Source organism: Pinus tabuliformis, chromosome 6 (assembly GCF_031772625.1).
Source record: "Pinus tabuliformis cultivar Carrire ecotype Pingquan chromosome 6, CPIR1, whole genome shotgun sequence".
Taxonomy (NCBI): Eukaryota; Viridiplantae; Streptophyta; class Pinopsida; order Pinales; family Pinaceae; genus Pinus; species Pinus tabuliformis.
The window spans coordinates 692,226,211-692,298,299 of NC_142292.1; the positions used below are offsets into that span (position 1 = coordinate 692,226,211).

The 72,089-nt window shown below is 34.8% G+C and overlaps 1 protein-coding gene, 1 long non-coding RNA gene and 3 pseudogenes across 5 annotated transcripts; 3 read left to right on the top strand and 2 right to left on the bottom strand.

Annotated features, from left to right (window-relative positions):
• Positions 1-28,081: 28,081 nt before the first annotated feature.
• LOC149260529 (AUGMIN subunit 5 pseudogene) lies at positions 28,082-31,257 on the top strand (annotated as a pseudogene). Its single transcript, XR_016248288.1, has 2 exons — positions 28,082-29,122; positions 31,123-31,257. The product of XR_016248288.1 is annotated as an AUGMIN subunit 5 pseudogene (transcript).
• On the bottom strand, positions 29,343-30,369 carry LOC149260530 (uncharacterized). Its single transcript, XR_016248289.1, has 2 exons — positions 30,136-30,369; positions 29,343-29,464 (listed from the first exon to the last, which is right to left on the bottom strand). It is a non-coding gene; the product is annotated as an uncharacterized LOC149260530 (long non-coding RNA).
• Positions 30,473-31,392, bottom strand: LOC149260531 (protein DETOXIFICATION 27 pseudogene; annotated as a pseudogene). The gene is made up of 3 exons (XR_016267055.1): positions 30,845-31,392; positions 30,659-30,745; positions 30,473-30,566 (listed from the first exon to the last, which is right to left on the bottom strand). The product of XR_016267055.1 is annotated as a protein DETOXIFICATION 27 pseudogene (transcript).
• Positions 31,393-32,092: 700 nt separating this feature from the next.
• LOC149260532 (AUGMIN subunit 5-like) lies at positions 32,093-38,719 on the top strand (annotated as a pseudogene). The gene is made up of 5 exons (XR_016267060.1): positions 32,093-33,047; positions 33,626-34,164; positions 37,717-37,830; positions 38,188-38,534; positions 38,678-38,719. The product of XR_016267060.1 is annotated as an AUGMIN subunit 5-like (transcript).
• Positions 38,720-65,452: 26,733 nt separating this feature from the next.
• LOC149260533 (uncharacterized) lies at positions 65,453-65,773 on the top strand. The gene has a single exon (XM_089459884.1). It carries the CDS (start codon positions 65,453-65,455, stop codon positions 65,771-65,773), a length of 321 nt encoding a protein of 106 aa, XP_089316010.1.
• The last annotated feature ends 6,316 nt before the right edge of the window (positions 65,774-72,089 follow it).

The following is a 72,089-nucleotide window of genomic DNA, read 5'->3' on the forward strand; positions in this document are numbered from 1 at the left end:
AAACTGAGAAAGATCCACCCCAATTTAGAAAATCAGATAAAAACTGAGCTAAATAAGTTATTAAAAGCCAGAATAATTTTCCCCGTCAGAAATTCCAAATGGGTCTCCAATATGGTACCCGTTAGAAAGAAAAACGGAGATATTAGAATCTGTATCAATTTTCAGAATCTTAGCAAAGCCTATCAAAAGGACAATTTTCCTCTTCCACCTATGGAACAGATATTACAGGCAGTAGCAGGCTCAGAACTGATGTCTTTCTTGGACGGATTTTCAGGATATAATCAAATGTTGGTGCATCCCAATGATCAGTTGAAAACCACATTCAGAACTAAATGGGGCACATATGCATATCGGAAGATGCCATTTGGTTTGATTAATGCCAGCGCTACATTTCAAAGAGCCATGGACATCGCATTTAAGGGTTTAGTCAATAAATCTGTAGTGATTTATTTGGATGATATAACAGTGTACTCCAAGAAGCGAAGCGACCATCTCAAAGATTTAAAACAAATTTTTCAACGATGTTTAAGGTATGGGATTTCACTTAACCCAAAGAAATATTTTTTCGCATTAAGTGAAGGAAAACTTCTAGGATTCGTAGTGTCAAAATCCAGTATTCACATTGATCCTGACAGAATCAAAGAAATCTCTGAAATATCTCTACCTCATAATAAAAAAACCATGCAATCTTTCCTTGGTCAAATCAATTTTGTAAAGAGATTTGTCCCAGATTTTTCACGAATTGTGTCTCATTTGCAAACCATGATTAAAAAGAATTCAAATTTCAAATGGGGTCAAGATGAAGATGAAGCATTCAACCTGATCAAACAAGCTATTATTAATGCTCCATCTTTAGCAACCCCAAATTTTTCAGAATCTTTTGTTTTATACACGTTTGCCTCAGAGAAATCATATGCTGCAATTCTAACTCAAGCAAATCAAGAAAAAACAGAAGCTCCAATTGCATTTTTTAGCTCAAATTTACAAGGTGTTGAACTCAATTATTCAGACGTAGAAAAACAGGCCTATGCTGTTTTCAAAGCGGTCAAATATTTCAGACCTTTCTTACTCAAAACCCATACTAAGATCATAGTATCGTTTCCAGCGGTAAGAAATCTTCTAGTACAGAAGGATATGGGCGAGAAAAGAGCAAATTGGATCACTGCTTTACAGGAATACGACCTTGAGATTAAACCAGCAAACATTGTAAGAGGTCAAGGCTTCTGCAAAATGTTGGCTGGAGCATCGCAAATCTCTGAAATTTCATCCGAAGAGATACAAATGTATGAGGTAAGCCTAAACGATGCAGAATCATTGTATGCTGATATCATTTATTATCTTAAGAATGGGTATGCTCCATCACACCTGGATCACACTAAGAAAAGAGCTCTGAGATTGAAAGCTAAACAATATCAGCTCATAAATGATATTCTTTTTAGAAAGAATTATGATTCTATTCTTCTTAGATGTCTTGAAAAAATTGAAGCTGAAAAAGTTTTGCAGGAACTCCACGATGGACAAGCAGGCGGACACTATGCTGGAGATGCTACTGCACATAAAATTTTATGGGCAGGATATTACTGGCCTACGTTGTTCAAGGATTCACACAGTTACGTGAGGAAATGTCAAGTCTACCAAACTACTGCTGGAAACAAAAGAATCCGTCCCTGCCACTACAACCATAAACATCGAGCAACCATTCAGCAAGTGGGGCTTGGACATAATAGGTGAGATCGTTCCTCACTCTTCTAAGAAACATAGATACATCCTAACAGCAACAGATTATTTTACTAAATGGGTAGAGACAGTTCCTCTCAAGACAGCTAATTCTGAAAATATTATTGAATTCATAGATCAATTCATAATCACTAGGTTTGGATTGCCAACGGCTTTAATGTTTGATAATGCATCATACTTTTCTAGAAATGCAATGACTGAGTTTTCACTTAAAAGAGGGTTCAAACTAAAATATTCGGCCAATTACTATCCGCAAGGTAATGGGTTAGCTGAGTCAACAAATAAAAACCTAATCAGGATTATTAAAAGAACAGTTGACCAGAACCAAAAGAATTTGCATAAAGCTTTGGTAAATGCTTTATGGGCAGATAGAATAACAAAAAAAGCTTCGATCAACACTTCCCCCTTTAATTTAGTTTATGGGAAAGAAGTGGTTCTTCCAACTCACTTAGTCATTCCCTCTTTGTCTTTAATACAATACATTGATGAAGTACCTACTTCCTCCATACAACTAAGACAAATGGAAATAATTAAATTAGAAGAACAATGAGAACAAGATAAGAAAACCCATACTCATCATCAAGCGCTAATAAAATCCTCTTTTGATTCAAACATAATGACCAGAAAAATTTTCAGATGGGAGATTTAGTTTTAAAATGGGATAAGGCTCATGAAGAAAAGGGCAAACATACAAAATTTCAAAAGATGTGGCTTGGTCCTTTTTAGATTGTTGAAGTCATAGGTCCATCAACGTTTGTCTTATAGGATCTAGCAGGCAGAAGGGATCCTTTGCCTGTTAATGGTCAAATCCTTAAAATATATTTTCCATAGAAGATTATTCTTCTATTTTGTAGAATAGTTTTGTTTTTTTTTCTTTTCTTTTTCATAATAAAACCAGTTGTTAATGGTTACTATCGGTATTCGCAAAAAGACACCAATTCTCTTTCAGATTTTGAGCTTTTCGCTTGTATAAATAGAAATTTTTTGAAAATCTGATCTTTATTATTGACAGATACAGTTAAAAACTTTAGCCTAGATATGATACTAGTTTCAACTTTAAAAAATTTGATGAAAGCAACCTTTAGCGAAGGAATTGTTTTATATCAGCACAATGAAAGGTATCAATAACAAAATAAAGATTCTCTGTAAAACTGTTGTTTTCAAACTCTATTATTGTCGTCAAGAGCTTTCTTAAGGAAAACAATGATATCCTCCCCGTTAAAGAAAATCGCAGCATTCAGAGGGACAATCCAAGAAACACTATATCTCAAAGAATAAGAGGTCTCATCACGAGTCGGCTTATCATGATCACATATATTATAACTTTGATGACTTTGCCAAACATTGTCCATCAAAACAGGGCAACGACTCAAGATTGTTGAAATCAAAAGACAAGGGGTCTCATCACGAGCCAGCTTGTTCAACAAAAGTGTAAATCAAGTGAATGACTGTTTCATAATTTGGCTACCAAACCAAGACATTGTTCTTTAAGAATAAAAAAGGAAAAAGTGTCAATATGGATTTTTCTTTGAAGGTTGTAGATAGCCTTAAAGAGGATAAAGGATCATTGCTAGGTAACAGGTAACCCTGTCGAGGCTATGGACGCCTACTGGCAGCAGAGGCTCTACCTACGACAAACGAGCATATTTTAAAGCTAGCACACAGAGAAGACTTTATTTTATTTTTACAAGACCAAGTAATGGCTGATGTAGATACAAGGACAACCTTGAGGAAGAAAACAATTAGAATAGAAAGAGGTTGAAACAAAATATCATTGATAGAATAAGGCATAATGTACTCTATCTGTCCATAACAAAGTTTAGATTTATGAAAATTTTTCTGTTTTGGAAGTTTAAAAAATTCAATAGAAAAGTAGATATAACTAGTTCTTCCAAGTGAATCGCCATTGTTGTGACCACCAACAACACCCCTCATTCTTTAGTATTAGCAATAACACTAAAGAAGTGGGGACCCTTAGTAAAAAATCCAAAAATTTTTATAAAACTTTCTGTATTATACTCCTCAAAAAATACATCGCATGGAGAAGAGTGAAACATTTCTTTATGAGCACAATAAAAAACTGCGAAGAAGCGACGCGAAGTTCATCGCATCGCATACATTAAGAAGCGCCCATAAATGAAAATCTTAAGAAATCTCTGATGGCCGATATGCGACATCGCATATCGCAACGTCGCATAAACAACACACAAATAACTTAACAAATTGCAACGGTATGCGATCTGCGATCTTGCGATGCTGAGATCCTACGATTTGTGCGATTATGCGGTAAACTGATCAGGAAACTCTACAATGACACATCTTGATAATGCGATAAACGCGAAGCTGCGATGCAAGTCGCAGAAATCACCCATCGTAAATTTTCCTCGGCTCAGCATTCAAGAAAAGCTATCCCTAAACCAAAAATTGGGCGCGCGCCTTAAAGAAAATTAATGAATGTACGCTGAGGTATTCATGAAGGACAAGTTTTGTGGTTTTCAAAGAGTCAGTTCACTATGAGGTGTCATGATTTTATACATGTGTAGAGCTTAGAGCTTTCGTGTCAAAATCTATTATCATTACTCTTTTCCTTTGCGTGAACTGCAGGAATAAAAAATAGGAAACAACATGAAGCAATGTGCAGGAAACATCTAAGGAAAAATGGAAAGTGTCAATGCTCGGAGAACAGAGAAGAGATGCCCTCATAAACGGATACCACATGCAACAGAAACACAGATTTCAGAGTATTACTGAACAGATGGTGATATCAATAGGTGATTCAACACTCAAGGTCAAAAGCTCATAAAAGCAACATGTTTACAAAATTCTGAAGCTTATGCCTGGTAAAGGAAAAAGCGCTAAAAGCGGAGAACGCACCAGAAAGGGCCAGATCAAAGAACGGAGGCATCGCTAAGAAAATTGTTCAGAAAGCAAAGTCCCTAATTTGCTTAGTCATCCACGAGTCTGAAAACCGAGATAGCAAAGGCAAAGGCAATTTAAAAGGAATCTGGGTTGTTACCAAGTATATACGCAGTGAATTCGCCAAGCCAGAGGATGATTCCCAAAAATATGTTCTAGTTTACTAAAAAGTGGTGCCAGCGCTTGCCATTTCTATTTGCGTAGCTCAAGCAAAAGCAAAAACCAACCAGCCGACTCTTCCCAGGCGAATGTTGAATTCTCACAACATTAAGGAGAAAATACAGAAATAGTTAGGAATTAGATTCAATTTTTAGAAATAAGTTTGCTTAGATAAAGGGCGATCATTTAAACCGTATCCGAAATTTATGTAATTAAGTTATTTAGTTAGCAGTATTTAAACCCTTCTCATGTATTTAGAGAAGGGTCCAGAAATTTTTCAAAAACTTGTCCTCAGAACATGCACTTTTGCACCCTCAGAGGAGGTTTTGATGAATGAATGGATCAAGGTTTATTAATGTTTGCATTTGATATCTGCTACTGATGTTGCACTTCTGTACTCTTGGTAGATATTAGAACAAAGAGAGATAAATCATTGTTGCTTGAAGCTTATGAGTAGGACCAATCATAAATGGTACTTTTATCTCTTGACCATTTCTGCTTATATTCTTAAAGTGATATACAATTTTTAGTTGTTTGTATGTTATTGCATGAATGTTTGAGTTACCATTTGGAACTTTTGTACAGTGGAGTCATTTATTTATTTTTGATAAATGAATAACTTATGATGCGATATGCTGTTCACAATTGTTTTGCCTAACTTTTTATGCAAAGTAGTTCATCTTAATTGATTTCCATTCTTATGAAAGCTGAATGATCTTTATTACCAGTTATTATTTGAAATATCTTTAGATCGCATAATAGAAGAAATACATCCCGGGTTAGCATAGATTAGATGTGTTGTTTTCATTAGATTACAATAGCATAGAATTAGATTAAAGTAGCTTAGATTAGAACCCTTAGATCAGCATCATCCAACTCTGCACACACACACACCCTTAGATTGGGAAATTGATCCCATTATCCCTAGTCAGACCCGCTATACCAAACAGATAAGGAGCTGCCAACCAAGGTCCGAATCGGGCGGGTATCCCCCTTGTTGTTGACCCGATTTTTGGGGCTTCAACAAGCTCTTGTGGGACACATTTACAGGATCAGATCTTACAAGCAGACCAACAAAATGATAGGTAAAGGGAGTTTAGGCACATGTTAAAGCATGGTACAAGTGATTAGTATGTGGACTATCATCTCACAATAAATGGTTTGGTGAGATTCATAGACATGATCTATTTATCAGGTGACAGGGGGATCAAGAAGTTTATCTCAATGGAGTTTCATGTCAATCCATATTCAAGACACCCAAGGTATCAGAAGATGTTGACAGGAGTGGATAAGTTCTTGTATTGGTTGAATCTAAAGAAGGAAGTGGTAGAGTTTGTGGCTATATGTTTGAACTATTAGCATGTGAAAGTAGAGTGTAAGCATCCTAGTGGTCTACTACAGCCTATTTTGATTCCAAAATGGAAATGTGAAGGAATTTTCATGGATTTCATTATAGATATTCATAGGATGTTTAGGCAGCATGTTCTATCATGGTTGTGGTTGAAGTTGAGAAAGGTAGCTCATTCATTCTAGTGACGACTACATATTCACCTATTGAGGTGGCACAAGTCTTCATCAAGGAGATCGTGAGATTGCATAGTGTTCCATTTTGGGTTAGGTTGCATTGGACAAGGATACTAAGTTCACTTCTAAGTTATGGAAGTAGTTTTTTGCAGGTTTTGGGATAGGAGCCTTCAGTACATCTTATCATTTGCAGATAGGTGGACAAACATAGAGGGTCAATAGGTTTTTGGAGGATATGCTGAGGATGTATGTCATGCACCAACAAAATATATGGGAGGAGTACCTCCCTTTGGTTGAGTTTGCTTACAATAATGGTTATCAGGAGTCACTAAGGATGAGTCTATTTGAGGCACTCTATTGGCAGAGTTGTAATACTCCCATCAGCTGGAGTGATCAAATGAATATGGTACTTATTGGACTAGATATTTTGGAATAAATGGAATAGGAGATGCAAGTTATAAAGAAGAATATAAAGGCAACAGAGGATAAGCATAAAAGTAATACATGCCGGCACAGGGAATTTTAGGAGTTTTAGGTTGGGGAGTATGTGTATTTGAGCATCAAGTGCAAGAAGAGCTCTTTGAGGATTGGATCATGTGCCAATTTGGCATCATGGTATTGCGAATCATTTTAGATCCTTGAGAGGATTGGACGAGTGGCCTACAAATTTGCACTGCCTTGGACAGTGAAAGTCCACAATGTTTTCCATTTTTGATTGCTTAAGAGATATGTAAAGGATGTTCATCATGGTATTGAATGGTCTATATTGCAGTTGGAACCAGAAGGTGAATTCCAAGCAGAACCTTAGTGCATATTACAATAGAAATAACTCAGTCTCTAGAACAAAGCAATCAAGCAAGTTAAAGTGCAGTGGAAGCACTTTGGGCCAAATCGAGCTACATGGGAGGTGGTTGATTAGATGTGAGCTATGTATCCTTTTTTGTTTGTTGGTGGAGGAAAATGAGCTTTTAGTATTTGTACATATTCATGTATGGTTTCTATTATAAATACCACGATGAGATGTGTTATAAAGATAGAATAAGCGGTATCGTTGTCGTGTTGTCATGATTGCCATGATGGTTTTTCTTTTGAGCAAGTCTTTCATTGGAAATAATATAATAGACTAAGTTATAAATCTCCATGGGAAATATTTTTTTCTTTTTAGTGGATTTGTTGGTTGTATGTGTCATAGATCAACGAGGATAGAGTTCCCCTAAGGGGTAGGGGTTTCTAACAACCCCAGGTTAAAATGTCATTTAATAAATTTAATAAAGGAAAAATAAGGCCAAGGGTAAGGAACATTTATTCCAAATTGAATGTTTGAAATAATATCCTATTGGGAATCACTTGTTGTGTATTATGGATAAGGGGAAATTGGCAAAGTAATGGGAAAGGATTTGAAAAAGAAAAAAGGTATTATTGGGATTTTATTTTTGAAAATAAAGTAAAATAGGAGAAAAGGGAGGTGAAAGGTCACAAGTTTCACGTGAGGAGGAAACTGAAGGAAAATTAAGGAAACATGAAGAAATTAGAGGCATCATTAATAAAAGGACATCAAAACATCAGTTGGTAGCTTTTGTCAGTTCATTTTCAGAATTGGGTTTCAAAGAGGATAAAAGTGCCAAGGGGAGAAGAAAAAAAAGCAAGCAAAGGAAGAACAAGGAAGGATAAGGAAGGACATGAAAAGGAAAGGAAATAAATTATGAAGAAAGGAAAGGTTGGATCAAGTAGCTTCAACATGAAGAATTGTAGGTAACAGGTTCCATGCATGATGTCCCAGTTGGTATTGGCCTGTGTGGTATGTGCATGAGTGTATTTGGTTTCATTATTGTTGGTGGCATGGATTTTTTTAGGTTTTGATAATTATTTTTAGCCTTTCTTTTCCATTTCTAGATAGCCATGATGTGATGGGATTCTTTCTCAATCGAGCTTTGAATTTCCGTAAGGTTTTGGATCTGGGTGAGGTGGTCTCAGGAAAATCCCAAGGTTTGGGGGTGGAGATGGTCTTCTCTAGGAAGCCCTCAATAGGTGGATGAAGATAGGAAAAATCCTCAAGGGATGGTAAAGGAATACTGAGGAATCCAAGCTCAGTTTTGTTTTTTGATCTCGGAGATAGTTTAGGTGAGATCACAGTATGGTGAGGGTGGAGGTGGTTTAACCTCTAGATTCCCTTTGTTTTTTATGGTTTATCCAATGAGATCCCACATTCATTCTTGGAATATGGCTAGAGGGTGATTGGCTAAAAGAAAGATTTGGTTTAGCCCAATGGTCGAGTGGTACGTGGAAGTGCCTAACTTGGTTTTCTTTTGCATATGATTAAAAAGAGTTAACTTTCTCTTTCCTTTGATAAGTAAATGAAATTTTTATTATGTGGCTTTAATGGTTGCTCTTTCATTGTTATATATCTAGTTATATGTTGGTTATAATCATGCTTATATGACAGATTTAAGTATGGATCTTATCAAATTTCATTCAATCGATGTTTGGCTAACGGATGGATGACCTAATTGGTGTTATGAAAGTTATAGTGATAAGGCATAAATCCTTATTTCTAAAGATTAGATAAGTTCTCAAATACTTATGTTTAGATATGCGTTCATGTCTTGTAGGTTTCATGTTCATCATATGTTTGACAGAATGTTATTCCCGGTTGGGAGAGGTTAGGTCAAGTCCTAGTTTAATTTTTGGTTTAGAAGCTTTGTTTCTATGTGTTTCATCATTTTTGGAAGTTTCACTGAGTGTTGGGTCAGGGCCTAAGTCTTATCCCTAAAAAATTGGCTTAGAATTTAGGTTCACTAGCATAGAACTTACTGAAAAAATCCACAGTCACTGGGAAGCAATCCTATGGGAGCGACTGGAGGGTTATATTTTCTTGGAGGCCTTGGCAAGGGAGCGACTGAGGCTCTAGCTCAATGAAACAGAGAGTTAACTCAGGGGTTGGACACCTGCATGGGTTGGGTTCCTCTTAGAGGTTGTGTGGCAACCCAGGGAGGTTTGTAAAGTCTTAAGATATCGAATCCATTTCCTTAAGGTAATATAGGAGTTTGAGTCTTATCATAGTGACCCTTAGCTCATGTTTACCCCAGGAAAACCAGTGAAAGTGGGTAAATGTGGGAGGAGGAAGTTACATCTTCCTACGGAGGAATGAAAACTCATCCCTACCCATTTTTTGTAGTTGTTTACTTATGAAAAATAAGCTAAGGTTATAAACTCAACACGCCTTTCTTCTAGGTAATAAATTCATTTTATTTCATTCACTTTTGGGAATTTTGATATGTGCAAGTAACAAGTTACTATCACCTTCATTATTTCATACAAGTAGGAATTAAACCCTAACCTATTCTCTCTTTCACTTTCATTTATTCTTAGAGGATGAATTTACTTTTAATATGTTTTTCTTGTTATAATTGTGACAACTTTAGACTCTCCAAAACATTGCGTACCACGATGAGTTATGAGTGTCGATTTCAGCTTATGTGAGGGTTTCCAGGTTTTAAAAATCACTCTCCAGTTGATTTTATTCCAGGTTCTCATGAGCCCAAAATCCAATCTTTGGGTTTCTATTATATTTTCAAAAAAATGAATGTTCTCTCAACTATGAATTTTAATTAAGAAAATATCTTTCTCATTCTAGGTTGTTGGCTTCATGGCTTGAACAATGTCATAACAAGTTATATGGTTTGCCTTATTATTAAATTTATCTAGTTACAATTCTAAGGATTGAAACTTGTGTGTATTATATTTACAACAATTCCACTTATATGGTAATTAAGAACTTATGGCCTACGACCTTGTTATAATTTGATATATGGTTTCAATTTTTGCATTTACTTGGTCTCTTATTAACCCTAAATGGTTTAAGCTCTTTGTTTTCATCTATTTGTAACATATATTCGTTACTAATATAATTTTGCTCTATTATTAATATGTCTTTTTTTTTCATTTTGTATATTTATAAGAATTTGTGCTGAACTAGAATAGTTCTAATTTTTTGTACATTAAATTATTTTTTTTTATCTTTTTTATGGAAATGGAAAGGTTAAATTAAAGTTTGTTTATTTTACAATTCCAAATTTCTACCATAACTATTTCTCGATATTATTTCATTTCTTATAATTTAGCTCTCCTTTATAGACATTAGCTTTTTACAGGTTATAGATGGTTCCAACATGTTTTTGAACCCTAACAAGTTCTTGATATTAACCAATCATGTTCAAGAGATTAATAGATTCTTGATATTAAACTTTCTCCAGTAAAAAATGGTCACAACATATATATGGAAAGGTATGCATAACCGCACTGACCCAATTTATATATATTGGGTACTTTGTTTCAATCTTACGTTTGCAGATTTACTTACTCATTTATTCTAAAGTAGGTATAGTCTAGGGCCTGCCTTGCTTCCTTCAATCCTATCATTTATATCTCAAAATTGTCTCTTGGCTATTAGTATGTATCTGGTTGCCCGTGGAGACTAATCTAGCTCAGTGCAAGAATTAGATATTCTATCATTTTTGTTTCATATCGTATCACATTCATACCTTTACCATTTAACAGATTCATAACACAATATGCACCGAAATCCATTTACTCCTGGAAGGAAATAAAACATAAAACATATATTACACAAATCAATTATGCATTTTAAATCAGTTAATCTGCCACGAAAAGAACCAAGGAGAAAAAATTGTTGCACCTAAACAATGAGTACAGGTAGTCTCTACCGGAACTCCCCCCATGTCAGTTTCATTTCCATAATAATTCTTTTGACAAGGACTAGACTAGGTCCATGTAGGGCTTATCTAGCCACACCAAGTCCTGCCTAGGATTTCACAGACCACATAGGTACAACTAGGAATTCCACTCACCAACTAGCTCAATATTTTTTTTGGCAGTGTCCTGCCTCCCTCAACATCATCCTATCTGAGGTATCAAACTTTCAATTTCCTCTCTTGGAACTCCTCCAACAAAGCTCCAAGTCACTAGGTGCCTCAAACTCTTTCCCTATCACTCTTGGCTCCCTTTTCCCTAACTAAAATGATTTATCTCTAAAAAGAATAGTAATAATCTTCTAACTATCTGGTAAATGAAACTCTCATTTAACATATTTTCCCTTCATAATTTCCATAACTGATCATAACTAATTTTATTAATAAAAATTAGAATAAAAATAAACATATGTATTTATTACAAAATCATAATCATATGAGGCTTTCAATATGAGGCATAGTATGCCAAATCATTTTTAATAAAAACAAATAAAAGTATTTTCATTTCAACCAGAAATATTACAACAATGTACACAAAAATAATATATTTGTGATAAAGTTAGTTTCTATTAATATTTATATTTAAATCTAAACATTATCCTCATTTACTTTAAGAATTAATTGAAAGTCTCAATATTTTTACCAATATCTTCTTATAATAATTATATTATTGTTTTACTTTATTGTTTTATTTTATTTTCAACTCTTTACATTCTTTTGCTCTATTATTTATAATTTTTCTATATTTGTTTCATTGTTTTTATGTGTATATTTTTTAATACTATTCTTTTTATATTATTATTACCATTTATTTTTCTCTTCTTTTAATTTCATTATAAATACTAATTATCATTGCTCCATTTTAAAAATTCTCTAGTACTCCGCATGCTAAGGCGGTTTTAAAACCTATAGTTACTTGCATGATTTTTAACAAGTAATCCATTATATTTTAGAAATATATAGAAGCACACAAATATTTATTTCTACTATTCACAATTTATCAAACAAAATCAAATATATAAATTTACCATCAAGTAATAACAAAAGAAGATGTAATTTTAATAACAATTTATTCTTATTATTATTAAAAAATTTAATTTTAAAACCATTTTATTTTTGTACAAATGTGCATTATATAGTTTAATAGAAAAGAGATATATAATTTTTTTATGTTTAACTACAAATTGTCACATACCATTTTTAAAATAAAAGTAAAACATTCTCTAAATAATAATGTTATATATAATAAAAAAAATGAATATACATGTTTGTTTAGTTTTAATTAAAAGTGTTATAAGAAATACTATTTTCAATATGGTTGCTTGCGATAGATATGTAATGACACTTATACTTTTTAAAATAACAATATTTCCTATATGAAGAAACAAAAATGAACATATATATTTGATTAGTTTCAACTAAAAATATTATAAAAATTATTATTCTTAATACTAATTCAATTGGTTGTTGATATTACAACTCAAGATGGAGAAGATGTGGTAAAAACACCTCACTCTCACAATTAACAATAAATAAAATATTTGAACCCATGATGTGTATGTGCAGATTAGTCCCCACCAGGTCACTGGTTCAAATTTCACGAGGAGGGGTTGAGGATAAGCGCCGCCTTTGGGGAAATTAAACTATCGCAAGGGGTCTCCGAGGTGGACTTAGCTTCCAATAATCAAATTTCATGGGGAGGGATTGAGGATACAAGCCACTTTTGGGGAAATTAAACTATCACAAGGGGTCTCCGAGGTTGAGTTAGCTTCACATAATCGTAGTGATAATATCCCGTTGGTGGGAATATCATTATTCCATCCAACTTTGGGGCTTTACTCTTGCTATTAACCATAAATAAAATGTTTTGATATCCATATGAAGTAGCATAGTTTTCTACTATCCAAATTTAAAGAGAAATAAAATAATTAAAAGTAAAAAATTCTTATATTGTCACTTTTAAATGTACCTTTTAAAATTATTTCAATTTACAACTTAAATAGATTATTTGAATATTGATATTAGCTAATTTGTTGCAATGTAAACTTCTTATATATGTATATAGAGAGAGATAGAAAGACAAAAATGAAGAATATTATTGTAATATTAATGATAATAAGATATTAGAGAAGTATTTACAAGAGGGAGATATGTAATTCATTCAATATTCTTTTTCTGTAAATAACATTTTATTAATTCATAAGAAAGTCATATCGTGAGGAGCTTAACATCAAAGCACTTCTGAGTTCATTCCTACTAGAATTTTTTGTGAGATGGTAATGACAAAAAGACACTAATAGTAACATCAAAAAACTTAAGGACCATAGACTAATTGCCAGAGTAACAATAAAAACCCAAGGACCAAAAAACAACCCACAATTGTCTTTAATCAAGTATATTTCCTGAAGTCTGGTCATCTAGATCATGACCACATGGAAAACAAAAGGCTTTGTGGATATGTGACTCCATATGAGCCATCCTACCTTCAAAGTTTTCCAACCTCTCCTGGAGTTGCTTCAATTCTCGCTGAAGAGAGACCAATTGATCCATCATATGCCACTGATTGTGTTGGAGGCCATTTGTAAAGGAAATGACCTCATTGTGATCATCATGATGGCCGTAGACCAACTTCTTCATGTATCTATGCTTCTAAAGGATCAAAGTTTGGAGGTAGGTCCACTCATCTAGGTGAGGTGGCTAGCTTATTCTACCTCTTTCCCATCAATTTGTTGCTCTACATGATGTGCTATCCATTTTCCATGAGGACTAATGCCTATCCTGACCTATCCTCGTTGGTGTTGCAAGGTGATCCAGTTAGCCATCGGGCACAACCCATGCAAAAAGTTCAATCTAGAGACATAATTGCGAGGAAGGATGAATTTACAAAAGGCCTAAGACACCACATCTGCTGACCAACCTACTCCCCACTTGAATGGCCAAACTTAAAAAATCCCAGTCGTTCTAAGACAACCACCTCTCATCCTCTAATTTGTGTTGACATAATAACCCCTCTACTTAGTACTATTCCACCAATATAAATGCTACAAACCCACACTGCTACATGCCTCCCTACTCAACAAGATATTCCCACACCACTCCATAGAGTGAAATTCAAAAAGCTCCCAACCTACTTTCACACCAACCCTCTAAAGAAAATTGAATAAAGAGAGAAATGGAAAGCAAAGCACTTGGGCTTCCACCATCCTTTATTTCCACCCCAGCCAAACCCTAAAACACTCCAAACACTGCTACAAAGACCTTATCAAGCAAATGTTGAACCAAAATGAAGGTTAAATAAGAAACTATTACCTGCTCAAAAGAAAGAGGGAAAATATTGATGGTCGACATGATGGTAGCATTGCCTACTGTGCAACCCACTTGCCTCGACACCATAGATTCTCCCACAACTAGAATCACCTGAAGTGAATGAATGTCCCAAATAATTATTCCTAGAACCATCTGCTTCACAAAATTACCAACATTTATCCTTGAATTCCTTCTCAACTTCGAACTTGTATAATGGAGGGGAGGGTATGGCTATGATAGATAGCCAACCTATGCTCCAAAGAAGAGAATCCCCACCAATGTCTCACTACCAATTCCCTAAAACTAACTTGCAAGTCCTATAATTGACCAAGTAAACCAAATATCCCGTGTTAATTCTTGAAACTTCTTATCCTACTTGTTGACAATAGCTTCTCTGACACACCTCCACATTCAATTTCTGTGTGGGAGGGGAGTAAATGCTCCCTCTTGATCCCCTATCCTTTCATTCATCACCCCTACAGGGGACAGAGCTAAATAATGTTAACGTACGTTTTAAAATATATTAATAAGAAAAAGACATTTTAATGTGCAAAATGTGGTCCATAAATAAAATATTTCAATGTCCATGTTATTTCAATCTCAAATATATATAATATATCATTTAAAAAAATAATGAATATATTATATAAAGTAATTGAAAAAAAATATCTTATAGTTAAAACATTTCAATTAGTCTTATTATTATACATTTTCAATTGTCTTTAGTATAATTATTTAGTGAATTTTATCTTAAATTCAATAAATATTATTGCAACTACAAATTGAAGTTGTGTAGTTTACAAAATCCAATTTATCTATGCATTAAACAATACAATTTAAAATTATAAAGAGAAATAAAATAATTAAAAGTAAAAAATTATGATATTGTCACTTTTAAATGTACCTTTTAAAATTATTTCAATTTACAACTTAAATAGATTATTTGAATATTGATATTAGCTAATTTGTTGCAATGTAAACTTCTTCTATATGTATATAGAGAGAGATACAAAACCAAAAATGAAGAATATTACTGTAATATTAATGATAATAAGATATTAGAGAAGAAGCATTTACAAGAGGGAGATATGTAATTCATTCAATATTTTTTTGTTTGTAAAATAACATTTTATTAATTCATAAGAAATTTACATCGTGAGGAGCTTAACTTCAGAACACTTCTCGGTTTATTCCTACTAGACTTGTTTGCGAGATGGTAATGACAAAAAGACACTAATAGTAACATCAAAAAACTTAAGGGCCATAGACTAATTGCTAGAGTAACAATAAAAACCCAAGGACCATAAAACAACCCACAATCATCTTTAATCAAGTATATTGCCTGAAGTCTGGTCATCCAGACCATGAACACATGGAAAACAAAAGGCTTTGTGGATATGTGCCTCCATATGAACCATCCTACCTTCAAAGTTGTCCAACCTCTCCTGGAGTTGCTTCAATTCTCGTCGAAGAGAGACCAATTGAGCCATCATATGCCACTGATTGTGTTGAAGGCCATTCATAAAGGAAATGACCTCGATGTGATCATCATGATGGCCACAAGCCAACTTCTTCATGTATCAATGCTTCTAAAGAATCAAAGGTTGGAGGTAGGTCCACTTGTCCAGGTGAGGTGGCTACTACTACTCTACCTCTTTCCCATCAACTTGTTGCTCTACACAATGTGCTACCCCTTTTCCACGAGGACTAATGCCTCTCCTGACCTATCCTCATTGGTGTTGCAACTTGCTCCAGTTGGCCATCGGGCACAACCCATGCAAAAAGTTCAATCTAGAGACATGATTATGAGGAAGGATGAATTTCCAAAAGGCCTAAGACACCTCATCGACTAACCAACCTACTCCCCACTCGAATGGCCAAACTTAAAAAATCCCAGTCATTCTAAGACAACCACCTTTCTTCCTCTAATTTGTGTTTAGATAACAAACCCTCTATTTAGTACTATTCCACCAATATAAATGTTACAAACCCATACTCCTACATGCTTCCCTACTAAACACGATATTTCCACACCACTCCATAGAGTGATATTCTGGGAGCTCCCAACCTGCCTTCACACCAACGCTCTAAAGAAAATTGAATAAAGAGAGAAATTGAAAGCAAAACACTTGGGCTTCCACCATCCTTTATTTCCACCCCAATCGAACCCTAGAACGCTCCAAACAGTGCTACAAAGACCTTATCAAGCAAATGTTGAACCAAAATGAAGATTAAATAAGAAATTATTACCTGCTCCAAAGAAAGAGGGAAAATATCGATGGTCGACATGATGGTAGCATTGCCTACTACGCAACCCACTTTCCTCAACACCATAGATTCTCCCACAACTAGAATTGCCTAAAGTGAATGAATGGCCCAAATAATTATTCCTAGAACCATCTACTTGACAAAATTACCAACATTTATCCTTCAATTCTTTCTCAACTTCGAACTTGTAGAATGGAGGGCAAGGTATGGCTATGAGAGATAGCCAAATTATGCTCCAAAGAAGAGAATCCCCACCAATGTCTCACTACCAATTCCCTGAAACTAACTTGCAAGTCCTATAATCGACCAAGTAAACCAAATAACCCGTGTTAATTCGAAACTTCGTATCCTACGTGTCAACAATAGCTTCTTTGACACACCTCCACATTCAATTCCTATGTCGGAGGGGAGTAAATGCTCCCTCTTGAACTCCCATCCCTTCATTCATCACCCCTATGGGGGACAAAGCTAAATAATTTTAACGTAGGTTTTAAAATATATTAATAAGAAAAATACATTTTAATGTAAAAAATGTGGTCCATAAATAAAATATTTCAATGTCCATGTTATTTCAAACTCAAATATATATAATATATCATTTAAAAAAATAATGAATATATTATATAAAGTAATTGAAAAAAAAAAAATCTTATAGTTAAAACATTTCAGTTAGTCTTATTATTATACATTTTCAATTATCTTTGGTGTATTTATTAAATGAATTTTATCTTAAATTCAAATAAATATTATTTGCAACTACAAATTGAAGTTGTGTAGTTTACAAAATCCAATTTATCTTTGCATTAAACAATACAATTTAAAATTATATATATATATATATATATATATATATATATATATACAATTTTAAATTACATAATTACATATATATATATGGGGGAAAGAACTTCACCTCTCTTAACCTAAGTGTTAGAATGAGATTATTAAAACAATATTCATAGGAAGGAAACCATTATTATAGTTTAGTATGTCGCTAGTGTGAATTTGAACTTGAATGCAGAAGATAACATCCAATTTCGCCCAACCATCAAATATAACCCCAATTCACACACACACACATGTCCATATTAATCACAAAAGATAATCTCAATTCACTCACACACACACACACACATATATATCCATTTTAGTCACAGATCTATCATGTACCAAGAGGCATCAAGTCCCTTGACGTGTAAATTATTTTTCATGTTTTAGACTCTAAAAGAGATTTTCCCCTGAAGAGATTTAATCCCTCTTAACATTTGGATAATCCATGATTAAAATTGATCTATAATGGTCAATAATATTATAGTACATTAGTAATTTATGACAATAGAGCTCTCATGAAATTAGTTTATATTGTCAATAATTGTTGTGATGCAAAACAACATTGTTTTTTTTAGATATTAGATAACACAATGTAGAGACAACACACAAAGTACCAGCTCTATATATTTATTTTTGTTCTTACTAAAATGTATGTTTTTTTTCATTTATCAATATTCTAGTTTTACTTTCAAATATTAAATATAGAAGAAATTTCACATTTCCCTTCAATTAAACCATAAACCTTTTAACCATATTACTCTTTTAATACAATATTACTAAAATAGATGGTAACAATAAATAAAACTCACAATGCAACGGTACAATTGATACATCATTACGAAAATAAAACCCAAAATTTATCTGAGATTCACATCCGCTGGTGATTAATAAAAAAAAGGAGAAAATAAGATACGACTTAAAGAAAACTTAAAATTCAAGTCAACTTTATCAATAAGCAAGTACGTTTTATAGTTGGCTAATACCTTTACTAACCATTTTACCCAACTTGAATATAATGAAAGTTGAAACTATAAACAATAATCACCAATATACGGAAAGGAATAGCACCATTATACTTATAAATACAACGTAATAATGCATTAAAGGTAATCGTAAACAATGACAGGACTGTAATTTTTGAAAGAACTGTTACATGGAAACTTTATTAAGTCAGAAAAATTCATCACAAAAATTTCTAAACTTTTAGATTATGTCCTTACTTGAAATTCCACAAAATAACCCTTTTAAATATACATATTTAAAAACTTTCCATTTACCAAACAGTATTGCCTAAATTGAATTCGGGTCAACTTTGCATGGCTGCCCTCAATTTTCATTATCAATATTTTGAAATCTTTTTATAACATTGTTTAATTTTGTAACATTGTTTAATTTTGGGTTATTTTTTTTTAATTTTTAAATTAAGATTGGCATTAGATAATTATATTATTTATTATTTTTTTCTTTTTTGGAGTGTAAAAAGTGGAGGAATATGTTAGCAATACACTTTTTACTAGTAAGATTTAGATTGGTAAATTGGGGCATGAAACACTCCAAAAACATTATGGGACATCAAACAATTTTTTTTGGAGTAAAAATTTGCACATTGAGACTTTTCTAACAGCATAAGGATCGTGTCAATCGGAGTCCATATGCAAAATTTATGTCACTTAGAAGTTGATCTTTTTGCTTTCACCACCATAATTTAAGAAGATGCCAAGTTAGCCCCCATTATTCTTAAAAAAAAAGAAGTAGCTACTCTATTATGATGAAGAAGACTCTAGAATAGTCTATATTGCCACTATAGTTAAGACTTGAGATAGTCAAACCTAACCACTAGTAGGCTCTTAGGCAGTGTAATAACCGAGTCAATAAGAGGACAAGGGGTTTCATTCTTTCTAGTGCGTTTGTTCCATATTTGAGTAAAAATAGCTAAGCCAAATAGGAGATAGAGCACACAAAGAGGATTTGAGCATTATAGTAACCCACATACCACAAGCCATAATTCCATGCAGAGAAAGAGAATAAGACAACCTCACATTCCAATTGAGTTTTTCTCCTAAATAAATTTCTCAAAAATTTCTCATGCCATACCATGAGTCAAATATATTTGGGAGATTTTATTTCACCATTTTCTATTTTCTACACAATTTTAATTTGCATAAATACTTTATTAACAATAATTTACAAATCTACAGATATAAAAAAATATATATATATAAGTGTATAATTTTATATTCTTAAAAATAATTTTATAAAAAATATTATAACAAACTATCCCATAAAACATTCACAACAATTTATAAATTAAATTATAACCTGATTATATAACAAATAATAAAAAAAAACAATATATAACAAATAATAATAAAAACAAATATTAAAATTTTGAAAATTTTAATTACATCTCTATTATATATATTTTTTAATTAAATAAACTTTCAAAAAATAATAAAAGTCATGTTATTTACTCACACGAAAGTGTTCAATATGATTTTTAACAGTAATCTTAAGCGATTATGGCTTATATTACTTATTTCATCCTTTTAAAATTATAATATACTAACTATCCCCATGATTATGTTTAAATAAATTATTTATATATACCATGTTTATATGGAGTATTTAATTTTTTAAATTAAAAATAAAATATTTTATTTATCCATTTATCTAAGTCCTATATTTACTCCTCGTTTCTCTCTTAAATATTTTTTCCAAATAAATAATTTGCTTGAATTACTTTAATAATAATTTTTCCTCTTACACATTATTATTTCTTTATTTCAAGCATATGGTTCTTTTATTATTTTTTCTATGGGTGTTGTTTTAATTTTTATTTATATTTTAAATACATTATATAATTAATAGTTTTTTAAAATAAATTTTTATTATTTTTGCTATATGTGTTGTTTTAATTTTTATTTATATTTTAAATACATTAAAATGTTGTTGTGTATATATAATTAATAGTTTTTTTAAATAATTTTTATTTTTAAATTTATTTAAAAAAATAATATATTTAATTGATAACCTGGGTTTCAAGTAGATTACAAGTTTGAAGATTTATAATACAAGGTATTATGAAAACATCTCTTTCAAATAAAATTCTAATTTTATTGATCGGAAAACAATACAAAGGAGACACGGTTAGTTCTCATGGTTTCCCTGGTTGAAAATATAATGTGTTTTTATATGAATCCACAATCTATTCTCATGGAAATATGTCATTTTGAGATGAAAGTATTACACACTTTTCAACCAAAATCTTGATTTGACTGCAAGTAAGTAGAAATATATATACTACTCTACCTCTCTTTATCAAACTTATGGTTTTTCTTGTTATCATGGATTCAAAAACGTGTTCACTTCTCTGTATTCATTTCATCATTTTATTAATATTTTTTATAAATGAGGAACTTATGATTTTTCTGGTTATCGTGGATTCAGAAACATGTTCACTTCTCTTTATTCACTTCATCATTTTATTAATATTTTCCCCATATATATATGAGATATTATTTTTATAAATTAAATAAGTTATTTAAATTTAATATCAACAAGAAAAATCATGTTATTAATGTATGTCATATTTTTTAAAATTATATAAAGATCAAATTAGGAAATTATCATCTAATTGATTCATTTCTATAATAAAAATCAAGTTTCAACCTACATTAATACATTAATAAGCATATAACCAAATAGTTTATAAACCATTTTACATAAATAATAAATCATTTTGCCATCATAATTAAATACATAATAATTATTATATAAATAATAATGAAATACATCCCAATAATATTTATATAATTTCACATTCAAAATTTTAATTATTCAGATATGGTCAATTTTAAATTTAAATAACTCACAATATTAAAAAATTAAATAATGAATTAGATTACTTTTTAACAATAATCCATGATTTGAAACACTTTTTAATAACACTAAATCTTCAATCACCCATTATAAAAAACGAAAATTAAAATAACATTAATGAGTTCTTAGAAATTAAAAAAACAAACATGAATTCAACATTGGAACAAACGAAATTTAAAAGAACATCGATGGATTCACGAGTGGAACAAATAACCCATTTCCCAATGAGATAAACAATAATGTTGTTGAAACACAACTAATTTTCAAATGAGATCACACTATTAAATAAAAATAAAAATATTAAGAAAATTAAACAATAAATCATATTATTTTTATCGGGTAGATTATGCGACCTCTGACACCTATGTCCTCAATAGTATTACAAAATTTGAGACTTATGAGCCTAAATATGACCATAAACATCTGTCTTTATCCCTCAATCTTGTTATGCACACCACTGACATGCAAGAAAGCAATGAAAGCAAAAGACACATTTGCTTCGATAGAAGTAATGTCAATCTTTTCTTAAGGAATTTAGAAAGGGATTTAGGCTCCTTGACTTATAATAACAATATTAATCAGATTTATTACCATTTCACTATTGTTTCCACTACCATTAGCAAGTTCTCTAATGAGACTTAGTATAAGCAAAAAAATAGAACTTCCAAAGATACCAAAGACTATAAAATTGTGAGGAATGTGATGAAACATGATTTTAATGAAATCATTAAGCTTAAGAATATAAGTATATACAAATCTCTCTTCAAGAGGAAGAATAGGCCATATATTAATAAGAGACAAGAGCATCTTCTCCACTTTTCTAAAGTTGTGCCTAGAAAGTTTTGGCGGAATGTGCTTGTTTATAAAATTAAAGATAATCATTCTATCCCCCTATAAATTTGGGAAAACTGTCTTAAGAAGTTGTATAACTCTCCAGACACCATGGGCACCATCTTAAACACTCCTACTAAGGATGATATATTTTCCCTAGAAGACGTTGATTCTGGGATTAATAAGCTCACTAATGGGAAAGCTAAAGATATTGAAGGATAGTAAGATGAGATCTTTAAAATGGAAAAATCTATTCTCATTCCTCGTCTCCACAAACTTCTCAATTTGGCTGCACAACATAGCTTCCCTAAGATTTAGATGCAAAGCCTTATTGTGCCTATCCTTAAAAATGGTGACAAAAATGTTCCCTCTAACTACATGACAATTATGATTAGCCACATCCTATCCAAGATATGTGGGGTCATTTTGGAAAAGAAGCTTAGCCTTTGGCTTGAAAACCATGGTAAAAGAGCTAAAGGGCAAGCTGGTTTTAGGAGACATCACCTGACTATTGACCATCTTGTCACTCTCACGATCATTGCAGAGGAATGCCGCAATAGTAAAGATGGTCTCTTTCATTATTTTGTGGACTTTAGAAAATCTTTAGACACTATTCCTCGAGATAATCTTTGGGAGAGACTTGAAGAAATCATGATTTCTCCTTAATTGAGGATTGTTGTGATCTGCCTCTACGATATTATCATTACCAAGTTTAAGACCAATGAAGGGTGGTCTAAAGATATTAAATGCAATATTAGGGTTAAGCAAGGGTGTCCCCTATCCCCTACCCTTTTTGGAATTTACATCAATAAGCTTGATGAGTGTCTAGAAATTGCAGGTTACAAGGGCTCCAAGCTTGGTGGTGTAATCATTATTCTTGTCATTTATGCCGATGATATCATTCTTCTTGCAAAAAGCCATGATGGCCTAGACAAGAATCTTAAGACTCTTCATGTCTACTACTCCAAGATGGGTATGACAGTTAATACCAACAAGACTAAAGTCATCATCATTAAATCAAAAAAAGCCACCCATGGTAGTTTTGCCTATGAAAACCATTGTTTACAATAGGTTTCTTCTTACAAATATTTGGGTATTGAATTTCGTCATTAGCTCAAATGGAATTATAACATCGAGAAAAGGCTTATTGGAGGCTGGAAAGCTTATTATGAGCTTGAAAAAAATTGTAAGTTAGTCAATATTTTCATTTGGAGTAAAAAAATGGTTCCTCTTTGAGAATCTCATTACCCCTGTTGTCTTATACAGATGTGAATTTTTGGGTTGCAGTATATCCAGAGAGTCGTGGAGAAATATTGAGATTATTCAAAAGCAATTCATAACCTACAAGCTAAATATCAAAGGAAATACTACCTATCCTATCCTCTTGATCGAATTTGTCTTGTCCCCCAATGAAAGTATGGCTATATTCGGATAGCTGACATATAAGGAGATGCTTTACGACATGGAATCCAGGAGGCTCCCAAAAATTGCTTCTAACTTTAGTCAAAACCCCTACCTTTCCCTCAAGTGCAGGTGGCACAAGGATGCCCAGTCTTGGCTCAATCATTGGGGGATTAAGGAGGAGTTCATCATGGGAAGCAAAGATAGTGTCAAAGATACTATTACCTCCAATTTTAGGGACAAGTTGGTGGATGATAAGGAGATGGAGGGTAAAAGGAAGCTAAGATGCTATAAGGAGGTGATCAACCCCACCCTTGATAACTATAATTGTCTCTTTGTGTTAACCAACACTAAGAAAAAAATGAACATCAATAGGATAAGAACTAATTCTCATGAGCTTCGAAATGAAACTAGACGATGGTCTACTCCAAACGCTCCTTGGGGAAAAGAATGAACATCGCTAGGATAAGAACTAATTCTCGTGAGCTTCGAAATGAAACTAAACGGTGGTCTACTCCGACGGCTCCTTGGGGTGATAGAATCTGTCAGATTTTCTATACTAAGAAGGTGGAAGATGAAAAACACTTCATTTTAAACTGCCCAACTCTTATTCTCTTACTCACATCCACTCTCAATTCACTAACATATGCTACACTTCCAATCTTCTTGACTTATTAAGCCAACCCAACTATAGTGATCTTATAGCACTTATTTCTCTTATTTTTTAATCAAAGAAACAAGATTTTGAAGAATCAAATTAGATTATTTTTCTTTTCTTGAACTCTGATAGACGACATTGGTCTTAATAGACATTAATCATCATCATCATAAACAACTTTCAATAACTTTAAAACACTAGATATTTTATCATCAAATATAAATGAATAAAATTAATAATTAAATAAAAATTTATAGTTTTACTATCTAAACAAATAACCATTTTTCCAATCAAATCAATAACAATTATAAAGAAAACATTCCAAAATAAATTAAATAAAACAACTAGTTCACCATTCATAAAATATCAGTAACCTGGCCGAAACAAATTTCAACAATAATAAAATCCATAGAATTCACTATTTTTTAATAAACTAAACCAAAGCTTAAAGATTAACAATAAATATCACCTCTCAACCCTAACTTGAATTTTCAAAACATAAGCTCTTTTAGAGAAATTCATTTATTCCCCACACTATCAGAATGAAATCATAATCAATATTACCAAAGCTGACGGAATAAAAGTGGTTGTAAATCTAGCAAAGGGCCGGCTGAATTAGTTTTAGATCTGAATTATTTGCATCGTTGTAAAGTGCTCTATAATTGTTTCATGGCCTCACCAAAACAGCTTTTATGAGCGGGTAGACGTGCAACATAGAATTTGACTTTGTCAAGTGGTCGTGCACCTCCGTAAACAGCATTCGTTTGCTTTCGACGAAAATCACGTATTTAGACCTTCTTTGGAAAACGCACATGGATCTGCCAAATACATTTAAATTTCTTCCTGATTTGATTTTACTGTGAGTTATTTTTATTCTGATTTTTTGGAGTTTTTTGAAATCACAAATTTGATGGATAATCTCTGTACAATTTAAGTGTCTTAGAAGTTTTTGAAAATATTAAATCTATATATACTCTCAAAAAACTAGTTTATATAAAATAATTATATGTACTGTAAAAACATATGAAATAGTCTATATTACTCTAAAATTAAGATTTACTGTTTTGTTATATGATATGGATTATCTTAAATTTATTTTAAAAATGTAAGTTCAATTTATAATATTTATAAATTTGATATTATAATCTTCGGTTGTGGATTTAAATAATAATATTAATTTTAATTTAATAATTATAAATGGTAAAAGAAATACTATATTCGAATTCAAGCTTCTGTGATCCATAACATGTTAATTTATGAAGATTTTTTGAAAAAAATCACATTTCCAATATTTGGTGGATGTTTTTAGAACCAGCTAATGTGGTTCATCTTCAGGGACATTGTTAAATAAAAATTTCCATCTCTAGTTAGAAACATGACTTAGGTTTATCTTTTGTTTTGTAAATTAAAAGATGAATGCCTCGGATTGTAAACACTCATAAATCACAGCTCTGAATTTATTACTTAAATAAAATGTGCTTTTTTTGGGAGTATTAATTTATATAATTGTGATACTTTTGTAATTTTTTATTTTTATTTTAATAAATCTTTTAATTAAATTAATATTTTTTTTATTAAATTTTTGTTTTTAAATTTGTTATTGGTGTGATTACATTATAGTTATGTTTATGAATAACACTTAAATAGGGTTAGAAATTGAATTAGTGACTTAACATTTAAGAGTAATTTAACAATACATTTGATTAGGTCTATCCAATACCCCATAAACATTTACATTATAAATTATTTTATAATAAAAACATATTTAATATATATTACAAAAGAGGTTTTGATATATGATATTTATTAAAAAATATATGAGTAATAAAAGAATATTGTAATATCTACTATAAATAAATTTTTTTAATATTCATCTTCAATAAAATTTGGATGAAATTTATATAAAATAATTAAATGTTAAAAGAAAGTTAGATAGATATGTACTTTTTACATCTCAATATAAAAGATATGAAATGTACTCATTGTTGAAGAGAGTTGTGATGTGTGTTTCCATATGAATTGTATGTATGTATATCTTTAAAGTCTAATTGAAAGTGAAACAAACGTTAGAACGGAAAGATTTGCATAACATGTTATTGAGTATAATATATATTTTTATGTCTTTTGCATGGAGTTCAGAAGTGTTGTGTATATATTTATATACTAGTATAGGTTCAATTTAAGTATGGATTTAGTAGGTTCAATTTAAGTATGGATTTAGCATGAGTCTAGAGAGATCAATTTTGTTAAGGGCAAACGTTTTTTAGAATGCAAAATTAAAAAAAAAAATGCATCTCTCAGCCTTATAGATCCCAGTGAATTATTAGCGGTTCTCTCTCTTTACATAACTTAAACTTGTAAGTCCAAAAAAACTTTGTTGGATTTAAAAAAAAATTAATAAAATAAAAACCTCGAAAATGACCAAATTGTAAAATGGTAGAATTAATTAAAGAGTTTTAACCATAGAAACTTATTTTATCCAATTATTTTTTATGGTAAATACATAATTCTTTCTAAAACAATATATAATATATACATAGTTCACATTAAAATATTCTACAAGACATTTTATCTATGACTACATTCTTCACATTAAAATGAGTTTTTCCAATTATTTTTTTATAGTATACATCAATATTACTTAATCATGTATATCACAATATTTTATTGATGACAAACATTAATTTTTTTTATTATTATAAATATTTTTAAATGTTAATAGAAATTTTATATTAACAAATGAATTATACCTGGCTTTCTTATTATTTCTATTAAGAAGTATTCAATGTTTGTTAATTTATTTTTCAACTTTCAATTATTTTTTTCCCTTGGAGATTGAATATTTTACTATATGCCACATTAAACTATTTTTCTTTTACCATTTTTTCCCCTTTTTTCAAGTTAATATGAAATTATATATTTTATCTATGCCTAAAAGTTAGTAAAATATTTTTACCACATTAAGTTTTGATGTTGGGATTATTTATATTTTATAATACTTTTAATTAAACTAAACATTCATATTCATTTTATTTTTTTGTTATAGGCAATTTTTTTCTATTTAGAAAATAGATTATTTATATTTAAAAAGAGACACCTATAAACTCTATATTGAACACTTAAGTAACCACACATAGCACTCCTATTGGATTGTATAATATACCTCTCCATACAATATATAAAACATTTCAATGTATATGTTTGAAACATTTACATAATGTAGAAGATATCTCTTTATATTCTAATTGCGCACACATATTTATTGTTAATATATATCCATCTTAAATTCAAATTATAAACTTATAATAATAAAATTCTTATTAATCTATAATAAATCCAAAATTAAAATAAATATATATTATATATCCGGTATAAACATAACACAAATACCCAACCCAAATCGTTTCATAATGCTCCGATTATTTTTTCATTTTTAATTAATTGGGATCTTTCCTCGCATCTTGCAGCGCTATCGTGTTAAAATGGTGAGAGCTTCACCTCTTTAATCCTAATGCTACGTCTTGATGACGTACTTTAGAGAGTTGTCTAACACAATTTTCTGTTCACCTTTGTTCCAATCTTTCTCAATGTTCTCATCGTGGAATTAAAGAATATATATATATAATTTAAAATATAATATATAAAATATTATGTATTTTAAAATTAAAAATAGATATGACAAATATTTACGTCGTAAGGCGTTTCCCTCTGAAATCAACTCCCTTAAACGCCTTTCTGTCTTAATGTTAACCGTCAGATCTATTGTTAGACGATTCAACCATTATCTGCCATCCAATTATCCGCCCGTATGTCTACCCACTTGGTCTGTCGTGCACACACAAATAGCCAGTTTGTTACAGAGGAGGGCCGGGGCAAATGCCTTTGCACAGGATTTATCGACGCAGTGGCAGGGAAAAGCACGAAGCCAGGGTTTGAGATACGATGAAGAAAATTCCGATCCGGCCGATGGATTGAAGGTTTGAGTCCATGGGACTCTCAACTTTCTCATCTCACCCCAGCAGCCATCGCAGCTGCAATTGGACACAGAGCAATTCTCTTGGTTTAGGGTTTCCAGCTTTGACTAGGTCTTCAATTCGGGACAGTTTGGTACCAAATCTAGGCGGAACCGACATTTTTACATCCGGGGTCGAGCTTCACTGCCTTACCAAGCAGGCATGATCGAATTTCCGAGGGCATTTGCAGTAAATTGAGCTCACTTTCGACCAGTTTTATCCAAAGATTGTAGTGTTTAAGCTATGCAGACTCTAGGCGGTTCCGTTCCTCAGCCGGAGGCTATATTGGAATGGTTACAGCAGGAAATGGGGTACGGACCGCATGGCCAATATTTATCTTCCAACAAACCCCTACCATCGCCGGAAAATCTGAAGAAAATATGCAGGGGAAATATGTTACCCGTTTGGAATTTCCTATTGCAGAGAGTAAGGTCCGAGAAAACAGTGGAGAAAATTAAGAGAAACATTCTCGTGCACGACAGCCCTAGCATCGCAGTCGGTCTCCAAGAAGGAGCCGAGGCAGCAGCAAAAAACTTAAATGTGAAGGAGGAGGAAGTTAAAGGCAAAAGCAGGAAGAGATATGACGAAAGAAGCAAAGGAAAGGTGGCCGAGGTTGCCAAAGCTAAAGAGCCTCTGGAAAAAGGACACGCTTCTGAAGCCTATGAGACCTGAGAGAGGGCTCTGAGAGAACGAGGTGCAACTGAGAAAGAGGTAGAAAGACTACGCCACGTCCTTTAGCGGCAGAGGAAGGAATTGAAGGGACAGATGCTTGAAGCTTCCAGGGAAGAAGCTGAACGCAAAAGAATGCTCGATGAGAAATCAAATTATAGGTACAGATTTAAAATTTATTGTGTTGTTGATTCATTTCTAAAATCAGACTAGGTTTCGTTACCTTGTTCTATGAGAACATTACATTATTCAAGTTAGTTTCTTGGTTAATTTCTGTCACTTCTGAAAAGTCTCTGTATCAAATTAGTTTTGTGGATCTTGCAGCTTGTTTACATTAAGCTATTCTGTTAAATACTAGGAATATCCTGGTTTCGAATATGCTAATTAATGCGATATGTTCAGAAGGGCCTTGACACTATGATCTTTTTAAGCTCCAATGAAGTAGTAACAGCCAATGTTGATCCACGCAACATAAGATTGCCACCCTGATCCAACAGCTACCCCTGAAAACCGTTTCAAACCAGAAATGCACATTCAGTCTTAACCTCTAATTTACTTGCTATTGGTCCATATCATTAAATATTCCAAATCTCATATATTAATTTTAACCTGATCATTTAAATGATCAGAAGTTTGCATCTGTTTTTGTTTTTTATTTTAGTTTTTCCCCTTCTGAGCTTAATAGATGCAGGATTAATTTTTTTCCAGGTCTAAGATTAATAGATCCCAGATTAAATTTATCTTTGTTAATAGATTTGATGGCATACTTTTACATCAATGCACCAAAAGAATGGAGCTTCTTTCGGATGTAAGAGATTTTCAACTTTTCATTGAGTTTGACAGAGTTCTGTCCGATCAGTTTTATTCTCACAACTTTTAATTTTTTAAGTATTCAGAAGTTTGCATTTGATTTATTTGATCCCTTTCTGAACTTAAACCTTTGGTGATGAAACGGTTCTTTATTAGGAACTATAATGACATCCAGGCATGTTTACATTATTGCACCAAACAGAATAAGTGTGGTCTTAAATGGAAGAGATTTCAACTTTTCATTAAGTTGGATATAAATAAATTCTAGTAGATCAATTTTAACCTCAAATCTCACATATCAATTTTAATCTCCTACTCTGAAAATTTGGCAAAGTGGAGTCAACGAGAAAAGCAAGTGCATTGCCTGAAAGTACTGGCTGAACACTGTTGAAGAGAATAGTAAACGCCAGCAAAATCGCCATTCTAGAAACCGTGTCTCTGATGACAGAACTGCTTGTGAACAACAGAGCAAAATCATGGCGGAATACCACAATGAGAACCCAAAATACAACACCTATTGCACTTGATGTAGTTGCAGAGACAATTATTGAAAATTTGGCTCCCCTGCCATTTCCAGCTCCTAGCTCATTGGCAATCCTCACTCTGCAAGAATCAACTTCAAATTACACCTAAGTCTAAATTAAATAGATAATACTATAACAGACAAAAAGAAACCCATTCAAATTCTTAAAAAAAGGACATTAGGTGCCATCCAAAATAATAGTACACTGAGCATACCCAACTACAACAAAGAATCCAAGGGGTATCATCATCTCCCAGCCATTGATGTTCATGCTGAAAGGAACGAAGTTCAAGTCTCAAAATATTAGAATGTGAATTTAATTACCATGCATCATTCTAATAAGAAACAGAGAACCAGGTTTTACCAGATAGAAAGGGAATCCACTGCAACTTGAGGATTTGTTAGTTTCCCTGTGAGGAGGACCAGCACCCTGTAATACCAATTCTCTAAACTGAAGATAAAACAAATAATGTGAGCTCCTTTTTCGCTGAAATTAGAATCAATCAAATAGGAATCCTTTCAAGAGTGAGTTGTGGTGTGTTCAACTAACCATAGCATCACACCAGATGCGACGGAGAGCTTGAGAAAAGGCCACAAGTCTCTGAATGCTTTTCTGGAAAGCCCAGTCCACGTATGGGGACAACCTCCACAAGTAACATAAAGAAATTGACCAATTGCAGGCACCCACCACGCTAAATCCAATGTAATGGCTGCTCCCACAAGTCCCATTTCCAATTTAACGATAAAAAGCCAGGTTAGGACAATATGAAGCACCAATGAAGGTACAGAAAGCCAGGCAATGACCATGTTTTTCAACTGTGACTACAGGTATCTCTGAATCGGAAACATAAATACAAATGCAAAGTGCTGAGGAATGAACCAGATTGAAACTGATCCGGATAGTTCAGCAATATCATCTGGCTGACCCATCAACTTGAGAAGGGGGGTGGCAAATATATAAATTGGTAGGAGGAGGACTGCAACAACAAAAAGCACAATCCAAGAGCGTTGCATATATACTCCTAGCATGTGGTATTGCTTAGCTCCGTAAGCTTGACCGCACAGAGTTTCCAGGGCACTGCCCATGCCTAACTGCCATTAAAACACAAGTTGAAACTACATCAGCAATAGGGGCCATGATGGCATAGCTGATTTACTTGCGTTTAATGTCAAAGTGATCACTTTCAAATTTTGACCTTCAAACTGTTAGAATTGGATACAGTCCGGAGTCGCTATATTAAATTTCCTTGTGCGGATTAGAATTTGAAGAGATAATTTTCGAAGAACCTTTTTTTCTACCGCGAAATTGATAACTATATGTGTGAACAGAGCGATCTATCTCTATCTTTTTTTTGGCACTGCTACCTTGAAAATTGTCATATAATGTACTTGCTCGGCCAGGTATTCTTTTTTTCCCCTGAATAAAATAAAATTGGTATAGATAATTTTAGAAGGATAGTTTGAGTGGTTGGGCGCACAAAAATACAATATCGCAATGATGTTTCAATGATATTAAAAATATATAAAACCTAAAATTAATATCTTAATGGCTTTATAAGATTATAATGATACTTTGATTTTCTTTTATCACTTTCATATTTACGCCGTAAGGCGTTTCCCTCTGAAATCAACTCCCTTAAACGCCTTTCTGTCTTAATGTTAACCGTCAGATCTATTATTAGACAATTCAACCATTATCTGCCGTCCAATTATCCGCCCGTATGTCTACCCACTTGGTCTGTCGTTCACACACAAATAGCCAGTTTGTTACAGAGGAGGGTCGGGGCAAATGCCTTTGCACAGGATTTATCAACGCAGTGGCAGGGAAAAGCACGAAGCCAGGGTTTGAGATACGATGAAGAAAATTTTGATCCGGCCGATGGATTGAAGGTTTGAGTCCATGGGACTCTCAACTTTCTCATCTCACCCCAGCAGCCATCGCAGCTGTAATTGGACACAGAGCAATTCTCTTGGTTTAGGGTTTCCAGCTTTGACTAGGTCTTCAATTCGGGACAGTTTGGTACCAAATCTAGGCGGAACCGACATTTTTACATCCGGGGTCGAGCTTCACTGCCTTACCAAGCAGGAATGATCGAATTTCCGAGGGCATTTGCAGTAAATTGAGCTCACTTTCGACCAGTTTTATCCAAAGATTGTAGTGTTTAAGCTATGCAGACTCCAGGCGGTTCCGTTCCTCAGCCGGAGGCTATATTGGAATGGTTACAGTAGGAAATGGGGTACAGACCGCATGGCCGATATTTATCTTCCAACAAACCCCTGCCATCGCCGGAAAATCTGAAGAAAATATGCAGGGGAAATATGTTACCCGTTTGGAATTTCCTATTGCAGAGAGTAAGGTCCGAGAAAACAGTGGAGAAAATTAAGAGAAACATTCTCGTGCACGACAGCCCTAGCATCGTAGTCGGTCTCCAAGAAGGAGCCGAGGCAGCAGAAAAAAACTTAAATGTGAAGGAGGAAGTTAAAGGCAAAAGCAGGAAGAGATATGACGAAAGAAGCAAAGGAAAGGTGGCCAAGGTTGCCAAAGCTAAAGAGCCTCTGGAAAAAGGACACGCTTCTGAAGCCTATGAGACCTGAGAGAGGGCTCTGAGAGAACGAGGTGCAACTGAGAAAGAGGTAGAAAGACTACGCCACGTCCTTTAGCGGCAGAGGAAGGAATTGAAGGGACAGATGCTTGAAGCTTCCAGGGAAGAAGCTGAATGCAAAAGAATGCTTGATGAGAAATCAAATTATAGGTACAGATTTAAAATTTATTGTGTTGTTGATTCATTTTCTAAAATCAGACTAGGTTTCGTTACCTTGTTCTATGAGAACATTACATTATTCAAGTTAGTTTCTTGGTTAAATTCTGTCACTTCTGAAAAGCCTGTGTATCAAATTAGTTTTGTGGATCTTGCAGCTTGTTTACATTAAGCTATTCTGTTAAATATTAGGAATATCCTGGTTTCGAATATGCTAATTAATGCGATAGGTTCAGAAGGGCCTTGACACTGTGCTCTTTTTAAGCTCCTTAATGATAAATACGGAATAAACGAACTGATTATACCCGATCCCAGAGTTACTCATTATGCTCCAAAATTCCTGATGTAATATATCACAGGGAATGATCTATTACTCGTAAGGCAGTGTGTGGCTGAATTTCATTTTGTCAAACAGGAATAATTTCGTGCAATAACATTGAAATCAAGTTTAACTGGATAATATATACTGTGAAGAACATTAAGGAACTTCGCTCAAATTTTAAAATTATTTCTAAAGTTTTCATTGAAGTATCGCCTTTTGACTGTTATTTTTTCTTCTTCTTTTGTATTAGGCATAAGCAGGTAATGCTTGAAGCTTATGACCAGCGGTGTGAAGAAACATGCAAGATTTTTGCAGAATATCAGCGACGACTTCATCGTTATGTTGATCAAGCAAGGGATGCACAGCGAGTGAGGGTTGGCAGTGGGCAAGATGCAACTCCTGACATTCTGCGTGCCCGTAACGAGCAGGATACAGTTTATGCCACAATTAAGGGCAACAAGCCAGCGGATGGTCTCATTCTTATTGAAACAGCACAGGAAAGGAGCATTAGAAAGGCATGTGAATCACTTGCAGCTCATCTCATTGAAAGAATACGGAACACTTTTCCGGCTTATGATGGGGGTGGTGTTCAGGGACATGCACATCTAGATGCTGAGAAGCTAGTTATTGATTTGGATGGGGAAATACCAAATGATGTGAAGGATCTTGCTCTAAATTTGCTCAGGAGTCCTCCACAATTGCTACGTGCAATTACTACATATACTGCTCGAATTGTTAATCTGATAAACCGAGAGACCGAGAAAACTGATGTCAGGACTGATGCTGAACGTCTGAGTTATTTGATTATTGCTTTGCCTTCTCCATTAGCTTTAATTTTGATTTACCAACAATGATATGAAAGCAGATATCGGTATTTCCATTATTGTATGATCACAATCTTGTTTTTGAAATAATAGCTGGTCAATTGTCTGTTATTATATTTATAAAATGCCTTCCTTAAATACAATAGAAGTATTGGAAGTGCCTCAATACCATGGAACCCATCCCTCCTCTCCCCCTCCACTGAGAAATTGCTTTTGGAAACCACTCATCAAAATTTCGTGGGCATTTTCCAACAATGAACTTTAGGTGCAGTTTCCAGGAAATTGAAGGAGAATTTCAAAATTCCAAACAATGGGGTTTTTGAAAAATTGCCTCAATTAGATGAGACACGAGATTTTTTTTTAAATTGTCAACATTTTGGGAGATTTTGTTGGTTTTCTAAAGGGTGTATACTCGGTTTTTGGCATGGCCGAGTTTTGCAAAACAACTAATCCTTTATTTGAAGGTTGGTTGTTGGGTGCATGTTTCCTTCATGGCTTGGAATTAGAAGCTTTGATATCATGAAAATGCTTTTTCAGATCTGGGTGCATCTTCTACCAGAGTTTTAGAAGTCACTGGTTTTGATATTCAAGAGAAGATTATTCATAACTCTTTTGTATTCATTCAGTTTTATTCATCGCATACATAGCTTAATAATTTTGGCTCTGAGCACATTCTAAAAGCAAATATCTTGAGTCTGCTAACCAATTGCATTTGTTATAAAGGGAATTTCCAAGATCTTGGTCCAGTTTCCGACTAACATTTGAGAATGTTGAAGTTCTGTCTATATCAAATCTTGGGGTATCGTGTAGATCTAGTATAAGACGATAGCAGATCAATAGTTATTATAAATCGTAAACCCCCTCTGTGTGTTCAATGTTTAACAAAGGGAGTGAAAAAAACTATTGGTGATGTGGAAGCAACAGGTTCATAGTAGCACCCCCTTGACAGTTTTCAATACCATGGAACCCATCCCTCCTCTCCACCTCCACCGAGAAATTGCTTTTGGAAACCACTCATCAAAATTTCGTGGGCATTTTCCAACAATGAACTTTAGGTGCAGTTTCCAGGAAATTGAAGGAGAATTTCAAAATTCCAAACAATGGGGTTTTTGAAAAATGGCCTCAATTAGATGAGACACGAGAATTTTTTTAAAATTGTCGACAGTTTGGGAGATTTTGTTGGTTTTCTAAAGGGTATATACTCAGTTTTTGGCATGGCCGAGTTTTGCAAAACAACTGATCCTTTATTTGAAGGTTGGTTGTTGGGTGCATGTTTCCTGGCTTGGAATTAGAAGCTTTGATATCATGAAAATGCTTTTTCAGATCTGGGTGCATCTTCTACCAGAGTTTTAGAAGTCACTGGTTTTGATATCCAAGAGAAGATTATTCATAACTCTTTTGTATTCATTCAATTTTATTCATCACATGCATAGCTTAATAATTCTGGCTCTCATCACATTCTAATAGCAAATATCTTGAGTCTGCTAACCTATTGCATTTGTTATAAAGGGAATTTCCAAGATCTTGGTCCAGTTTCCAACTAACATTTGAGAATGTTGAAGTTCTGTCTATATCAAATCTTGGGGTATCGTGTAGATCTAGTATAAGACGATAGCAGATTGATAGTTATTATAAATCGTGAACTGCCTCTATGTGTTCGATGTTTAACAAAGGGAGTGAAAAAAACTATTGGTGATGTGGCAGCAGCAGGTTCATAGTAGCATCCCCTTGACAGTTTTCAATACCATGGAACCCATCCCTCCTCTCCACCTCCACCGAGAAATTGCTTTTGGAAACCACTCATCAAAATTTTGTGGGCATTTTCCAACAATGAACTTTAGGTGCAGTTTCCAGGAAATTGAAGGAGAATTTCAAAATTCCAAACAATGGGGTTTTTGAAAAATGGCCTCAATTAGATGAGACACGAGATTTTTTTTTAAATTGTCAACAGTTTGGGAGATTTTGTTGGTTTTCTAAAGGGTATATACTCAGTTTTTGGCATGGCCAAGTTTTGCACACTGATCCTTTATTTGAAGGTTGGTTGTTGGGTGCATGTTTCCTTCATGGCTTCGAATTAGAAGTTGATATCATGAAAATGCTTTTTCAAATCTGGGTGCATCTTCTACCAGAGTTTTAGAAGTCACTAGTTTTGATATTCAAGAGAAGATTATTCATAACACTTTTGTATTCATTCAGTTTTATTCATCGCATGCATAGCTTAATAATTTTGGCTCTGAGCAAATTCTAGTAGCAAATATCTTGAGTCTGCTAACCAATTGCATTTGTTATAAAGGGAATTCGAAGATCTTGGTCGAGTTTCCGACTAACATTTGAGAATGTTGAAGTTATTTCTATATCAAATCTTGGGGTATCATGTAGATCTAGTATAAGACGGTAGCAGATCGATAGTTATTATAAATCATGAACCCCCTCTGTGTGTTTGATGTTTAACAAAGGGAGTGAAAAAAACTGTTGGTGATGTGGCAGCAGCAGGTTCATAGTAGAACCCCCTTGACAGTTTTCAATACCATGGAACCCATCCCTCCTCTCCCCCTCCACTGAGAAATTGCTTTTGGAAACCACTCATCAAAATTTTGTGGGCATTTTCCAACAATGAACTTTAGGTGCAGTTTCTAGGAAATTGAAGGGGAATTTCAAAATTCCAAACAATGGGGTTTTTGAAAAATGGCCTCAATTAGATGAGACACGAGAATTTTTTTAAAATTGTCAACAGTTTGGGAGATTTTGTTGGTTTTCTAAAGGGTATATACTCAGTTTTTGGCATGGCCGAGTTTTGCAAAACAACTGATCCTTTATTTGAAGGTTGGTTGTTGGGTGCATGTTTCCTTCATGGCTTGGAATTAGAAGCTTTGATATCATGCAAATGCTTTTTCAGATCTGGGTGCATCTTCTACCAGAGTTTTAGAAGTCACTGGTTTTGATATTCAAGAGAAGATTATTCATAGCTCTTTTGTATTCATTCAGTTTTATTCATCGCATTGTTAGTCACAGAAACAGAACATCAAGAACCTCATGTCTTTGATGAAATTTTTGTTATGATCTTAATGAGCTTATTTATGGTGTTTTAAATCAGAGAAATGAAATCTAAGAACCTGATGCTTTTGATTTCAATGCGGATAGATGAAATGCACATCTACTCCCTTCTGCATCAACATCATAGAAAGAAAGCATTCCTTTCACAAATACGTCCCAATTCTCTATTTTAAGTTTCAGGGGAATGGGTTTGTGGGGGATACATTGGGGATTATCCTCTTCTTTATTTTGGGTTCCCACTCTACCCCAAGTTTTGAGGAAGGTGCCCATTCTATCTACCACTTGCCCTATCCCGGAGGCAAAACTTTTTAAAAATTCCAATAGATAGAAGGTGCGGAACACCTGGTTCAAACCATGATAAATCAGATTTGTTTCAGAAATATCACTGTTGTCTATATTCTGTGTGTTGATTTCTTGCCTGCAAATTTGAATCTGTTGTAAATATTCCTGAAAATCTCTACAGTTATAACTCGAACCCTCACGTTCTCCGCGGCATTCAACGCCTTCACGAACAAGGTCATCTGGCTAATCGTCATTTCTTTTTTCTTTGCACGAGGCTTTGTGAAGACAGGGTTAGGTGATCGAATCGCCACATAGCCTGGTATGCATTCCTTTTCCAAATGCGTCCCAATTCTGTGTTTTAAGTTTCAGGGAAATGGGTCTGTGGGGGATACATTGGGGATTCTCCTGTTCTTTATTTTGGGTTCCCACTCTGCCCCTAGTTTTGAGGAAGGTGCCCATTCTATCTACCACTTGGCTTATCCTGGAGGCAAAACTTTTTAAAAATTCCAATAGATAGAAGGTGCGGAACACCTTGTTCAAACCATGATAAATCAGATTTGTTTCAAAAATATCATTGTTGTCTATATTCTGTGTGTTGATTTCTTGCTTGCAAATTTGAATCTATTGTAAATATTCCTGAAAATCTTCGTAGTTATAACTCGAACCCTCACGTTCTCTGCGGCATTTAGTGTCTTTACGAACGAGGTCATCTGGCTAATCGTCATTTCTTTTTTCTTTGCGCGAGGCTTTGTGAAGATAGGTTTAGGTGATCGAATCGCCACATATTTTGTCAAATGGCTAGGGAAGAGCACTCTAGGGCTTTCCTACGAGTTAACTATAAGCGAAGCTCTCATTGCCCTAGCAATGCCCAGTACGACTGCTAGAGCCGGGGGAGTGTTCTTGCCCATTATCCAGTCCTTGTCTCTCTCCGGAGGTAGTTTGCCCAACGATAAGTCGTCGAAGAGACTCGGTTCCTATCTCATTCAGTCACAATTCCAGGTAATTATTTTCATTGCGTATGATATTTTGGAGCATAGTGATGGCATTTTCAATCACAAAAACACACTGTTTAAAACGGGATGCTTTCTATTAAATTTTGATTTTGATTTTAATGAGCTTTATTATGGTGTTTTCTATCACAGCAACGAAACCTTAACATCCCCATGCTTTTGATTTTGATCTAATTAACTTAATTATAGCATTTTCAATAACAAAAACCAAATCTTGCATTTGATTAAAGTATGGTTTTGATCTTAATGAGCTTAGTTATACCATTTTCAATCACAGAAATAGAATCTCAAAACCCCACTTTTGATTAAATTTTGATTTTGATCTTATTGAGCTTAATTATGGCGTTTTTAATCACAGAAACAAAATATTTTTCTATTAAATTTTGATTTTCATTCCAATGAGCTTAATTATGGCATTTCCAACCACAGAAACGGAATCAAACACTTGTTGTTGTTTCCGTTTTGATTTTGATCTTAATGAGCTTCATTATGGCGTTTTCAATCACAGGAATGGAACTTTAGGAATCCCATGTATTTTATTAAACTCTAATTTTTTATCTTAATGAGATTAGTTATGGCGATTACAGGCATAGAAACTAAATTTCAAGAATCTGAATTTTAATCTTGACCTTAATGAGTTTAATTACGGTGTTTTTGATCACAGAAACCAAATCTCAAGAACACCCGAGGTTGATTTTTATCTTAGTGAGCTTCATTATGGCATTGTCGGTCATAGAAACGGAACATCAAGAACCTCGTGTCTTTGATGAAATATTTGTTTTGATCTTAATGAGCTTATTTATGGTGTTTTAAATCAGAGAAATGAAATCTAAGAACCTGATGCTTTTGATTTCAATGCGGACACACGACATGCACATCTACTCCCTTCTGCATCAACATCATAGAAAGAAAATCTTAAAACCCGATTATTTTTTATTATAACAACCAGATATTTTTATTTGTATTAAATTTGATATTTGATTCTGGGAGAATAGGCTCCTTTGAAACAGTTGTAACGTAAAGTTTATTTCAATTACCTTTGAGGCTTCATTCTTAATGAGTTCCGTTATGTTGCTTTCAATCACAGAAGAGGCTCTTTTGAAACAATTGCAATGTAAGTTTTATCTCAATTACCTTTGAGGCTTCATTCTTAATGAGTTTCGTTATGTCACTTTCAATCAAAGAAGAGATTTAAAAGACTCGACATTTTGTTTAAAATTATTTTGGAATAGGCTCTTTCGAAATAAATTGGTCTTTTTGCAACAAAGAAAACTTACAATAAGGATATGACTTGTGCGTCCAATTTTCTTGACTTTGAATGGTTCTTCATGCCTTTCTTAACTTTCAGACATCTTTGTTTCTTTCAATTTTTCCTCTATTGCTTCGAATACTATATTTTGGAAGAGGTTGTGCATCAAACAATGTTATTATCACCTCACATTTATGATATGCCATATTCAGTAAGTTACTAATGGCATCAGAATTTGGATGTTAAGGTTGGTAAGTTGTGATTGTGGCAATATTTTAGGATTCTGTGTGAAAATTTCTTGAGCTCATACTAGCATAAGAGCACCTGATTCACTCACTCATTGATCTCAAGTTAACTCCACCATTATCTCTGCCTTATTTAAACTTATATGAAGACATTGACATTATGAAAATGCTTGCGGACAACAATCTCTTGATATTGCATGCTATCTTTCCCTTTGCCTTTGACAATGTAGTATATTCTGTTAGTTGATTTCTTGCTTATAATTATTATATTATGTTAAATACCATTACTGTATTGTGCATTGGTTGTGCATCAAACAATGTTATTATCACCTCACATTTATGATATACCATATTCAATAAGTTACTAATGGCATCAGAATTTGGATGTTAAGGTTGGTAAGTTGTGATTGTGGCAATATTTTAGGATTCTGCGTGAAAATTTCTGGAGCTCATGTCATGATTCTGGAGGCACTTTAAAAACAGTTATTGCAAGTGATTCCAATGCTTATTTTCCTTGAAAATTCAGGACTATTCGGGGGCCATGTTGGAGTTTCAGATTTCAATTAACAAGTTATTGAAAAACTGGAAATACTAATCTATAAGAATACTTGGTACAACCCACTGTTATCTGTCTAATTATGTAGTCTGAAACAACATCATTCATCAACAAAGGGATTTGTGCATCATATAAAAATGTCAGTTATTTATTTATAGAATAATCGGAAATGATGAATGTAGGCTTTGTTTCTGGGTGATTCAACCTTCAGGGACATTTCTGGACAAGGAAAATGGAAATGATAGAAAATCCTCTGCCATCAAACTGGAAATTGATTCTTTGATTGTTGATATCCTACCTGCAAATTTGAATCTGTTGTAAAAATACAAGGAACTGAAGCCATCTCTATTATCAACATTTTGCTGCTTTGTTTTGAATCCATGACTATATACCATTCAAACGAGTGATAGAACTTGTCGTTTAGTAGCAAGGATAAGTAACAAGACTGATTTAGTTAAAGCTTTGTTCAATTTCTCAGTCAGTCAAATGTTGATGCACTCATTGGATGAATGCAGGCTTTGTTTCTGGGCGGTTCAACTTTCAGGGACATTTCTGGACTACTTCATCTCCGGTAACAGCCTTAATCTCCTTTCTGAGTTTTTGTTTAATTTCTATTTCATCCATGGACCATGATAGAAAATCCTCTGCCATCAAATTGCAAATTGATTCTTTGACTGTTGATATCCTGCCTGCAAATTTGAATCTATTGTAAATATTCCTAAAAATATATCGACCTCCCTTTAAACACGGTCAACTATGCCACCTATTATGCAAAGGTCCTTTTATCGATTCCTAGCAGTTTCAAATCTTTATATTGGTTTGTTAGAACTAGAAAAAATACATTGAATATATAACCTGATAAAGAACACCACAACAGGACTTTCAAAATTCATACATTTCAATATATCGTGGACATACTTTTCCATTATAACCAAAAGAAAGAATATACAAATGATGAATTTTGTTTTGATCTGATTTGTTTTTTGCACAGCAATAAAAAAGAGTAGAAAAAAAAGTCTGACAGTAGTTAACACTATCTTACAAATTTTAGTCAGCTAGTGGTGATCAACCATTAAAACCAACAAAAAGAACAAGAAAAATCTGACAAAATTCTCATTATCTGCCTCCAAAATGCACACATGTCTTGACCTGCTAAGACCTAGTCTTGAATACTCATATCGGATTGATAGCCTTTGAGATTTTAATACCTTGGATACCTTGGATTTTATTTGCATGGAAGTGTTTGTTTGGATTTATTTAGAATGGAGTTGTGCTGAATGCAACTGTCATTTCGTGCTAAATTTCTTGATGTCTTCCTTATTCTCAGGCATTAATACTCCAAATATACAATGAAACTATTAGAGATCTTTTGGTTACCACTAAATTTGGTAGTGTAGATGGACCTGGTTCTGACCTTGCAACCTAACATTTGATCCCTTCTGAGAGGCCTTGCCCTCTTTTCCAATTTGGGTAAGGAATAACAATCTCCCTCGTTAATCATAGAATAAGGATTCCATCCATGCAATTAGTGGGTGCCTGGGAATATCTGTCTTAATCCTCGAAGTACATTTCCAACTACCTTTCCAACTTTGCAAGCATTTATGTGAAAGTGGTTTTTGGGCTTTGGTCTCCTAAAGGAAATCAGGGAATCGTTTTAGATGTTGATGGAATAATCTAGACCCAAAATCCAAATTATGTAGGATTGATCTCAAGTTAACTCCACCATTATCTCTACCTTATTTAAACTTATATGAAGACACTGACATTATTAACACTGACTTAGCCTTTGGAATTAAATTGGCTAGGGAATCATGTGGTTTGGTGAAGGAAATGCTTGCGGACAACAATCTCTTGATATTGCATGCGATCTTTCCCTTTACCTTTGACAATGTACTATATTCTGTTAGTTGGTTTCTTGCTTATAAATATTATATTATGTTAAAAACCATTACTGTATTGTGCATTGATTGTGCATCAAACAATGTTATTATCACCTCACATTTATGATATAGCATATTCAGTAAGTTACTAATGGCATCAGAAATTGGATGTTAAGGTTGGTAAGTTGTGATTGTGGCAATATTTTAGGATTCTGTGTGAAAATTTCTGGAGCCCCGTTCAATGCCACCTCCAGATAATCTGCTCCAACCCATACTTTAACAACACCAAAAGGTTTCCTCTATTTACTTAGCTCATTCTATTTCATAGCATACCTTTCATATCTTTCAACAACAACCAAATTTAATCATTATTAATAATTATGCAAATATTAGAATGTCCTTATATTATCTATACATCTCATTCTAATATTTTCTTTCTTTTGCAACAGGACATATGGACTCAGAAAAAGCACACCTATGCAACTACGAGAAGAATAGCAAGCAAGAAATATGCGTCTCCAACTATGCATAAATCTCCAATGGTGTTCAGTATGCCATCATTCACCATGCATCTTCCACTAACAATATATAAATCCCCATGGCAAAGGTAACTTCATTTCCATTCATTCCAAATTCATTTTAACACAACTCACCTACAAAGTATTACTAATAAATTTCCACAACTGATTTACATATTACAACTTCTAACAAAATATACATTTTGCAGGTTCATCACTGCTTCTTCAGGTCTTTGATGCCTCCAACAAGTTTTGATACAACTTCAAATATGGAATGACAAGAACAATGCTCTTTAGAATATTATATTCACTATTTGTATTTTCCATTTGAAACTTGAAAAAGGATGTTTCAAGATCAAATGCCATTTTGATGGTTTGTCTTCACAACCGATTCATTATCAATGGGTTTTAACATATTTTGTTAACAAAATCAATTTATTTCAATGAATATAATACATGTTTTCAATATGTCTTCATATTAATTAAATTTCCCATTTGAATAATGATTTCTTAAATAATCCTATCCAAATCAATATGGATACCCAATTCTTGTTCGCGTTTCGCGTGAATTTATTCCTTTACCTTCACCTTCAACTACACAATTTTAATCCAGATGCGATGGTGTCTAAACAAGTTCAATGGATATTTAAGACTACTTGCATTCCATTTCGTAGCCACTTTAACCCCCAAATACGCCTTTCGACATGGCTTCCTCAAATTGAAACTCAAATACATCGACCCTTGCTTTCAAAAAAGCCCATTCACATTTCAATATTTTTCCACAAACTATGTCTTACGGCGTTTCCTTTGCAACATTAGGTGCAAATGCTAGTTTAATTATATTTTTAACTTAAAAAATATAATTTAAATTTAAATTTTTTAAATATTTCCCATAAAAGTAAGTAACATTTGAGGAAGGGGCGGTGTCAAATCTAACCAATATGTTGGGGACATGTCATCATACCTCCAACAAGTGTTAAGATTGTGTGGTGGGTATGAACTCCCAGTGTTTTGGAAGATGAGTAGGTATTGTGGGATTGTAGCAACGACATAAAGTCTGAGACGAGGAGGGTGGCCATAATGATATACATGTTTGGTTAAATTTGCTTGTGCTGTTCAACATCTCAACATGAGAGAGACAGAGATTGGTTCGCAACATCTCAACATGAGAGAGATAGAGATTGGTTTGCATAATGTTATTGTTTTGTTGTTGTGTATACAATTTTTTCTTTCAAAAATAAAAGTTTTTTATTGTACGTTGGACAAACTAACGCTTCTCATGTAAATGACATGGACTACTTGTTTCTTTTGGATTCTTATCTTTGGTGATGTGATCGTTGACTAACACTTCCGGATTTTGGTCTAACTATAATCGTGATTTCTAACAACCCATGTAAATTTTGAAAATTTTACCATAGTTTGCATTTGATTTCTGTTTTGAATAATTTTTAGTTTGTTTAAATTTTTATTTTTATTTCCCAATATTTCAAACTCATTAAAACCTTTACAATGATATAATGTTATTTAAATTCCCAAAGGATAGATTTGCAGTTTTACATTTTTTCATTGCCTTAATGAAGTGCCATGACACATAAAATCTTAAGTGACATGATGATGTGCCATGTCATCAATGCACATGACAAAATAGGTTGTTATACCTGTTTGCATGTTAGCTGACATGGTGATGACTTGGATCATCAACATGGAAATCCGGAGGTGGGCAACATGGTTCAACTCTTATTTGGTTCTGTCAGATCCTGGATCTATCGTTCCATTAACTTCTTTATTATTTTATTTTATTATTTTAATTCAGTTATCTGGAGGTGCAGGATAATTTGGTTCAAGGATCATTTTGTTTCTCCTGACAATTCGAAGAAATATAACTCATTTATTATTTGGTTTTATTATTTTTTAAATTATTCTAATTTAGTTGACAATTATTTTGTTATGTTATTTTTTAAATTATTCTAATTCACTTGTCAAAAAGGCTCCGAAAGATCACCCGTATGCATTATAACTCATTGTTTTTTTATTTTTTAAATTATTCTAATTTTTATTTTGTTTTTTTTTATTTTTTAAATTATTCTAATTCACTTGTCAAGAAAAGATCACCCGTATGAATTATAACTCATTGTTTTGTTATTTTTTAAATTATTCTAATTCTTATTTTGTTTTTTTTATTTTTTAAATTATTCTAATTCACTTGTCAAGAAATATTATTTTGTTTTGTTATTTTTAATATTATTCTAATTCTTATTTTGTTTCTTTATTTTTAAAATTAGAATTTGTTTTTTTATTCAGTTGTCAAAAAATTCCGGGACAACTTGGTTGAAGGCTCGTTTTGCTTCTCCCATATCCACGTCCGACAATCCAAAGAATAGCTCATATACATTATTTTATTGATTTAATTGGACCAAGGCCCCTAACCTAAGTTTCACTTAAGCTCTAACGTCCCATGCTTTCATGTAATATTTTTGTTCAAGCTAAGAGTTTAACATCCATATTGTTGGATACCTAACCTTCAATGGGTTAGTGTGGAAGCCGAATGAAAAAAAGGAGTCCAAGAGACCTTGGGATGTGAAACCCAACGGTCAACATGTACTATAAATGTAAATCATTTGTTAATAAAAATTGTACTTGCATGTTTTATCTTTCATATTCCTCTGCTGCCCATGTGTGTTTAACATGGTATCAGAGCAAGTGTATTCCTGCCTTGCATAATTAATTTGAGCCATTTGTTTTATGGCTTTTCTGTGCAGGTTATTTTTGCCATGAATTTCATGAATATTTTCTCATGAATATTTCTTCAGCTAAATTTTAGCTGCCACCTATTAATACAGCTACTGGTATCTGCTCTTCTCCGATTGGCTTTTTATAATCACCTGCATATAGCGTTGCACTGCCCTGACATATAATTTTGATGCATATGTGCTGCCCTAACATGGTTTGCCTGTCATGTCGCCTATTATTTTCCATCCCTATTAACACTGCATGCAATTCTTTGCCGATTTTTATGCTACAACTACATATAGTTCCTGAAAGAAATTCTAAAATGGCTCATATCATTTATGAGCGCTGTTAGTATATGTTATTTTCTAAGATCATTTTCTATATCAGTGTTCTGTTCTGAGACTGTCAAATATTTACCAATGCGTTTTACTAGCTGAACGATTGGGCAGCATTGAATGTCATGGTGCTCTTTTTGAATGTTCACAGAGAGAAGTGAGGGACCATTGAATTCTGTCACTGATGGAAGACGGTTCAACTTCTGAGCTGTTACATTCAATGAAATCGCATTGATTGGCTATATGGTGGATCCCCCCTCCGCAGTCTATTTAAACTGCACGGTTCAATTGGGTTAAATTGGTGACGACTTTATATTGATATGTCGGTGGTGGTAAAAGGAAATGGGACTGCAAATGAAATGTGTGCATTGTCCAAATGCGATGCAAGGGTAGTAGGTGAAATTTATGCGTTGTTTACATAGCTGATATATACGTTGTTTTTAAATACAGGTTTTGGACAACAATTACAACAGCTTCCCCGGAAACAAAAGACATTACGTTCTTGCATCCACTTTTTGCTTTTATTGTGGATTCCTGAAAGTTTACATGTTGGGGTTGATTGTTGAGGATTCAATGAAATAGTGAATTAAAACAACAGTGACAGAAGCGGTATTGCATGTAGCCAAAAAGTAATGATTCAAGTGAGGGCTCAGACCATTTCCCGTAAGTAATTACTTGGTGGGTATTCATACTGTTCACATATTAAGTTTGGCCTCTCAATGAATGAGATGGATTTTACATGTCCGGCGAATTGAATATAAAAGTCACTGAGATTTATGGTAAGCAATATAAATGATCTTATGACATAAGGAAGACTCCGGAATGGCAATCTGGACTTTCTTTATTACATTGGCGTTTTGTTATTAATTTCTTTGGTAAGAATATTATTCTTCACATGAAATTTGGACATATATGCCCATGGTGATTCTGAAACCTGGCAAGCATATGAGAATGCGTGTGAAAGTTTGTAAATTACTTGTGCTGTAGAGCATCGAATATACACGCCTGTTGTGATTTTGAAACTGCGGCATATGGTGAACGCATGCCTGACATTTAAATTTTAATTTTGTACAGTCTGGCAAGTCAGTTTTGGGATTTGATTTTTTCTATTTCATTTACGGGACAGTGGATTTGGAAGGCAAGTTGATTGATTATGGAGAGCACTATTCTTATCATGGTAATTGAACTATGAAAGGAAATTGTTTGATTTTCCTCTTGGAAAGAGTAGCTTGAGCACCTGGCGACAACGATGGGTTATTCCAACTGCTGAACGTTTTCTGTGTTATCTGTGGACTGCATGTGAGAGAAGAGTTGAATGTACATCTGTGGGCCTATCTTCTATTGTTCCCAAGTCGTATATTTTCTGTTGGATGTGGGGCCTACTCTTCTGCAAGAGTCGAGCTCTCTATATCTCTCGGTTAATGCATCTTGTGGCTACACGCTGGTCGTTTTGACAACCCCACTGTCAGATTCCCTTTTTTTTCACCCACTTCTCAATCATAAATCCCCCCTTCCTCCTGCTACTCCCTCGGCTTTGTTGAACTTTTTTAGTAATCGCCACGCTTGATTTCTCGCCCTTTTTGCAGCAATGAAGATTGTGGGGTAACGTAGGATTTCAGTGTTGGAAACATCACCCGTAAATTGGATTTTTTTCTGATTGTATCATCGCCTCAGCTTAAAGATGGTATGCCGAGGCAAGAAAAAATCATCTACTCTTGTGCGTGGAAGCTAGATAACCAAACTTGGTGCATCTACTTGGTGTAGTCTGTGAGTATCAATTGGAACGTAGGTCAAATGCACCACCTCTGCTGGACATAGCTGTGATACCCTTTTGCGTGGAGTTTTTCCGACATTGTGGGGGCCACAAAACACTGTACTGTTGACTAATTTAAGCCAAAGGACTAGCACTGTACAATTTGCTAAATATTTGGACATGTAAGGAGGTCTATCACTGTTGTTTCAGCGTGCTAGAGACTCATTCCAGTGCCTATGACCTGAGCAAGTGTTGTAGCAGCATTCTGGGTCTGAAAGTCCTTGTTGGAATTTACTCTCATTGCTTATCTTCATTGCCAAAAAGTGGCAAGATCGGAGAATTGTGTTATAATTGTTGAAGTTTTGATAGCCATCATTTCTAATTTGAAGGTGAAGGAGTATTTGAAGGATCCAACCAAGTTTGCAGTTGTTGTTGCCCCAGTTGTGGTATTAAAACTCATTATAGTCTCTCTCTACATATATATGCATTGATTCCTTGATTCATTTGCTGCACATTTATAAAGGATATTGCTGTGTACTGTGAGTGGGTATTACTTTTCTTCACTAAGTAGTAGTTGTGATCAGCTTTTAAGGTGTAAATCTGACATTGAAGAAAAAAATGGCTAGAATCAGTGAAGTATTAGAGTTCCTCAAAACTCTCATATTGTCTACTAATCATGATACATTAAAAGTCAGCAAAGTTTCTCTCATAGACATTCAGGTCTGTCTACAAAATGCACAAGAGAAAATTGATTTTTTGTAGCTCGAATCTCAGCTACAATAAGAAGAATTAAAACAGAGAAGTCATTCTGAAACTGTTTCTATTCAGAAAAATGAAGCAGACTCCCATAAACAACAAGATAATATTGTTGAAGTTCATTCAGAGCCAGTGCCCAATAAAGCAGCAGTTGCACATGCAAATGCAAAAACTCAATCTACACTTCCTAAGCCCATCATCAGACCTTGGGAATAGCTTTTCCACAACAAGCACAGAATTGGTCTTGGATATGACAAGGACTTGTCCTTTCATATTCCAGACTACGCCAAGCCCATTCAGTTTCAGAGTGTTGGATTCATTCATGACAATTCACCTGCTCCTCATGATAGTTCACCTCCAGTTGTTCCAGACTTTGCTCCTCTTCCACAACAGCAACAACAACAACAACAACAACAGATTGTGAAATGCCAACACTGTGATCGAGTTGGCCATTTGAAAGATCACTGTTTTGATCTTCATCCATGTAAGTATTTTCATAAAACTAGTCATCCTTCACACAGATTCTTTAGAAATAAACGTCCTGCAAGAACAAAGATTCATTTTGGATGGATCGCTTCTTGGCAATGGGCATTAACAGCCAAGAAGATATTCCGAACACATGTCAGAACTTGTTCCAGAGTATTGAACAGTCTTGCAGTTGAGTTTTCTCCATCATCTCACCTTGTATCTGACAGGGGGGGAAATGATGGTCATCTGCAAGCTTCAAAGTCACATCAAGCGAGCCTCAGCCACAACCTGCCATACCAGATTCAAAGTTGTAGCCAGAAACAAGGATGCCCATGAACATGCCTTCAGTTGGTAATCTAGGACACTTCCTCTAGCAGAAGACTTCAGCTTCTTGCCAGTTTCAGAAGAATTCCAGGAACAAAATTGAGGACACTTCCTCTAGCAGAAGACTCCAACTTCTTGCTAGTTTTGGAAGAGTTCTAGGAATTACCTTAAGCATTCCAGAGTTGTTGGTCATCCTTAAACCATCACAGGTTGAGACTTCCCTTTTTAGGTTGAAGTTCTCCCTTTTATGCGTGGTGAGACCTCCCTTTCATGGTTGAAGGTTTCCCTCTTTAAAACAATAGGAGCACTTCCTCTAGCAGAAGACTTCAGTTTCTTGCAAGTTTGGAAGAGTTCTGGGAACTGCACTAAGCATTCTAGTGTTGGTGGTCATCCTTAAACCACTGCCCTTTATACCAACATTTCAGAGAGCACATTCGGCCTAGTGGTGCCATGCATTTTTGCACATTTTGTATTACAGTGCTCTTCTTGGACTTATACATAACCCTTTGGATTAAGGGGGGGAATGTTGGACACCTAATCCTCAATGGGTTAGTGTGGAAGCCAAATGGACAAAAGAAGTCCAAGAGACCTTGGGATGTGAAACCCAATGGTCACAACATGTACTATAAATGTAAATCATTTGTTAATAAAAATTGTACTTCCATGTTTTATCTTTCATGTTCCTCTGTTGCCCATGGGTGTTTAACACATATCTTCATTTATAACTTCCCTTTTCCATACAAATCTTTGTGAACTCATAAAATAATTTAAAAAGCAAAATTCAGTTTCATATAATGCATGTGGGATAATTATTTTTTTATTTTAAGTCATTAACAAAATGCATTTTTCATTTTCCAAAATGCATTTTTGAAATTGGTGAATTATTACCTGACCCTTAATGTGAGGGGTCACATCTCAAGCTACACGGTACTGAATCAGGTCCATGATACCTTGTTAGAAAGAGGAAAAAATCTAGAAGAAAAAAATATAAGCGTTTATTTCAACAAGTATACAGGCCAAACCTCTCGAAGGTTAAAAAGAGCTACACAATCTCATCAAACTAAGATTTATGAGTTGACTTGAAAATAAAACTTGATGCCAAAATGTTTTTCTACTTTTATCTCATCAAAATGTTGTATAATTATTAGAATTGAAACAACACAAATTATTTTGGCCCAAAATATGGAGTGTTTTTCTAATTAATTCAATGGAATTGAATTTTTATTAGAGTGATTAGTTTTGAATGTTTAGATCTGGATTTTTCTTTGAATTTTAATATGATTTTGCTTTGAATTTTAATATGTTTTTAATGATAATTTTACCTACCAATGGAAGTCTTAATATTTGTGGATTGGAGTTTTATATGAAAAAAAAGATTCTTCTAGAAAATTAGAAAATAATTTTTTATAAAAGTGTATGAAACATAGATAAAACTATATCATTATAAACAAATGGTATACTGGAGGATCATGGTAAAAAACTATCCTATACCAATTGAAAAGTATAGTTTTATTAAAAGTTGAGGTTGAATTTTGAAAGACATGGGAGTCATTTGGCAAAATTTCTCTATGCTATCGAGTACTATATTTAATGAAACTTCTTACATATATTTCTGTTTTCTTTCAAACACAAGTTCATATTTGTTGAATTGCTCTCTAAAATTTAAAATTGGACAATATTATGACTTTTTTAAATGATATTTGTAAATGATTTATTGAATTTTTTTAAATATTTTTATATTAATTTTGAACTTTTAATCTATTTATTTAATAAATTTGTTTTTCACCCAGTTAGTATTTAAATTTTCTCTCATTTTCAAGATAATTTATTTTCTACAAATTAAATTCAATTGGATCAAAAATAAATCTTAAAATATATATATATATATAAAATTTATTTTAGGCGGTTGACTGAACCCACATATGAATCAGAAAAATTATTATCCCAAAAAATTACAAAACTCTTACAAATCTGCATTAGATAATTTTTCTTTTTTTATTGATTATGGCAAGTCTATCAAACACTAGCAATTTGTATTAGATTAAATAATAATTACTTAATTAGATTAAATAATAATTACTTATAAATATTTTGAAAAAACATGAAATTGAGAAACACTTTTTCGAATGTCCGGGAATAGATTTGTTATTTATAACTTTCTCAGTAAAGAAAATTGTTTAAAAATATCTAAGATGAGAGTTTTAAAATATTTCGCTCAAGAGTTTGGTCAGGTGAAACTCGAGTTAGAAATCTCTTGGACGAGAGTTTGACAAATTTTCAGCCAAGAAGTTTAGTGAATACCTTTGTTGCGAAAATCTCGGCCAACAATTTAGATTTTATTTAAAAGTTTGAGTTAAGAGTTTAGATTTTGTTTAAAACTTTCCACGTGAAGTTTAGATTCTATTTAAAACTTTTTCTTGAAAATTTAGATTAGATTATTTTAATATATATAACAAAAAAATTATAATGTTTCCCACCGTTTACCCTGCGAAAAAACATTACAGCCATTGGCCCACAAAATTAACTTCCATGACTTTTACTGCCCCGCCATTCTCCCGCGACAAAGCATTACTGTTGTTGGCCTATAGGCCTATAAAAGTGAGTTCTATAACTTTCTCACTGCATTGTCGTTTCCTTGCAACAAAGAATTAATGTTGTAGGCCCATAAAAGTGCTTCCCACAATGCACTGACTGCCCAACCAGGTAATTAGACTTTTTCCTTTAGAGTCTCTCTCAGGGCTTAAATTTCTGGTTTAAATTTATATTTTCCTTGGGTATATATTCCTCGCTGGGCAGTTTATTATCTTGTTCCACTTGAATGAGTTTTCACTTTCACAATTGATGGAAAGGTTTGCTCCTCCCAATATTGGTTTGAGTACATAGATTTGGATCAATCTTCCATCTACCCATGAATATCTATGCCTTCTAAGAGAGATAGCATGGCTTATATTAGAATACATGTACTTATACTTGAACAACTGTGCTAGGATGCAATGGGCTAATCTCATAATAGGTGGTAAAGATCTATGGAAGGTTTAGGATGCAATGTTGTTGTCTCTGAATAGTGCTTAGTAACAATTGCTAGATATTCTTATCAAGAATTTCCTATGATGCTTCTTGAAATCGAGATGGTGTGCCTTATATTAGAATACCTATATCTATACTGAACCACTGTGCTAAGATGCAATGGGCTAATCTCATAATAGTTGGTAAAGATCTATGGAAGGTTTATGATTCAGTGTTGTTGTCCCTGAATAATGCCTAGTAACAATTGCTAGATATTCCTATTTAGAATTTCCTATGATTCTTATTCAAATATTTCATTTTGTCGATGTTTAATGCATATTGATCTCATTCCTTCCCATGACTTTTAGATAGAATAATTTCTTGGCACGACCCTGAAATTTCTACTGAGTTGGATCTGCTTTTAGGAGGCTATGGTTTTTTCTTTCATACCATATGGATTACTTTCTTAACTGAGAAATTGATTCTTTGGTTACTCGTCATTTTAGTTGTTTTCTACAATTATGATAGCCATTAAGAAAAATAAATTTGAACAAATATTTCCATAGTGATTACATTGTAAATCTCAATAATGTTTTCTCTAAGTTCATATCTATGGTGCTACTATTGCAGGAATCAAATATGCATCATCCAAACACATCTATTCATTTTCCTACCATCGGTGGTGGGTATTTTTTTGTAACCATCGGCCTTTTATATGGTTTGAAGGTATCAATTCTTATTAGTCATACAATGACTCTATAAAACAGTTTGTAAAAAAAAAAATTGTTTTGTAGTTCTAGAAGTGGAGTACACTATACATGATGATGTACAATATTACGGAAATAGTCGCAGTGTTTTCTTCACCATTTGTATACCTGTAAGATGTGTTTAAATTTTGTATGGAATTATATCAATGTTTAATAATGATCAAGATAGGTCAAATGGGCTTGAAAGTACTAGAAGTATTAATAAAAAAAAGTTCCTAAAACATTTTCGCGCTAAAATAATAAAAGAAAATGCCATAAATCCATAATATTAATACGTTAAAATGAAGTGGAAGCTACAACAAAAAGTGAGTCAGTGAACCAACCTCACTATGAGTGGTTGCATAACTAATTATTAATATGAAATAAACTCTCAATTTGTGATACCATGAGGTAGTTAGGGTTCGGTATGGTGAAACTATAGGAGAGTAACCATTTTTGTTACGTGAATGGATGGTCATCTTGAAATAAGGAGAAGGAGAATAGGCATATTAGTCTTTTACCTTTGACAACAACTACTATCATATGCCAAATCATGAAGAAATAGTTAAACTACTTCTTGGAAATTGTTGTTTTATATTTTGATATCACAATGAATCAGGGCTAGGAGGGAGAGGAATAATTGTTTTTGATAGGTTTTGGATACTATGGAGTTCCTTTCTTGTTTTATGAAGCTTAATTTTTGGTGGACATTCTAACAAAGGACAAAGGAAACTTGTTCCTCGGTTGGACATAACGGAGATTAGTGGCATTGCGTGGAAGGAGCCAATGTTCAAACTAGCGGGTGGAACTTCATGCAAAAGTATGGTCATATTTTTAGACATGGATCCCATGGATATGAAAAGGGATCACAACTATTCATGTTTCTCCTATGAGAGTCAACTATCCAGATAAGCGATCGTGCTCCTTAAAGAAAAAATTCACATTTGCATCTTGTGCATAAAACAGTAGAAATTAATGTGATTTTTTTAAAAGTAAAAACAAGCTTATAAGAAACTTGAAATTTTTCTTTTGTGTTAATGGTTATATATACACATATCTATGTGCATGATTATCATATATATTTATTGGTAAATAAAATATATTACTAAATGTAGATAAAAATTGATTAGTAATACATTTTTCTTGGCAAAAAAAATATATTACTACATATAGATAAAGATTGATTATTATATGGAATTGCAATTTGGGGGAAGGGAAATGTCAATGATAAATGAGGGTAAGAAACAGCTAGGGTTTGGACTCACGGCCAGTGCCTGACAGACCTGCAAACTCCGAAAGCAGAAATGGTTGGGGCTCAAGCTCGTGGGTAACCCTTGAAAGTTCTACATCTCCACAGACTGCAATAGGGAAGAGGCCAAACGAAAAAGGAGTAGACTGACAGAGGAATGAGTGGGATGGCAGGGGGGAGATATCCCCTCCTACCAAAGTGTTGTCGCAAGTGAGACGAGCCTTCAAGGAGCCGCCGATGGAAATGGGAATCACAGGAAGGGTCTACCAGTAGTGGGAGTGAAATGGCACGTTGGGCTGGGAGGAAAATGCTTGTGTAGAGCAACCAAAAAATCCAAATTTGTAATACCTAATAACAAGCTGGAGGAGTACAGAGGATACATGAAGGACCACACCTTGATTTTCAAGTTTATAGGGGCTTGGCCAACTGAGAAGGAATTGATAAAATGGATTTAGCAATGATGGCAATCAAAGGGGCATATCGACCTCAAGTTGGCAGCGACACGGTTCTTCTTGGTTATTTTTTCTAACCTAGAAGACAAGGAGAGGCTCTTTCAAGATGGACCATATTTCTTCAACAATGTAGGCCTATTCATGTGACACTGGGAGGAGTGTTATAAATCGAATCAAGAGAATATGCTGGTGGCACCCATCTAGGTCCAACTCTTCTGCCTCCCAATGGATTTATGGGACCCAGAAATTCTAGAAGGAATAGGCAACTTGATCAACACTTTTGTCAAAGTGGTAGACATGACAAGAAAAGATAGGTACACTTCCTATGCAAGAACATGTGTTTACATGAATATCATGGAGCCCTTACCAGACTGCATATAACTAGAATACCACGACGACGTGTGGCAGCAAACCCTGGATTATGAGCATATCCCATTTAGATGTAGGAGATGTCATGAATACAGACACCTGTACCGAGCTATTCCACTAAACAACCCAGAAAACCAGTCGCAAGGAAAGAAGACATGATAGGCGATGGGAAAAGAGGATGGAGATGGTTTCCAGGAAGTGCACAAAAGGAGAAGAAATCAGAAACCAAAAGGGACATAAAAGGCTCACCAAAATGAGGTGGAGTAATGAAACCTCAATAGATTTTCTATACTCCAAATGGATGAGACGAGGAAGATGAGTGGGGAAGCCACTAAGGAGACCACCGATAATCAAGAGAGAGAGAACAAGGGCAGTAAAACAAAGAGACAAGAAGTCAATGAAAAATAAAGAGAGGAGAATAACATGCAAATGGTGGAGCAAAATACAATGGAAATCGACTCCCACAAAGAAGACTTTAGTGTGGAGGAGAAAGTGATGAAATGACTGCTGCAAGAGTGGACACACCTGGAAGAATGCTTCATCCCAGATGACCAGAAGTAACTCTATAAAGAAACCTTTCAGCAATATAAGATAAAATGGGGATCGACTATAGTAGTCAAACTAAAACACTTAGGTTCCCATGGTAGACAAGGGCAAGATCCAAGAGCCCTGGGAAAGGAGGGGAAGAAAAGGGGAAGAAGACCTATTAATGAGTCCATATAGATGGTGGGGGAACTATTAGTAAACTTTGGGAGAGTGTTGCCATTATCAGAGATATTCCAACAACCCTCAAAATTATTGAAATGATTATTACAACCTGTAATATAAGAGGTCTCAATAGAAGAGGCAAACAAAGATACCTCAAAGAGATATTGAAAAAATATCAACCTAGCATTATGATCCTCCAGGAAATGAAAATCAGCGAAAAAAAGCTGAAAGAGATTATGGAAAAATACAAACCCCAGTACCAAGTCATTGGGCAGGATGCAAATGGCAGCGTGGGAGGATTGGCCATCATTTGGAACCTAGGAGAAATATGGTTTGAACACTGGGTTAGCATTCTATGAATCCTCTCTGGGATATTTAGGGTCATTGGATCCAATGACTAGGTGTTACTCACAGGAGTATATGGACCCCATATGCCAGGAGAAAGGAGGGATTTTCTACAGAACCTAGTAAAAATGAGAAGCATGTACCTGAAGTATTTATGGGTGGTGGGAGGTGATTTTAACATGATCACCTCACTGGAAAAAAAAAAGGGTGGCATGAGGAGAATGGACATGGATATGGAACTCTTTGGGGACACTATAGCTGAGCAGTGACTGGTCGGCATCCAAACTATAAACAAGGTGCACACCTAAAACAATAGAAGAGGAGGGAATAACCAAATTTCATCTAGATTGGATAGATTCCTAATCTCGGAACAAGTAATGAGAAGAGATATATTCGTCAAAGCAACAATTCTTCCTGGAATGGGCTCAGACCATTGGAGGCTAGAAGTGGATCTAAAAGCCAGCCCGAAAAACCATCCCTTCAGGTTTGAAGCTTTTCAACTCAGAGACCCAAGCTTCATTAAAAAAATAGAGCTATGGTGGACTCAGAGCAAGCAATAGGGGAGGAATTGTATGCATGATTTCCAACTAAAACTCAAAGAAAAAAGAAAAAAAGGAAATGGAACAAAGAAGACTTCAGACACATTATGAAGGATCAACAACAATTAAATCAAGAGATGATGGAAGTGAAACAAAAAATAATAAGGGAAGGGAGATCAGATGAGACAACAACATAAGAGGGATGAATCATCAGCCAACTAGAGTAAATGTGTAAGTAAGAAGAGATTCTATGGAAATAGAAGTCGAGGGTGAATTGGTTAAGAGAAGGGAAGTGGAACACCTGATTCATCCTCAAGGCCATGATCCAACATCACCAGAGCAACAAAATACTCTCTCTCAAAGACGATGAGGGGAATCGTAGTACACAACATGAGGAGATGGAGGGAATCCTCGTAAACCACTTCAGGGACCTCCTAACAAAACCTCAAGAAGATAGAATGGAAGCAACGAAAAGAATCTCCCAACACATTCCCCGAAAGATCACTCAAGAGCAGAATCTAGCCTTGATGAGAGTAGCAACGCTCAAGGAAGTGGAAGAAATTGTTAAAGGTATGAAAAAGAATAAGGCCCTGAGCCTGGAAAAGTTCACAGCTGAATTTTTCAAAACCACTTGGCCCTTCATGGGAAAATAAATCCTAGAGTTTGTGGAGGAATCTAAGTGAAATCAAAAGGTATGCCCTTGACTTAACTCCACTTTTATTACTCTCATTCCTAAAACTTCAAATTCGAAAGACCCACAAGGTTTCAGACCCATTGCTTGTGCAATGTCATCTACAAAATTATAACCACTCTTATCATCAAACGGCTAAAGCCTCTTCCCCCTAATATTATCTCCCCAGAACAAACAGGCTTTGATGAAGGGAGGCAAGTCCTAGAAGGACTCGTCACCTCCCAAGAAGTGGTCCATTCCCCCAAGGTCAAGAAGGTCGCACGCATGTTGGTGAATTTGGATCTCTCAAAGGCTTATGATCGATTGAGTTGGGAATACCTAAGGAGTATCTCGAGGGCTTATTGTTTTAACCCTAGATGGATTAATTGGATAAGCGCCATGATACCCACCCTTGTATTTTCTATTCTTCTAAAAGGGACCCCTACCCGGACGTTCAACCCCACTCGGGGTCTAAGACAAGGTGATTCCTTGTCTCCTTTTGTGTTTATTATTGCTGAAAAGGGATTGGGCTGATACATCAAGAAGGAAGCTCAAGAGCATAGAATAAAAGGGTTAAGGATCTGGAGGAATGACCTTGCAATAGGACACCAGCACTCCATGGATGATATCATGCTCTTCTGCCAAGTTTCTCTCAGAGAAGCCAGAAGAATGAAAGAAATCATGAACACCTTTATGTAGGCATCTAGAACCCAAATCAACAAGAAAAAATGATCTACCTTATTCTTCAATACCCAAGGGAATGTAAAATCCTATTTGGCCAAGATTATCAGATTCAGTACGGGTAACCTCCCCACAAAGTACCTCAGAATGCCCCTATCAGAAAACCCCCTAAAATTGGCAAGATGGCAACAAACCATCCAAAAGATTTAGGGAAGGCTGGGAAACTAGGCTTTCTGATCCCTAAATATAGCACGTAGAATAGTTCTCCTAAAAGCAGTACTGCAGTCAATTCCTATCTACCATCTGTTAGGCATGGCTACCCCAAGGGGGCTGCACCAAAATGGTGGATATCTTTAAAAAAATTCTATGGGGAGGGGAACAACAGAAGAAAATATGGGCTCTTATGTCTTGGCAGGGTTTGACAAAGAAAAAGATGGAAGGAGGGCTCGGCCTAAGAGAGCCCTATACCTTAAATCATGTAATGTGAGAAAAACTTTGGTGGAGATGACTAAGGGGAGGAGGGGATCTATGGAAACAAATTTGGACAAGAAAGTATAATATGCTGGATAGAATGGAAGAAATCCTATGGTATACGGATCCACCCAAAGGCTCAACCATATGGAACTTAGCAAGACAAAACCATGATCGTATTTCCCAACATGCTTTTTGGGAAATTCGAAATGGAAAAACAGCTAGACTCTGGTAGGATTCATGGCAGCAAAGAGAAAGAATAATAGATAGGCAAGACATCCGAGATATTTATCAGTTCACCAATGACAGAAATATTCAATATGTAGAACAATTTTGGACCAAAGGACAAGGGGTAGGAAATTGGAGAAAATGGAAAAAGATAGAAGAATAGGGCCAGGGTATAGAGACAGAGCAATGGACAGAGTTTGACAAAGAAATGAGAACAAGACAAATAACGATTAGGGCAGGCCTAGATATCATGAGATGGGGACACTCAACAAGATGAACCTCCGCTATCAAAGAAGCTTACGAGCTAAAGGCAAAGCAAGAAGAAGATGGTTGAGCACTACTCTGGAAAAAAAATTGGAAGGGAGGATGGTGGCCTAAGGTAGCACATTTCCTTTGGCTAGTTTGTAAAGGGAGAATCCTTACCTATGACCAGCTATAGAAGAAAGGAATGCAAGGTCTGTCCTTCTGCTGGATGTGCTAGCAAGATAGAGAGGACATAGAGCACATAATGAACTCGTGCCCATTTGCGAACCCAAAGTGGGGTCAAATACAAGGAGTCTTCGGAAGGATGGATAGATACTACCAAAGCATGAAGGAAATAATCCTAATATGGTGCAACAACATCTTCTCAAGTCCTGTCCTAAATCGAGCATGGGGATTGGCCTTAGGATTCAACCTCTGGGCCATCTGGAAAGAACGAAATCATAGAATTTTCAAAAACAAAACCTCAACACAAGATCATGTGTTGGAAGGATTAGTAGGAAACATAAGGGAAATTATTGTAGCATAATAATGGAGTCTAGAAGACTGGCAAGTTCCTCCGCATGAAGCACGAATACTCTGCCATCTAAACTTAACCATAGAAATGGTAGCCCCTAATGCCTGGAAAGTGGGAAGGATGAATTTTGATCCCCCAATGCACTTCACTTTACCAAGAGAAGGATTCATCAATATGAATTTTTACGAGGCCTCAAAGGGGAACTCGAGAGTAGCAGGATTAGGTGGAATATTCAAAGATAACCATGAAAACGTGCGGCTCATATATGCAGACTCACGTGGAATCGAAAGTAGCAATGAGGCAGAATTCGTAGCAGCTAGATAGGGACTCTGAATAGCTATAAGAATGGGATACAAAAATGTGGTGGTGGAAGGAGACTCTAGCTTGGTCATAAAGACAATGAGGAAACTCAACAATGGCATGTCATGGGACAGACTGAGCCAAAGTTGAAGGACAACTTGCCTTATCCAAGAGATAGGCAAGCTCATACACAAGTTCAGTTATCTAATGATTAGATGTGTAAGAAGGGAAGGGAATAAAGCAACATATTTCTTGTCCAACTAGGGCTACAGTCAGAAACAAGGCCCAATGGAAAAGTTATGGCTGATATAGCCCAGGGATGATAAACTTAAAGCCCTGGAGGACATCCTTCAGCAAGACTCCCAAAACGGCTAGGAAATTGAGAATCCAAACAATAATACCCCCAATCGCGGTGCATGCTCGAGTCAAGAGAGGACAACAGACAGATATGGTAGTTATGACGTTTAAAGGCAGGGTAGCACCCACCACCCCCCACATGCTCATGGTGATGGGTACGATTGCCACCCGCATGCTACCTGATAGAGGAGATGGGAGAAGTGGAATGCATGGCCAGGATGAAGAAGGAGGTGAGGTGGCTAAGGTAGGTCGGGTGATGCGACAGAGAAATGTTGAATGGGAATATGAATGAATTGGGGATAGAGAAAGGAGTATTGTTGAGACTGTGACTGGATGGAGGAGCGATAACACAAGTCTACGGAGCTACCAACAACGATTTCAGCGAAGCATTCCTAGGTATGTATATTATCCTTTCAAGCCCCTTACTATGGCAACTATGTTGAATTATGGTTGGGGGTTGGGGGAGATGACGAGGGAGGGGAATTGGGGGAATGGCCGGGGAGACTAGCGTAAGCTGAGGGTGATGGTGACCACGCTTGGGTTGGAGGTGAGAGCCATGAGAGAAACCCAGGGTTGGGAACTAGAGACCCCTCCTGTGAGAAAGCGAGACAATTGGTATCCCAATGCGGGTGGTGAGACTGAGGCCAAGCATGAGAGATGGCCACAGGAGGGGCAAAGAAGAGAGGCAATGCTTCTGGGTAGAGGATTGGTGTAGCAACACTGGGCAGAGGGGCAAGGGAAGGCACTACGATTGGGAGTGACGGTAACCCGACTCGATGGGCTTACCGTTAGAGCCATGAGCATAAACTGGGTTTGGCACTATGAAACTACTTTTGTGTGTAGGCATGAGCATTGACACAATCATGGGGGTGGTGAGGCAAACACAAGGCAAGAGAGAAAGAAAAGTGAATGGCAAAAGAGTGGCGTAGCTACACTAGGCAGAGGAGTGGCAATGCATCTTGGGGAAGAGATAATTGCGATGGGAAGCATGAGGGGAGGGGCACATGTATCAAGCCAGAGAGGCATGAGACCACATCATGAGAGCTAACTCATTTCGCTTGTGAACAAGAAGGGAGTGGAGAAGATATGGCTTGACCTACACGTGGAAGAGGATTCAGAAGAAGGGGGAGGGAGTCGACTTGAGCCACAAACCCAATCACTTCAGAACCTAGATGGGGGATGAAGCCTATAGAATGCCTCATTAGTGAAGTAATAAAAGACTATAGGGAATGAATGGATGCAGGCATCCATTAGATTTTGGACGAATGTGAGGAAAATATAAAATAGGAGGATGAATCTGAAGAGGAGATGGAGAATAGGCGGGCAGTCATTCCGGATTTTGGGAATACTAGGGGAAAACTCACCCAGTTTAAATAGACACTCTACATATACTGGCTCATGAAGAGCCTTATGGTGAAGGTATTGGAGAAAATTTCATCGGGGATGGCTATGACCCTCTAGGACATGCCCAATTACAAAAAAGACATGCATACAATCTAATTTCAGTTGTGCAAGCATGACATCTGCCTTGACTAAATCCAAAGGCACATCCCTTGCATTATTGAGATAGCTGATATGCCAGGTGACTCAGTAAAAGACCCAACTCCAGTTGAGTGTAACTTAGAAGCACAACAGGATTAGCGAGTTCCTTTTATGTTTATTTGTTTCTTGCGAGTATCATTTAATTTTATGTTTGCATGCTTATGAAAGATAGACTTATAGACTCTTATCATGATACTAATATGTACATAGCTTGGGTAGAATTACTGATACTATATTGTTTTTGGATGGCTTATAATGATGATAGGTGGTCAACAGAATTGGTTTCCCACTAGGAAAGTTGAGGCCACCTATCTCATATATGTGGTGTAAAATTGTGTTTTATATATAGAAAAAAAAAGTCCTGCTAAGATTAGCAAAAAAAAAAGATTGATTATTATATATTTTTCTTGGTAAAGAAGATATGTTACTGCATATAGATAAAGATTGTGATCATATATTTTTCTTGGTAAAGAAAATATATTAGTGCATGCAGATATAGATTTTTATTATATATTTTTCTTGGTAGAGAAAATATATTACTACATGTAGATACAAATTTTTATTACTATATATAGAAAAAGATTGTTATTATAATTATATTTGCGGCATTAAAAGGTGAGTAACTTTTCTTGTCTTTATATAGCATTAAATATGCCTTTTATGTAAGAAAATATAGGATGCATGCTCTTTTCTTGAAAAGGGATTTCGTAGTCATTTTTCTGGAAGTGAATATAGATTAAAGAGGGTAATTTGTGAAATATTCTCATGGGTAAGAGAGTTCTTTTGAAAAATAATACCTAGTTATGAGAAAATATAATAACCTATGCATAGATGAAATGCACAGAGATAATATAAGTCATAGGAATATTCTTTGGAAATAATATGTTTTCCTTGGGCGTGAAAGATAAGTTATTGGTGTTAATTCATTTGCAAGATTTGTAAAAGTTACATGTTTTGGTGAGTAAAAAGGTAACTTATTTGTGTGTTTCATATTGGATAGTTCGATTTAATTATATGGCTTAATGCATTAAAGGTTATCATTATTATTATCTTAGTTCTTATGCCCAAAATAAAGGTTGATTATGATACTTTCCTGAAAACAAATGCATGAGAACTTTGTTATGATACTTTCCTGGGAACAAATGCATAATAACTTTGTACACAAATGATAGAGAAACTATGTTGGGTTCATGAAAATAACTATGTGAAAAGAACACATATGCACATATGCCGAAGCCTAGAAACAATAGCTTATTACATGTAGGAAGATATAACTTTTGTGTTAGATATTTTAAAGAGAAACATGGATTTGTAGAACCATCGTGTTAGATATTTTAAAGAGAAATATGGATTTGTGTGCATAAAAGAGTAAGTATTATAGAAAGTAAAACAAGTAGTACTTGGAATGAATGTACTAGCTTTCCTTTGTAAAATACATATAACCGCATGCAATAAATTATGACTAACATGATTACTTAGTTACATGCACAAAGAAGAAGAAGCTAAGGGGCTAGCTCTCTTCGAATAAGTATTTATCTAATTACATGCATGAAAAAAAAAAGATAAGTTTCTAGTATCCTTTAAGTGAAATGGATGGTTACAGTGGTTTATTTTGGATATGAATGTGTGTTGGTGTGAGAATGATCATAGTAATGGGGTAATTATTTTGACATGTTTGATAATTATTTGTTTATACATGCATAATGTTGTAAGAAGAATCATGTTGTGATATTGTATTTACATCTCATGTATGCACATGAATAGATGTTAAAAGATCGCTTTCAAAGAATGATTATTGATTGATTAACACTTTATCTAATCATGTTACCAAATATTGTTGACAACATACAGGAAAGGATGGTGATTTGTGAAAAATACAAATTGTGTTTAACATTGTGACAGATAATAACTAATGGTCTATGTTGATGAGTACGAGCTATAGAATGGTCCACTGATGGGACAATCATGCCACAAGCATATAAAGAGTGGTCATTTGTGGGTAAATCATTTTCATGATCATTGTAATAGCTTTCAGCTTTGTATCTTGTATTTTAATTGACATTTCATTGTAATATTTTGTGAAAATGGTTAAGGGATTGACTCCCTTATAAGCCATTGAGTGAGGGGTGAACACCATCACGAGCATTTAATAATAAAATTAAATGTTTGTTGTTTTTCACCCTACGGGTTTTCTAGGGTATATCGACATTCAATGATGTGATTTCTTATTATGTCATTTTGATGACATTATTCCTTGCAAAATGTGATGTTGATAATGTCAAGTATGTGATTAATTAATGTGGTTAAGGGAATCATGAAATGGATGCAATATTACATCATCCAGTTTATGTTAATATACTACAAGGGTGGTGGTTAACAGTTATGAGAATTACTATTCCTCTACTAAATATACTTTATGTATTGATGAACATTCTATTTAATGTTTAATGAGGAATGTAGAATAGTGGTTTGGATAATTTCCGGTGGGTAATTTGTGTAAAAAATTTATAACTTCCTGAATTTTCATGTGAGGCTATTGGGGTATGTTACAAAAATAGTCTTTAATCAATGCCTCAACCAGTAGGTGAGCATGTTTCCTATCAACTATTGTTATGACAACAACATTGACCTTGATAATTTCAAATATTGAATGGAATAATTTCATATATGGAATGGAATAGACTAAAAGGAGCTAACACCTTGATTTTTTATATAAAAGGTGGACTGAACTAAGAGGATTTAATATCCCCATTTGTTTCTTTACATTTTATTAATAACTAATTGTTACAACCTTCAACCAAATGATCTTAGTAAAGTCATGCTTTATTGATGATTCATATCCCTGGAAGATGTGTTTATGATTTTTCATTGAATTATATAAATGTACAATAATGAACAAAATAGGTCAATAGGGTTTGGCATTATAAGAAGTAATAATATAAAAGAGTGAATATTATTTTCTCACTGAAATAGTAAAAGAACACTGTAAATTAACTAATAAAAGTAGGTTTATCTCCAAAATATTAACATTTAAGAATGAAGTGGAAGTTACAACAAAGACAATGGGCCAACCTCACTATGAGTTGAAGATGAAGACAAAACATTCTTTAGTGAGTCCCTCAATCGAAGGGTGAGCATGTTTCATGTTAAATGTTGTGAGGCCAACCACACTGACCTGGAAAATGTTATAAAAAGAATGGAATGAACTAAGAGGAGCTAACATCTTGATTTGTTTAGATAAAAGTTGTATTGGACAACCCCAATTGTTTCTTTACATTTTACTAATAATAGATTATTGTAAATTTCAACCAAATTATGTTGGCAAAGTCACATTCTTTCATTTCGCAGGGCCTTTTTGAAAACTTCCATGGTGAATTTTTCTGAGTTGACCAAAAATGCTTAGGTTCTCTTTTTCTCATCAATGATGAGAGAAATAGGTTGGCCTTCTCATTTATTTTCAACATTAAATTTTGACAATTGAGTTTTGATGCTGATGTCCTTTGAAAATGTTTTTGAAAGTTATGGGTATGGAGACATTTCTGAGGATATTGCGGCAGAATTATATTTTCATTTGATTCCTTGAACTTGGTTGTAGCACATTTACAATTGTTATTAACAATACTTTACTTTCACAGCGACGTCTCTGGCATAAATGCGAGGAGGATGTATAGCTAATATGGGATCTTGCGGAACAAGATTTGATTCTACAAGCGGTTCAGTACGAACAAATGAATTTCGAACAAAAGGATTGGAACTCGCCGATAGCGAAAGAGGGAAAAACAAAGCAATGCCAACAGAGTCAATCCGATGTTCATCGATGGGCGAAGCTCTATCTTTTGCATCTCCTGCCAAGTGCAGTGCTATGGGCTTTTTTTTGCTACGCGCTCATTCTCGCGAACCTTTGTTTCCGGAGCGCCTAGCGTCGAGAGAAGCAAAGCTCATTTTCCTCCCTCTGCCTATGAAAATGAAGTAGTCAAGCAGCGCATAAGAAAGAGAAAGGGCGGGTTTATGTTTCCTGTGAAAAGTATGTAATTCGTTAACATGTACAAGTTTAGATTAAAAAAAAATGTTATGCTTCCATGTTTTTGAGATAAAATTCTTTCAATTTCTTATTTTTTCCCACATCCTTCCTGTTATATTTAGTAAATCATCTTGAGGATAATGTTTCATTGAGTAAATTTCTGATACTAGTTCTTTTTTTGTTTATTTATCTCTCAATGACTTGCATTGAAATTGAAAAGGAAATTGTTCTTTTGATTTATTAAAGGAAAAAGGAGCAAGCGGGCACATAATGGAATTTGGGAGTTTCCCTCTCTTACCTGTTGGGTTGTGTTATATTCTTTCCACATAGTTAACAAGGGGTTTGACGGGCACCCGTAACCCCACTTTATGGGGTCTGGGGTAGCGCCCCAGAAAATCTTGGTTTTGGACCCTATGTTAGGTTGGGCGGACCCACCTATGGTTTTGTGCATGATTTTCTCACATGTTTTTTGGATGCGATGGTTTTCAATCCATGGTATTGGACGCGATGGTTTTCGGTCCATGGTATTGGATGCTTCGGCATGTATAAATATGTATTATAGCATTGAAAGGAACATAATGAAAAATCAAGCTGGTAGTCCCGATTTTAGGATCCAAGGGAAAATCTCTGTGTATATGTGTTCTGCTCTCGCACTGTTTATTTCCTGTGTTTTGGAATTCGTATGCAAGTAAAATCTGTATGGGGTTAAAACCTACATTTGGTATCAGAGCAGATTTGGCTTCAATGGGACGCCTTTGTTGCTGAGGGGTTTGACTTGGGTTTGTGGTAGACTCTGTTCAATGGGAGATCTGCGAGATCAATTTTGGTGGTGAAAGAAGATGGTGAGTAATCGAAAGATAGAGATCGATAAATTTAATGGTCAGAGTTTTGAGTTGTGGAAACTCAAGATGGAGGATCTATTGGTGGATAAAGATCAGTGGATCGTGGTAAATCTGGGTACTAAACCAATGGGAGTGTCTGATGAAGAATGGAAGAAGTTGGATCGGAAGGTAAAGAGCACAATATGATTGTGTGTCTCAGATTCAATATTGCTGAATGTATCAGGGGAAGCTACAACAAAGGCTTTGTGGGACAAGTTAAGGACTTTGTATCAATCTAAGTCTTTGGTGAATAAACTGTTCCTGCAGAAAAAGCTATATAACCTAAGGATGAAAGTTGGAGACTTGGTGATAGAGCATCTAAATGCATTTAATACTGTGGTAAGTTAGTTAGCATCTGTTGATATTAAAATTTCAGATGAAGATAAGTGCATCAATTTGTTGTGTTCTCTACCAGATTCATGGGATAGTCTGGTTATTGCAGTAGGTAGCAATGCAACTACCTTGCAGTTTCATGAAATAGCGTCAGCCTTGCTGGCAGAGGAGATGAGACAAAAAAATATGGAGAGCCAAAATGGTGATGCCATGTCTATATAAGGACAGTCCTAGAACAGAAACAAAAATAAGTCATCAAGTGGGAGATCTAAACCTAGAGGGAGATCTAAATCTCCTGGAAAACCTGTAAAGGTGGTGTGCTGGAAATGCGAAAAGGAAGGCCACTTCAAAAGGGACTGTAAATATAAATCTCCTGACGAAGGAAAGGGATCTAATGAGGCTCCTTCTGCAGAGGCGAAAACCAACTCAGATGAAGGTGGGGATGTGTACTTGGCTTCTTCAAGTACACACGTAGATCATGAGGCATGGTTGATTGACTCAAGTGCATCCTTTCACTTCACTCCCCATAGAGAGTGGTTCTGTTAGTATGAGAAATATGATGGTGGTAATGTCTTCTTGGGGGATGACAGGAAGGCTAGAATCATTGGTCGTGGAAAAGTAAAGTTAAAGCTACAAGGTGGAAGGGTTAGAACACTTCTGGGTGTTCTACGTATTCCTGCATTATCCAGAAATCTAATTTTTGTTAGTAAGTTGGATGATGTAGGTATAAAAACAGTGTTCGAGAAGGATACCTGCAAGATGGTTTAGGGAGCACTAGTATTGATGCGGGGAGTTCGAATTGGAACTCTATACAAGCTGCAAGGTAGCACTATTATTGATGGGTGCAACAATTTTGTGGTTCCTGAAAGTGGAGCAGAAAATCTAGTGGTCTCTAGAGAAAAGACTATGTTGTGGCATCAAAGGCTTGGACATATTGGAGAGAAGGGCCTTCGAATAGTTCATGGTAAAGGTATGGTAGAAGGTATGAGTAATAGCACTTTGGATTTTGATTTCTATGAAAATTGTGTATATGGGAAGTAGAATCGGGTGAGTTTCCCCTCTAATAGTAAGAGGGCGAAACAGATATTAGAACTTATGCACTGTGATGTGTTTAGACCTGTGAAGGTTCCATCACTGGGTAAGTCTGTGTACTATGTATCATTTATAGATGACTTCTCAAGGAATACATGGATATATTTCCTTAAGAAGAAATCTGAAGCCTTTGACAGGTTTAAAGAATTTAAGGCTCTCGTGGAAAATTAGACAGAGAAGAAGATAAAGGCGTTGAGGACAGATAATGGTGGAGATTTTTGCAACAAGTAATTTAAAGAATTCTGTAAGAAGTGTGGTATAGCATGACAAAAGACTACTCCATATACACCTCAACAAAATGGAGTTGCAAAAAGAATGAATAAGACATTGATGGAAAGGGCAAGAAGCATGCTTAGTGGTGTCGGGTTAGGACATGAATTCTAGGCAGAGGCGGTGGATACTGCATGTTACCTGTTCAACATGTCACCTTCATCAGCATTGGAGGATAAGACTCCTTAAGAGGTATGGACTGGTAAGAAACCCTCTCTTTCACATCTGATGGTATTTGGATGTGATGCATATGTACATGTTCCAAACGAGAAACGAACCAAGTTGGATAGTAAATCTGAAAAGTGCATCTTTATTGGGTATAAGGATGGTTTAAAGGGTTGTAAGCTTTGGAACCTAGTAACAAAGAAGGTTGTGTACAGTCGAGATGTGGTGTTAAGAGAGGTGAAAGATGTTATTAAACGTGAAGTCCAACTAAAGGAACCTGAGAAGATAGAGTTTGAGCCAAAGGAGGAAGAATCAGACTCTACAACAAAGGAGGAATCAGAAGATGAAGAGCAACAAACTCCTGCTGTGAGAAGATCAATTCGAGAAAGAAGGCAACCAAAAAGGTATAGTCCATCTTCTTTCTGTTCAAATTTTCCTTTGTTTATTACTGATGATGATCCCAGAACTATTAAGGAAGCAGTGGATTCAGAGGATGGAAAACTCTGGAAAGAGGCCATGGTTGATGAAATGGCATCTTTGCACGAAAATGAGGCTTGCGATCTGGTGGAGTTGCTGGCTGGAAGGAAACCCATTGGTAGCAATTGGGTGTTCAAAAAGAAGACAAATGTAGAAGGAAAAGTGGAGAAATACAAAGCTCGGTTGGTAGCAAAAGGTTATTCCCAGGTGCTGTGAATTGATTTTGGTGATATTTTTTCTCTTGTTGCCAAAGTAACTTCGATTAGATTACTTTATTTGTTGCGGCAGCTTTTGATTTTGAGGTAGAATAGATGGATGTGAAGAAAACACTTCTTCACAGGATCTGGAAGAGGAAATCTACATGAAGCAACCTGAAGGCTTTGCGGAGAAGGGTAAGAAATAACTGGTATGCAAGTTAAAGAAGTCTCTGTATGGGTTAAAATAGTCACCAAGGATGTTGTATCAGAAATTTGATACATTTATACAGGGACTTGGCTTCACCAGAAACGAAGCAGATCACTGTGTGTATTTTAAATTAATTGGTGACCGTGTTATTTATCTAGTCTTGTATGTGGATGATATGTTGCTGGTTGGAAATGACAAAGAAATTATCCAGGATTTGAAGACCCAATTGTCCTCCAAATTCAACATGAAAGATCTTGGTGCTGCAAACTATATTTTGGGCATGGAAATTAAAAGAGATCGGGAAAAGAGGAAGCTCTGGTTAAACTAGAGGAAGTATGTCGAGACAATACTGCAGAGGTTTAATATGCAGGATAGTAAACCTGTGAAGGTTTCTATTCCTATAGGTGTGAGGTTATCTGCTGAATAGTGTCCCAAGACACAAGAAGAGGAAGAGGACATGTCCCATGTTCCATATGCAAGTGCAGTCGGTAGCCTGATGTATGGAATGGTCTGTACTAGACTAGACATTGCACATGCTGTGGGAGTATTGAGCAGGTTTATGTCAAAACCAGGAACGGAGCATTAGACAACAGTGAAGCGGGTTTTCAGGTATTTGCATGGCACTAGTGATTATGGTTTGTGCTACCAAGGAAGACCAGGATTCGACAAAATGTTGGATATTTGTGGCTTTGTGACTGGGCTGGAGATCTCGATCAGAGAAGATCTACAAGTGGGTATGTGTTTAACCTATTTGGAGGTGCAGTCAGTTGGATGAGTAAGAAACAATCTCTAGTGGCACTGTCAACTATAGAGGTAGAATATATGCAGCCACTCATGCAAGCAAGGAAGAAATTTGGTTGCAGAGATTGTGTTCAAGTATGGGGTTAGTACAGGAAGCTATAAGGATAGACTGTGATAGCTGAAGTGCAATTTTCTTGGCAAAGAACCCCGCATATCATTCAAAGACAAAGCACATTTATGTTCAATATCACTTTGTGAGGGATATGATAGAAGACAAAAATGTGTTGCTGGTAAAGGTGGACACTTTGAAGAATTCTGCAGATGCATTGACAAAATCTGTGAGCTTTGAGAAGTTCTCTTGGTGTAGAGAGACAATGGGCATTTCAGTGATGGAAAAATGACTAAGCTCTCTTGTGACCCCTTATGGAAAGAAAACAACAGGTGGGATAATTTTGGGTTGTGTTATATTCTTTCCACGTAGTTAACAGGGGGTTTGAGGGGTACTTTTAACCCCACTTTATGGGGCCCGGGGCAGCGCCCAGAAAATTTTTGGTTTTGGACCCTATGTTACGTTGGGCAAACCCACCTATGGTTTTGTGCATGATTTTCACACTTGATTTTTGGACGCAATGGTTTTCGGTCCATGGTATTGGACGTGATGGTTTTTGGTCCATGGTATTGGATGCTTCGGCATGTATAAATACGTATTATAACATTGAAAGAAACATAATGAAAAATCAAGTCGGTAGTCCTGATTTTGGGATCCAGGGGAAAATATTTGTGTATATGTGTTATATGTGTTCTGCTCTCGCACTGTTTATTTTCTATGTTTTACAATTCATATGAAGGTAATTTCTATACAGGGTTAAAACCTACATTACCCAGTTATGTGTACTAAATATTTTTATTTTCCAAGTTCGGGTCTAATTCCCAATTGGACCAATTTCAAATATGTGTTGTAGGAAACTAGTAGGGAAGAATTGAAGTTGAAAATAAGAGTATGAATAAGAAAAAAAAAAAATGATTACGTATGAAATGGAATAATATGTACAAATGAAACTAGAAACATGTAGGACAAATTTCTTCAATACTACTTCATATTGTGCACATGTAGATTCCTTATAATGTGAAGAAAGGATGTTTAGTATTAGAAGATAAATAACTAGTATCTAACAATTTTTATTGTTATTGTTATTGTTGAATATTAACAATTAAAAATTGTAGGTGAACAATTGTTCTTTCAATTGTTATTGTTGAACATTAACAATTAACAATTTAGCAAGTTCTCTCCGCAGCTACTCCTATTGAACAATAACAATTTGTGGAGCTTGTCTCTGTCTAGTTTACCATTAGGTCTCCTACATTGGCCATTTGTCTTATTTACGAGAAACTCTCCTAGTATGGACATCTCAAATGTATCCTAGTATGGGCATGTCAATTGTAGTATAAAGCTACCACATGAAGTGAAGACATGTGAAGAACAAAGGTGTTGAGGTGGTAGTATGGACATCTCAAGTGTATCCTAGTATGGGCATGTCAATTGTAGTATAAAGCTACCACGTGAAGTGAAGATATGTGAAGAACATAGGTGTTGAGGTGGCAGATGACTTCCAAGTGTTGAGGTATCAAGGGACCAAGCAGGTGTTGAGGCCACACGCGGCATAGGTGCATGTGTGATTAACTTTCATAACTTTATATATAAAATAAATGTCACATTAAATGTTTCATATTAATGTTATCTTGAAAGTAGCATTAGTTAAAGTATATAAATGTTTTAAGATCAATTCCCCGTTGGTTATCCTAAGTTTTAATAAATATAGTGAAAATTATGCATTCTTGCCCATGATAAGAGTTCCAAACATAAAGTAGTTTTAAGCTCAATTCCCCATTGGTTATGCTAAGTT

Bases quoted from the DNA above. Each gene is read 5' to 3' on its own strand.
- LOC149260533 (XM_089459884.1), top strand. From the start codon at position 65,453: ATGCGAGGAGGATGTATAGCTAATATGGGATCTTGCGGAACAAGATTT.